The sequence below is a fragment of the Lytechinus variegatus genome, chromosome 7 (assembly GCF_018143015.1).
Source record: "Lytechinus variegatus isolate NC3 chromosome 7, Lvar_3.0, whole genome shotgun sequence".
Lineage (NCBI taxonomy): Eukaryota > Metazoa > Echinodermata > Echinoidea > Temnopleuroida > Toxopneustidae > Lytechinus > Lytechinus variegatus.
In genome coordinates, this window is record NC_054746.1 from 15,550,782 (window position 1) to 15,622,870 (window position 72,089).

Sequence of the window (72,089 nt, forward strand, 5' to 3'; positions counted from 1 at the left end):
CTCTGGCAGTCTCACCTGCATCACGCAATTCAATATAGCAGCAGTGCTGACTTTGAAAACTACTATAACATAATTATTCACAAAAACACAATTCATATAATGATACAATACTATATTTAATGACAATAAATGACATTGACCTTGATCATGCGACCTAGGACTTGTCAGTGATACTTGATTACCCCTATATCCACATTTTATAAACTATATCAATAAACTTTGACAGTTATGACAGCATCAAATAATTACCTCCAAAATTGCCAAAGTTCATTCACCTTAAATGACCTTTGACTTTGGTTTTTTGACCTAAAACTCGCATGAGATGTTCAGTGATACTTGATTACTCTTATGTCCAAGTTTTATGAACTAGATCCATACACTTTCAGAGTTATGATGGTTATTCAACAAATACTCCCAACATGGCCAAAGTTCATTGACCCTAAATGACCTTTGACCTTGGTCATGTGACTTGAAACTCAGGCAGGATGTTCAATAATACTTGATTACCCTTATGTCTAAGTTTCATGAACTAGGTCCATATACTTTTTAAGTTATGTTGGCATTTCAAAAACTTAGCCTTGGTTAAGACTTGATGTTGACGCCGCCGCCGTCGCCAACGTCGGAAAAGTGGCGTCTATTGTCTCACTATGCTATGTAGGTGAGACAAAAATTAAATGCTGGATTTTGAACAGAATTTTACTAGTAAGTAAGTTTATCTTGTCATTATTTCTCTCCAAATTGTGCCATAGGTTCTTAACATCCAAGCAATGATTTATAACTAACAAAAAATATTGTAATTTTAAAAATGAAAATGGTTGAAATACTTACATGTATTAATGGGCATTTTTAAGAGCTATCTGAGATGTCAGATTAGATCATTCAAGAAAGAGGAAACGACTAAAGAAAGTTCAAACTGATCGACAAACTTTAAAAAGTATAATAATGATAATAATAATAATGAAATATATTTCATTAGGCCTACAGGCATATCCGAATTGATGATAAATAATGTAACATTAACACTGGTGAGATTCCATCATCATAAATCTCGCCTGCTAAAAAGAAGTGTTTATGTCAAAATAAATCATATATCATTGGCATTACATGAGTGCCGAGAACAGGCAAAATCCAACAATAGGAGTAAGTTTCTTCATTTTCATGTAATGAATTACTTGGAAGAATAAAGAATACAATACATGGAAAATCCTGTTTGGCTAGTGGTAATAGTATTCTGCCAACAATATATACCTCTCATCCAAATACAGCCTTAATCATAAAAATTCTTTGATGAGGGCATTGACCGATGGTTCTTTTGTTGGCTTAGCTTCGAGGGCACGGGTGGGGTCCCTCTTCTGCCCCTCCATGTCCTGGTCCAGTAGAGAGGGGCGGTTGTTCACCCCTGAATGATACTGCTGCTGCTGCTGTTGCTGGTGGTGTTGTTGTTGTTGGTGATGTTGATATTGATGTTGGTGGGTGGGCGTGGTGTGGTGGTGGTGCTGCGTTGCCGGATGTTGCGATGACTGGTGGTGCGAAACCTGCGACTGCTGCTGGTAGTGGGCGTTATATACATGGGACTGTTGTGAGTAAGAATGATGTTGTTGCTGCTGCTGTTGTTGCTGATGATGCTGATATTTCTGCACCTGTTGCGTTGTTTGTGGCTGGGAGAAGGAGTGTTGGAATGGTACGTGGTGAGGGGTGGTGTTAGATAGTGGAGGTGAGGTGGCCCCTGAGGCGTTGCTGCTACTGTAGCTACTATAGCTGGCTGTTGAGGAGTCGGCATGGTAACTATGACGAGGTGTGGTATTGGCAGACGATGACACTCTCCCTATTAGATACAAAAAATACAGAACGATTTTAAGAATACATGCAAAACATCAAAGAACTTTATATAAAACATCTAAGAGATTAATTATAAAACAACATCAAAGCCATAAAATGAACTAACATCTTCACAAATATTCAAACATTAACTTTATCTCATATCTTAAAAATCACATATATATTATTGTAAAGAATACAAATCTGTTAGCAATCTGTTAGCAATCATACAAAGATATCAAATGTCTTTTTTTTCCCACATGAATACTTTTTGTGCATATTTCCAAATAAAATTGCTTTTTGCTTTCCCATACAAATCAAGCTACATTTAAAAGCACCCATGATTTCTCTTGGTAACATGAAAATGAATATGCACAACATCAATAACAACTTCATAAAAGAAATCACACACATCTACAAAGAGCACTGGTCAATTTGGTATTTGAGTATAGAAAACAAACTAAAAAGTGCATAATTAATTGAGTGTGCATATTCACAAGTAGAAAGGAGGTACAATATTTAGGTGTTTAATCAGCAAAATGGGAGAGAAAATATATATCTTTAAGTAAAGGAATTATGAATGGTGATGACATGCACATTAATTCATTAATAAATACCCCTCGATTGAAAGAGAATTAGGTAGGGAAAGCAAGCATTGAATATTTGATGATAAAGCATACTGGGTTCTATATGGGTATTTTAGTTCCATTTGTAATAAAAATAAATTGTGACAGAAGGGAAAATGTCATATAACAAACGAAATGGTTATTAAACAAAAGTCAATTGCAACCGGAGGACAGAGTCTGAGATTTGTGTATGAATTGGTAACTCATCTAACTCAACAAAATTAAGCACTATCATACTCATTGTAATATTTCAATGGTAACATAAGTGTAAATTTGCTAGCTATTTTTGCAAATATTAAAGCCTTCTGGATAAACTGAGTTTGAATATATTTGACCATGTCAAGTGATATAAATGTACAAAAGTATAATAAAATAATATTAATTCTTAACTGTAAAATTGACTTTGGATCCAATATATGTTGCTTTGGTTGATAAATCATAAAATTAAAAGTATACAATATCAACCTCTAATTCATCTGACTAGATTTCCCCACTTGACCTTGTTCTAATAAGAATTAACTGGAATTACAAGAAATATGCAGTCATTAATTTTCTTGAATCATAGGTACTTTAAAATGAAGAAAAAATATTCTTTTGAAAAAATAAAATCATTTTTTAATTAGAATACATTGATTGAGTACCATTTATGACAGGCGAAAACATTCAAGTAGGTTATTTCTGCAAGACAATTGTAGAAGAGCTTACCATGAGCAACACAAGGAAGTTTTAAATTTCAAATTTTTTTTGGTTTCAATTTGATCTACATTTAGAGATGCACTGAAGCAGAACAAAGAAAAGCAAGCAAATGTAACAATATTAATAATATTCCTCCCATGTATAGCACATAATACACCATCTTATCCTCTGCTTTGAAGTCTAAATGTAAGAAATGAATATATCCTTTAATAGTTTCTTCTTTTTTTCACCTGCTCAATTTATGAAAAGTACAAGCATGTTAACATTATAAATATACTATTATAGCTATGGAAACATGCATATGAGTGTAATACCATGAGAAGAACAAATTGAAAGAAAAATGCATAATATCCGTGTAGCACAGCCAAGCAGGATGAGGAAAAGTTGAAAGTGGTTTCACTATGAGTATACAGGCATACATGACTTGATAAATGGCACAATGTTCACAATATGTACATATGAGATTTCCATTATGAATACATGAATGATATAATATCTAAATGGGAACACCTATTAAATCAACACCATAGCTAACAAACACCAAAGCTAAGTGAGTGAGATAGGTGTGTCAAGAATATTTTGTTAGATTTGTCAGTTTCAATTTTCATCAAGTTCCAAATACTGGGGGCCGTTTCATAAAGCTGTTCGTAAGTTCAGAGCGACTTTAAGAACGACTGGTGATCCTTTCTTACGCGCTAAACCATAGCCTATGGTGCATACCATTTACCAAAAGAAAGGGTCGCCAGTCGTTCTTATCTTAAGAACAGCTTTATAAAACACCCACCTGGACTCCCATATAACTTGTACGCAGGAGGAAGCTATTCAGAACGACACTCATAACAACATTTTGCCAAATAACCAGGGGCCCATCTAATGAAAGCATCTAGCTCCAGCTCCCTAACTTAAGCTCAACGCCGTCTCTATGGAAAGCCAGGCTGTTTGGACAAGATATAGATGCATGGAATTTGCAAATAGCGATCATATTTATAGTCCAGGTTGGCTTTCCATAAGGATGGCATCAAGCAAGAGCTACGACACTTTCATGAAACAAGCCCCAGTTGTGCATGCATGTAACAACTATCTCTCTCAGTATGCTACGGTGAAACCCCCCGTACGGTGTGTGAGATAGAGAGAGGACTCACGATGAGGCGATTCATTTGAAGACTGGTTCTGGGGTGTGAGGTATACTCTGGAGTGAGGGCGGGGTCGGGCACAGATGTCAAGCGAGGATGGCCTCTCCATCTGTGAATCTCCCACTGCACAACAGAGATACAACCACACGGGTCAGTATTCACATCAACCCCATTTAACACCCACCCTATCCACACCCACAATCCACCTCAATAAAACCAACTTGGTGACATTTACCCATACATAATGCTGAAATTAATCTTATTCTGCTCCTTAAATTGGCAATGTCCATTAATTTTCTATTCATTTTCATACTTTGAAAAAATCATATTGATATTAACAGGAATTTTGTTTAATGATAAGTGAATTGATTAACTAAAAAGTTGCCAATTTCATTTTTTTTGCAGGGATTTTCTGGTTTTCATAGCATTGCCAATTTAGAGTGTGTACTAATAGCTCAAGAACAGTACCACATACGATAATGGGTATAGTATATTTTTCTCTTTCTGACCATATTCCAATTGTAATTGCAATCATTCAGCAAAATGAGACACCGCAAAAGTGTTTCCTAAAAAATTCTGGAGATAAAAAACTTAAATAAATAAAAGGAATTAAAACAGAAATAAAACACAAAGGCTAATCCTCACAAAGCACACATTCTAAGGCATATTAATTATCCTACACTTCAAATAGTGAATTTAGTAATTATAGGATGGTTTTATTAAGGTAATTTTCTTCTTTGCAGACAATTTCCAAAAGCTGTTCATAATACAGGCCAAAATTATAAACCCAATTTTATGGTGTAAATTGTAATATTATATCAAATAATCTTAATTAAATTGTCATTGTTAAACAATTATTTAAATATAAAATTTTTTTCTCAACTTTTATCTGATGCGAGTAAACATTATTCATATTGATATTTATGACAATCTTATTTTCCATTATACAGTGCGTATCAAAAAAAACGGGACAGATTTGAAAAGTCTATAAAATTTTTGTTTCAAATAATGATGTCTATATTTTGGTGTTAATAGATGCTCTAAGGTCTTATCTTTGAAATGCAATTTAAAAAAATAAATTTTATTCATGCTTGAGCGAACACGGGACATTTTTGTTGGGGGTTCAAAAAGAGGCTTGCGCCAGAATTGCAGAATATGTGTAATACAATGATCAGACTTCTTGCTAATGAGGAGACTTCCTCTTGACCTTTTCATTATCTGTGCCACAATTTTCGAATTATGCTCTCAAATTTCATTTACAAAGTTGTTTATTTAATTGAATTATTTCGTTTTTTCATTTAATCTTCTCTTACCTTTTTAATTTTCCTTCATAAGTAACTGAGAAAAGAAGATTTTTTTTGTCAACCCAAGCAAGAAGTTTTGAATGATTAATTGGGAAAACTTGTGATTATTAAAATCGTTTTATTATGTGAAACAAACAATGTAATGTACATGTACCTTTAAAAGACATGAATCTATTTTTCAATGGGTCATTAATTCCTTGACCAAGTTTAATTGCTTGACAGGAAACACAGGAAGGGATTCATGTCTTTCAATGACAATGGTGTATTGAGTCAATTTTGAAGGAGCTAGATATGGCAGATCCGGGGTAAAAAGTTGCGAGCGAGCGAAGTGAGGACGGAAATATTCCCACTTTTTTAATTACAATATCAAATTTTGTGATAGATTTTGACATAATATTCAGAAAATAATATCATATTTTACTTTCTATCTTTCCTTTTATTTCCTGTCCACTTTTTTAGGTCATGATTTTTTTAATTGGGGGGGGGCAACCCAAGCGCCCACCCATCTGTATGGCTTTGTTCAAAAGGCACCATAATCTTTGTAGCACATAATGAAAGGATTTGAATAAAAAAATCCATGCTCTCCCATAATTCGGTTGAAAAAAAATAATTTTAGCTTGAAGAAGGAATATTCAAACCTAACAGAGAGCATATTAAAAAGAAATAACAGAATAATTCAAGCAAATGAATAGATCTGAAAATGCATTTTGACCGCATGATTTGAAAATTATGGCAAAGATAATGAAAAAAAGCCAGAAGTCCGATCATCATATTGCTCATATTCTGCAATTCTGGCGCAAGCCTCTTTTTGAACCCCGAACAAAAACGTCCCGTGTTCGCTCAAGTATGAACGAAACTAATTTTTTTTAATAGCATTTGAAAGACCAGACCTTAGAGCAACTATTAACACCAAAATATAGAAATAATAATTTGAAACTAAAATTTTATAGACTTTTCAAATCTGTCCCGTTTTTTTTGATACGCACTGTATAGTCATTTTTGAATTGTGTCTAAATTAATGAGAACCAGTACAAAACATCTCTTAGTCTGCATGAGACTAATATGATCCCATGTGTGAACGTGTGAAGACAAGTATGTGAAGGAGAGATGAATTTCAACAGGAATACTGCTTCCATGGAGACCCATCTACCCTGGAGCATAAATGCAACCATGAATTATCTAACATAGCAATCTTCTAGTTTAATTTCACACAGAAGAATGCCATTTGATTTGGGGGGAAAGTCCCTTGTAATTTCCCCAAACATGGTCTCTAATAATGATGAAACAATGTAAGATTTATAATGCTATTGGTGTTTTATTATGAATTTTAATGACGATGAATTAGCTCATGAGCAATTTCTTCTCATACAAGTGAATAAGAATGGTGTTTTATTTAGAAAATATCTTTCATATATGATTAAAAACGATGATTAATATTCTATTAAAAGGTCATAATTTGTGACAAAATTATTCAGAACATGTGACGTGAAATTTGTTTGGAATTTCATTTTATTCATTCACTAGGTAAATGACTAAATGATATAATAACTTCTAAATCTGCAGCCGATTTAAAGCAGAAACAATAACCTGTTTTAATCATATAAAGTAACAATGATAAGATTTAATTCAATTTAAAGATACCACTAAACATAAAAATTGTCTCTACCTGAAAACATATTCATAATTCAATAATGCTTAACGGTTTTGCCAGTTTCCAAAAGCACTATGCATCAGCCTTTAAAAATATTGCATTCCTATACTTTAAAGGGCTTTTTAATATTTTTTTTCTACCTTCTAGCAAAACAAAAAGAGAGATCGTTCAAAGCAATTTCTTTTACTTCAGAAAGCTGTACAGGAATTTGGTTTAACCCCCAATAGTTTTATAAAGCAAGATTTAACCTAATAAAACCTGGGCTTTGCAAATTGGAATATTGGCAATTCTGAAATAAGCTCATGTATATCTTTATTGATGCATAGAAGAAAAATATGAAATTATTAAGATAGAGCACAACATAATTTTCCTCCTACTGGGAATCTATTTTCAAGAGGAGTCTCATCAAAATATCTAGATATCTGCAATTGACTTGATATTAAAAAAACTAAAAAACATTCCAAACCCCAGTTAGGAATATTGTGACCTAATTCTACAAACTATGCAGCCGATTGATTTAATCATGCAAAAAGAAAAAAAATCTATATGTATTGCAGAATATTCTAAGTTTATAACACACACCAGCTCAGCCATGATATGGTATCTTTAAATGAAGGTAGAATGGCGAGTAATGGAGACAAAGCTCAATGGAAATATCTGAGAGTTAAAATGATTATTCAAACAGAGAACCTGATCTGATACACCATAAATTTTCCTGATTCATGGTGCATTATGGGTCATTCACAGCCTCGGATTTTATAATGATTTCAATATATGATTGATTACTTTTCTCTTTCTTTTTACTTTCTTTATTACTTTCTTTCTCAATCTGCAATTTCAAAGGGTAATTGAAGTTTGCGCTACACAATAAAAATGAGTATTATCATTTACTATGTTATTATTCAGGGCATATGAATACTCCATATAAGATACATGTACCATATCTAAGCCAACCTGTGTTGTGTTTATGTGTCTCTTGCATCTGATCTCTAAGTGTGATACTAAATGGGAATCCATGAAAACATGAACAATGATTCTGAAAGTTGATCAAAAATGAAAGGGAATCCACTTCAAGAATGAGGCGTGTTGCAGGGGGGGGGTGAAAGGCCAGACTTACCAAAGCTTGTCCTCCGTGGAGGAACTTGGGGAGGGTTCCTTAACGGTGATGACACATCTGATCCTGGACTACATGTACTCCACTGATCCCCAGTACTATCCCATTTGGTGGATGGAGTTGAACTATCAGACGGCGTCCGTGTCCTACGCATACTGTTCAAGTTATCATCAGCGGATGCTGTTCTCCTGTGAGTCCTGACTGTCGGTAACGGCTGGTTTTCATTAGGTAAGGAGTCTCTGTGATCTAAGTAAGCAGGGTTCTGTTTGGCTATTGACTGCGTGGAAGGTGGTTGATGGTTCTCCGTGGCATTTGTATCATTCCACATCCCGGAGCTCTGAGGCGCTGCTACCCAGTTCTTTGTCAGGTTTGACGTTGAGCTGATGGATATGTAGTCTTCATCTTCCAAACCGTTCATATCGTTATCACTCGTCTGCGTACTGACCTCATCCGCCGAGGCCTGCTTGGCGTATTCTTTCCTCCGATGTTCCAGTTCTCCACTCTGGTAAATGGACAGGTTAGTAGTGCGGACGTCGTACCCTAGAGCCACCGAGGCCAGGATTGCAGCAGCGCCATACAGACCCATCTCAGCCATCCCTGGTTTACTGGTCTTGCGTCTCAGAGAATCCCTCTTTGGGTCATGGGTTTCCTCCTCTTCATGGTTGGGTGTAGGACCAACGTCTGGCCAATAGGGCTTGGGGTTGGCCAGGCTTACTTGCCAGTTACCATCTTGAAAAGTTACAATATGAAAGAGAATAAACATTAAGAAACATGCATTTGTAAGATGCAGTTTCTGACTGATTATGCAATACATATCGTAAAACTGAAAATACAACAAATATTGAAATTAACATTGTAAAACCTTGATAATCAAGACTAAAAAATCTCAAGACATCTCTCACCAAAATAACACAGCTATCAATATCATTCCCAGAATAAAATTTCTTACTAATCCTTAACTACTTTCTTGAAGGCATGTATACTTCATCCTGTGATCATGCAACGATTCTTATTCATGTTCCTCGACCCGATATTCTAGATCCTCCTTGTCAAAATATAATCAGTGAAAGCTTGCATGATTGGAACACATTTGCATTTTATTGAAGGATGTTAAAATATTAAAATATGCGACACTGGATTAGATCCCAATCACACACATATTGCCTCCTACCATCATGCCGTAAACATTGATCTGATATCTCTAGAATATGTCCTGCAGCAATCCTGCAACAATAGAATATTGAATCCTCAAAAAAGCAAGTAATGTATTATGATTTCAAGTATTTTGCCTTCATTTATCTTTTTATTATGTTTTTGTTTTGCACACACACATAAAAGTAGGCATTGTTACTTTTATTACCAATTCTATTATTTCTTTACTACACACTTTTCAAGAGATTAACTTATATTTCTTGCCTGCTTTTCTAAAAACCATATTAGGAAAATCAACTCTCAGGTATTAATTTGTGGTATCAGAGTCATAAGGTCTCGTGGTTATAGCATTGGACTCGTGATTATGAGGTTGTGAGTTCAAATCCCCGCTCAGCCATTATCTTCACAACAACCAAAAAGGCCATAAAGTAATTTCTGTTGTTTGTAAGGTCAGTCACCATGGCTAATTAACTATATTTCCTATGTCATTTCTTATACCGGCTTGTCGTTAAAGCGTCCAAAAGCTGTGGTGCCAAATTCCTATGAAAGGATATTTCAACAGAAAAAGAAATATTCCTGGGCAAATCCATAAAATACTTAACCATTTTTGTATGTCTAGCTCCCACTTTTCAACATTCTTTAATACTTCAATTCATGAGCTCCTCAAGCCCGTGATAATTTGGAAGCATCACAACTGTTCATTTGAACTCAAAGTCAGAGACAAATTACTCCAGGACGGTCACACATACAGGGGATTGGACGTACAAATTTTATGAAGTTGGCCTACTACAAACTGAAAGGGATAGAATCAAGGCTGTGAGTTACAAGTCAAGAGGCCAAGGGAAAAACATCCCATAGACTTTGTACATCTGATTTGGGCAGAAGCCGAGGCTAAGTTCAGCCTCAACTCCAACCCTGCAATTGATACAGCTCTTTGTCTGAGGCCTTACCCAGCATCGGTGATAGAGGTGACTTGCCGTGGATTAGGTTGGGGGCGCTAGTAAACTTCTTGGCAGTAGCTTCTGACAGTGTATGAGGACGGAATGTCTTCTGACGCTGTTTCCGTTGCATTGTGCTTGGACCCCATGTCTTTCCCTTCGGCTGTTCCTTTGGTACTGCAAGCAGAGGGAGACAAATATTGATTTGTGAAATCTCATCTCTTGGTATCCAATAGAAATCTGATGCCCCACAGAATATGATACGTCTATCATGTCTTTTTCTCTATACCCGTCTTTGTTTCTGTTAATTTCATTATCTTTACTTTCTATGTGTAATATTCTCCTCTCCTCTTTCTGCAAATCTATCATTTTTATTACCTCTAGAGTATTAATCCAACAGAATACATTCAAGAGAGATCTCTTATCAAATTTCATAACAGTAGTCCATAATGAATTCACTAAAGTTCTATTCACATTACCAATAAAAACAAAAACAAAACATTGCATACAGTCAAACCTGAAATTTCAACCTTCAAACAAAGGAAATATTTATTTCTTTTTCTTTCAAACCAAAGGTACTCCATTTTTAACACTCAAATTAAACTTTGGTTTTCAGCCTGGAAAAAAAATCAAATTCCCTGCATTTTAATACTTATTGAATGAATTTGCTTCCTCAGCAGCTAGACTGTATGGCCTGTATTCTGAACTCAGGTTTAAATTAAACCCTGGTTTAAAGTTGTGGATTGACTATGGAGAGCTAATTGGAGCACAGATCCCTTAAAGTACACATTCAATTTATTAACTCATATGGCACCCAAATTGTTCATAATTGTCTGGGAATGATAACTTAAGTATTTTTCTTCATTATGAAAGCAAAATGAAACAAAGTATCAAAACAGAAGAAACATACAATATAAACAGAGTTTTAAAACTCTTTCCTCCCCATAATTTTAGCACAGAATTAGACCATGGTATAAGATAAACCTGACTTCAGAATACAGGCCTATGTCTTGTTGATAAAATTGATATAGACAAAGCTTTGATATACTGTCAAGGGGCCAAGGAACATAAGAGGATTTCAGCCCCTACCCCATTTTTCTAAAAGTAAAGTATGTAAACATGTGCAAAAGAAACACCCATCCTAATAAGATTTTTTGCATGGTCCGCCCTCTACCCCCATTTTATAAAATCGTTCTGTGACCCCTGCTGTATCTGTAGGTAATACTTACATGCAAAGACCCGTAACCTGGGAATGGGACTCTTGGGTGGACTCTCCTCTGGACTGAGGTGTGAAGAACGGGGATCTCCTCCACCTCGTTGGAAGGAGGGGTCAGCCTTTACTGTCAATTTATGATGGAAATCTGCACAAGATATAAATGTTTCAATATAAGTATAGATTCAATGAAATAACACTGATGAGAAAGAAAAAACTGGGGCCTGTTTCATAAAGCTAAGTTATGAATGACTTTACGCACAACTAGTGACGCATTTCTCGTGCTAAATGACCTCCCTGAAACTAATTTAGCGCCTAAGTACAGGGCGCTGCCCTGAAAGAGGGCGCTGCACTGTAGCGACCAATACTTAATAATTCTTGCTCCTGAGTTTTTGGCCCAAAATTTGGGTTTTTGGTGATGTATTGAATTGTATATCTGCCAGGATGTTATCAGGAAAAGTCTCCTTCACCTAGCTATGTTTTATTGTGCTTGATCTATGTGCTGTTTGTGAGATAAACTACGATGATCATGTTCATGTTTAATATTCTGTGAATTTTATTTTGGTTGCAAGAATTGTCAAGATACAATTATCCATTTTAACGGACAAATAAATGAAATGAAATTTCAGACATTGGATCCCCATGAGATCAATGAAAAGTTGAGACAACGACAATGGTCTTGATAACATCACTTGTTTGAGACAAGACAATGATACACCATTCTTGACAATACAATAAGATTATGACATTGGTCTTCATAACTTGACTTTATTGGGACAAGAAGACAATACAACTTCCTTGATGAGAAAAATGAGACTTTGACGATGGTCTTCTTGAGTTGGCTTCTTCAAAACATGACTACGATACAAAATCCTTGAAGAGACTTTGGAAAACTACGACATTGGTCTTGCTAACTTGACTTATTCAGGACAAGACAATGATACAACTTCCTTGAAGAGAAAAATGAGACTTTGACAATGGTCTTCTTGAGTTGGCTTCTTCAAAACATGACAATGGTACAAAATCCTTGAAGAGACTTTGGAAAACTATGACATTGGTCTTGCTAACTTGACTTCTTCAGGAGAAGACAATGATACATGATCCTTAGAAAGAGTCGTCAACACAATAAGAAGATAATTAATCATATAAATCCATTCATGTGACATTGTCCTTTGTATCTTACTCACAATACAAATCCAATTTTCTTTGAATCTACTCTTAATTCATAAATAAGCTTTGCTATGAAACCTCATTTATTGTATGCCTAAATTGTAGAATAAAATCTTTTGACAATCATACGAAAGGGAAATTATTATTGATAAAATCATGTCATATAATTTCTAAATCAGTGCTAAACAAATCATTAGTTCCTAATTTGTCATTATCTTTATTATTTTCCAAGATAAATCAACTCCCCCCCCCCAATAATTTTCTTTTCCAATAAAAAAAAATTTCCCTTACATAATGTAAAATAGGTAACACAAAACATTCCCACACAGTCATGTCCTAGAAAATTCTGCCTACTTCAAGAACTGTAAACAGACGGTGAAAAGACGATCAATCAAAATCACCCCAATATTCCCACACACACACACAGAGGAGGGGAAAAAAAGAACTCCTTCCACAAACACTTCATATGCTACTAACAAATACAAATAGGAGAAAATGCCAACAAGGTACATAACAAACCATTTTGGAAGGTTAACCAGTTTTTCAAATCGACCTTTGCATGTGATCTGTTGACATACAGACTACGTTCGTGAATCGCAGGTGCACAGAGAAATGGCATTCCTCTTTTCATCCTACTTAATCAGGCAAACATGAAGCTCAATGGAATTTCAAATATGGATGAGCGACTTCAATACCAACTAATAATGGATTGGATTTGTCGGTTCATCCCGGTTAAAGTTTAACAGGAACCCCATTACCTTTGACTATGACTTTCACAGTGGATAAATACCACATCAAAATAATATGCTCAATATCAATGCTTGTGTACGATATACATGAATTTCCACAAATATTTCACTTTGAAATTGATGTTTTTAACCTCATTCAAAACATTGTTTTTAACCTGAATTAAAAAAATATTTTAGATTTTTAAGAATCATAGTCAATGATGTCTACAATGTATATCTCAGACATGAGACAAAGAAATATTTTTTTTCTAAAGAGGAAAATTGCTATATGTAAGAGAGCGCAGTGACCTGGGGCTGGGTAAAGTATTGCAATTTTAGATATTGAAAATTCATATTTTGAAGCATTATGAAATAATGTCTGAAACACTGTATATACAAAGATATGATTTTTTTTCATCAGGATTTTGAAATCTCCATACCTATGGAGAAAATCAATGATTGATTATAAAAAAAAATTTGGTAGTGTTTGAAAAAAACCCATAAATATTAGAAGCAGGAATATTATTACAGTTTGGGAAAGAATATGTAATTCTAACAGTATATTATTTGTCAATAACGTAATGTTAGGTGAATTGATGCCCATGTCAAATTGGAGAGTTTTTCTAAAAGAGTGAAAATCAGAATTCTTCAGGAATGGATTATATGACAGTAAATACATGCACTAAACTTGACAAAAATACATACAAAGCCCACACTGAAGACAATTCTCACTTTGAAATGCCAGCAAAAGAAAAACACTTATCTCCTTTCAACTGAAGACCTGATGAAGAGACTTTAACCTTGACTTTACATTTTTAGGTATGTTTGATAAGCACTGAATGCTCTATGCTTTATTTGTAATGTACATACAGATATACTGGACTACTGTTATTATAAACAAGTTATGCATGGTACCATGTCTTGAGAATACAAAAAGCAAATATTAAAATCCTCACTGACTTCCCAACTCTCTCCAATGAAGAGCTTTTAAATTCATGAGTTTCTGAAATCACCAAACATATGGTGCTATGGTATTGACAAGAGGACACTTGAATATTTACAAAAGAGGGTTGTATTGGAAGTTTTGTTGATTCAAAAGGCCGATTACTTCCTTTTCATTCAGAAATTCTTTTAGAAATAGTTAAGTTCCTGTTTGGTACAAATGGTATACGCATGACCTTACTAAATAAAAAAAAGTTAGTTCCCTTCATTCTCTTTCAGTTAAAATTTCAATTTGATCTGATAAGAATTACTATACATGCATGGACGACCATAGTAAAAAAATCAAGACATGAATTCTATTTCTGTTTTGCATGCTAAGCTAGAAAACATCTTTGCCCATTACAAAAAAAAAACAATATATAACAATAATGATAATAATGTGTCCATTTATATAGCGCTGTTACTATACATGTGCATATACTCAACTGCGCTTTGATGCGTGGTATCATATTATTACCTCGGACGTAGCTGAGCTGCCATATCGGTGCTAAAACGTCAAGGAATAAATCCTACCGAGTACCCATTCACCTTGCCAGGGTCGAGTGCAGCACAGTGTGGATAAATTTCTTACTGAAGGAAAACACGCCATGGCAAGAATTCGAACCCACGACCCTCTGTTTGAAACGTGAGAGTCAGAACCACTAGACTAAGACGCGCCCACAGTCACATACAAAAATACAAAACTTCACTTGACTACCTCCCCCCCCTAAAAAAAGGAGAAAAAACACCATAAATAATTTTTTTTACCATTATTCATTGGTAACGAAGTAGATATGATTACCTTGAGGAGTACTGATACGTTTGTTGCTACGCCTTAGTTTGTTAGCCTTAATCTTGCCATGTCTCTTCTTAGGGACGGGTTTCTCGTCCTGCTGCTGCTGTGTGATGACCAAGTTCAGTTCCCTCTCCAGGAGCTCAATCTCCCTCTCAGCTAGATCCTGCTCTCTCCGCTTCAGCAGGGCCGCATGGAGCTTCTGCTGGATCTCTGCCTGGGACAGCTCCTCCTCTCTCGTCCTCAGCTCCTGCAGATATCATTGAAAGAGTATATGATCATATATGATCCTTTTTAGATCTTTTAAGTAAAACAACATTATGTTGCATCATAAAACATGATTATTGCTATAAAAAAAAGAGCGAACATGAATACATTGGGAGGCTAAGGAATAAAGATTGGAAACATGATTGATGAGAGAATTATAAATAGAAATAACAATCAACAACATACAATGTGAACAATGTGGCCAATTATCAGTGAAGTGTTTACAATCTTTCAAGTGCCATCCGACAAATCCAATGACCTCCTTATTTTCAACCCCATTGCATATCACCCAATAAAGAATAAAATTGGAACTCTAGACCTGACAAATCCTTTATTTAACTCTTCCACTAGTCAAACCCATGGGTGTTGGCTTGATTGCTGCTATATTTTTATAACAGATACATGCAGGAAAGCATACTCTATAAAGCCAGACGCATAGTCACTACATGTATGATCTTCAAGCACATACACTCATTGCTCTTTACATGTATTCATAAAATTTTCTGAACTATCACCATGGAAACATTCTCTCTCTTTGAAGTAGCCTTGTCTGAGCTACGAATCATTGTTTTCATAACTGTATGTATTGTTGCTTGCAAACTACTTGCAGCAGCAAAAACTTTTGCAATTACCACTTGATTGCAAGTCCAGCTGGTATTCTGTTCACTTTGTAAGAGAAGCATATGGCGGAGCTACCCACAAGCAGGATACACAGTGGTAAAACTGCTCTTTGCCACGTTTGCTAATGTATGCCAAGATGAGACTTTCATAACATTACACAGAGAAATATCTGATTTTATCATCTACATGTTACTTGGATCTATCTACCTGTGATGCTAGTTTATCAAATCAACTTGCTGCTTTTTGCGCATAGCGCCCTTACAAGTCAGCTCCCTGTCAATGCGATTAATGAGATACCGCTAGAATTCATCATAATTTTGCTACTCATCCAGACAGGACATACAGCTAAGATGCTCTCCCACTGCGTGATAACTGTTGCATATTAAGTAGAAATTGTGCTCAAATTTAACATTATCCTTCATACAATTGTGGTATTTAGGCTATAGATTGTTCTTTTCAATTTTCAGCATATTTATGGCATGAATTATTACACTGAAAACACTCTTTAAAATTTTAAGCATGTTACTCTCACAACTACTGTATAAACTTTTGAACGATTGTTTAAAAACTTTATTAAACAACTTTTGTAAAAGTTTATATAAAAGTGACGTGCAATATGCTTAAAATTTAATACAGAATTACAAAGTATCGTTCATGACAAACCTTTTCTTTAACCCTCAGTTCATCAAACATCTCTTGGATCTCTTCCTTCCAATCCTGTTGCATCATATGGAATGAATCCTGAGGTGTGTTGATAAACGGCGATTCCGAGATGTCTTTGAGCTGCTGCATGATCTCACAGAAGGTTGGCCGTTCGTGAGGGTCATAGTTCCAACAATCTGTAAGAATAGGAGTGAAATTGTCTAATTTAAATACCTTGTTAAAACTCTGTGCCCTATCATTTAGTGGGAATCCCAACATAAAGATGTTATTTGTCTTTTCATAGTAGATTTCCTGCATTCTCTTACATTTTGTCCATGATGAAATGTATCACTTGGTGATGAAAATCCGCAAGATTCCTGCGTGAAACTTTTGACAAGGTACCTAAGATATCATGAAACCATTTTCTTTGACTAGGATCATGAGAAATGAACCGGCCACATATTCGTTAGAAATAATCAGAAGATGGCATGAGATTACACCAAGAACACCAGGAAAATATAATCAATTTCATTTCTTCATGTCATATGGTTTCTTCTTCAAGGATGCTCTATCGTCATATCCTCACCCAATGCCTCGAACAGAAAGACCCTTTTAGCGGAAGAATCATTTAGCTATAAAGAGCATCCTTGCACTAATGAAATGAAATAATAGTAATATAGGGTATTTATATTGTGCACATATCCACCTTGTTAGGTGCTCAAGGCGCTCCTATATTACCCGGCTAAGCCAGGTGTTCATAGCACACACAGCTTTTTAAGGAATTACTTCCTACCGGTACCCATTTACCTCACCTGGGTTGAGTGCAGCACACTGTGGATCAGTTTCTTGCTGAAGGAAATTACACCATGGCTGGGTTTCAAACTCACAACCCTCTGTTTCAAAGTCCGAAGACTAATCCACTGGGCCACAACGCTCCACATATGTCTCAAGGAAAAAGATTACATGAGGTTTGGGGGGATTTAGCCACCCCCCTACCCAAAGAAAAAAATGCTAAAAACGAGCCCTGCAAAATAAAAATAAAAGTCCCAAAATATCCCAATTCCTCGCAATCTTAAAGCTAATGCAACATTGCATACGTATGCAGTAGGCTGTGAAAAGTAACCCCAGAAAATAGAAAAATACTACTTTTTCCCTGACATGTCCTCTATCCCACCAATACAAGCAACAAAAGTCTACTCCATGAATTCTTAGATTACCCTTGCTGCAATATAATTTTCTGTCAATTATGCCAGTGCTCTCAATCCTTCATCTGACTTCTTCCTCCTAACTTTTCTGCCTGCCGTTGGCCACACTGAAAACAAACCATGCTAAGTATAATCCACATAATGTATCTTTCACCGGGCGTACACAGATCTAGGAGAGTAAATTGAGCTAAATTGAAGAGAGGAATATGGATGACATTTGGAAGGTGGACCTGTCTCTATCACTCTTGATTCCTCATGCAACTCCCAATATTGAGAAATGAATACCTCCATGTACAATGAACGGTAGTATGAGAAATCAATCAGAAATGAAGGAAGCAGGGAATGAACAAGGGTAGGTTGGAGAGAGAATAAGGAGTCTTCACATTTGATAAAAAGATCATAAATATGAAGAAAAACACATTAGGGTATTTTTCTGAGATGGGGTATTTGGTGCGGTATACACAAAAAATAGTTGTAAATACATACTGTATGGACCAAGAGAAGGAATTATCACACTACATGAGAGAGACAAGGATTTATTAATCCCCTAAGATTAAAAAAGAATTACTTCAAAAGTTCAGAAATTACATTCTATGCATTAAAAAAATACAAATTAAACATGGCCTTTGGCATAAAATATCTATACAGAGAATGCATTTCCAGAATAGAAGTTATAAACTGAACTACTGCTCTTGCGAAGCAGGAACACCTTTGCAGCAGAAGTGTAAAGAGTGTGGTTACAATAGAATCAGGATTGTTTTAGGTTTGTTTAGTACCATTGAACCCTCAATTGGTACTATAGTTACTGCAAGAATGACCAAAAGCTAGTGAACCCCTCCAAAAATGAACATATTTACAGTGTACAAGTTCTGCCATGTTTTAGATATTTCATTATGAAGTCAGGTGATGAAATATTACATTCAATAAAGTTTGTTTCTCTGGGCTCGCCAAACATTGTGATATTCCTACATTCAACACTCGGCATGAAGGAGTGTATTTTAGTGGGGTTCACTAACTTTTGAGCACTTTTCAGGTACATAACGACCCTGTGATTGTTGACCTTCTGCCTTAACAACACTAAAGTAATTAGATCGCTGTCACTTCTAGTTTCCTAAATGCATACGTTGAAGAAGTTGGAAGTTAACCCATCAAATAGTTATTGCTAAAACGAAAAGGAACAGACAGACGTCCTGAAAATATACTGTTTACTGCAACCACTTTCAGTGTGCCAAGGCATAAAAATGGATTTAATGTGCTTTTATTTTAACATCTTCACTTACAAAATCCATTCCCCCAAAAAATAACTTAAAGAAGAAGATATTGACTTCTCTAACAGCTACTATGATGGTGTTTTCTTCAAACAAAACAGAGATAAAATAGCTTCTATCATATTCTAAAATCTAAATAAAAAAGGGAAATGGATCAAAGTGGATAGAAAATTTAATTAAGAATTCATCTAAGGTGTGAAAAGGCTCTGGCATCGTTGTTTTTAGCGGATCAGTATCATTGATGGCCTGCAGTGGTCAAGGGATGACCTTTTTAAATGCCAGGCACGTCCAAATGCCAATTTCATCTAGCAATGGACACTACCTGAGACAAGGAAGTTGAATTTACGATTGGCTCTTGATGGTGTTGATTACTTTCCTACATAAGAAAACACAAAATGGCACAGGGCATGTCATTTGGAATGGTCATGTATATTGGTGATTTTGAACCGATCTTAAATATCTTGCACTTCATTTGAATGACTGCATTGCTGTAAAGCAAGGTGTTTGCTCTATGCTATATATATATTAACCTGTTGACTGCTGAATTCTGTAATTCTCATATGCGTTGTACAGGGATTACCTGGTTCCGGTTGACAATGGGTTAAAACATCAATTGTTCTGCACGCGGCTTCTGTACCCCATTGCAATAGATAGGCCTTTATATATACTCACATTAAAAGGAAAAACTGCAACACAAATATTCTTCCTATAACTGCATTGGAGCTACATGTGTGTTTAAATTGAAAAAAAATGCAATGAAGAAACCAAACTTTTATAAAAGCGGGCCAGTCAAAGGCAAAATGCTTTGCAATTCCATTACCGGTATATTTCTAAAGAAGTGTCTGGTAAATAAGACTACATTTTGTATCTTCACCTGATATGAACTTTGGTGGAATGCACCCAGTGTGGCAGGTGTTGGGTGGAGAAGAGAAACTATTTAAAATTTAAAATACATTAGTTTTAATCTTCAAAACATCTTAATTTTGTTGACGAGCTTCAAGCTTTTTTCAACATCAATTGCAATTAGCAGGGGGGGGTTTGATAATCATTAAATAGATAGCCCAATTAGCATGCACTATCTCCATCTGTTTCAAGCCAAATGGTATAATACATGATGAAGGCAAGGATAATGTACAGTGTACAACATTTAGAGGCTTGCCATACTAAAATTATACAAATACATATGTACATCTACATATATGTACTGATATTTGAATAGATTTTCATAGATTATTATGACTGGATATAAGTAGTACCAAGCTATACTCTGCATCTATTGTTGACTGAATGCAGCCTATATGCAATGAGATACCACTATAGATTACTGATGACCCAATTTCAAGTGACAACATCCATAAATTCTTGTCAAGACGTAATGTGATCTTATTTCATCTATGGAATTCATGAATATCATGACTGAAACTCTAGCATATACTAAGACAAGCAATACAAGATTTCACGATTACCTTCAGGAAATACAATCCACTCTCAAAATCATCTGGGATATCTATCCTAGAAAGAATCATGCTTCCTGTGTGATCTATGAATTTCAAATCCTGTCAATATTTTACTAGAACTATTCATCTGCATTTGTCATTATTTCTCACTGCCAATCAAGTGATAAATTGCTTCATGTAGATGTAGAGCTCTGCATGAATACTCCTTTATAAGAAAACATATGAATACAATTTTTGTTTAATTGAAACGAGCCCTGGAAATGATATTGTCATGGATTTTTTTTTTTCATTTTTATATTTTGTATACTTACCAATTATCATTGGATTCTCATATGTGCATTTTCACGGTAACTGACGTTACATGGCACAATTTCACACACTTTTCATTGTGTTTATGATTATCTCTAAAACAACAAATGATGGGAGTTTGCTTTTAATGTCAGTTACCGTGAAAATGCCCACATGCATGAATTTAAAGTGTTTAGTTTCCTTTTTTTTAAGGTGGGGGGAGGGGGTGGGGCAGGTTAACTCCTTTATCTCTCACTCTCCCTTTCTTTCCACTCTCTTACACTCTTTCACTTATTTCACACCACACTTAGGGCATCAAATTTTGTTTTCAATTCATCACTGGGTTGTTTACCATGAAAGTCCATATCATGTGTCAGCAAAAAACGATTCCTTCATTTCAACTCGAAGCCCATCTTCCCCCAAAAAACAATTGAACACCCGCGAAACTTTTCTCCCAGACCAATTTGGAAACTACATTCCCACCAGAAGTATAATCATCACCACAAACAGCACCTACACGAAACCAACAAGTGTATTTCCAATACTTGATATTCGAAAAAACAAGGTTTCGATGACACAGAATGCATGTTTACAGGTCATAACACAAGCATCTCATGAAGAGATCTTGATATCAGAATTCTTCATTGATAAATGTTACAAGCTACTAGAAATCCTTCTAACTGATTGGCCGAGGGCAAATTAGTCTGTGAAAATCAGCAAAACATAACTCAAGCCACAAAACCATCCCCAGAACTGAAAGAGCTGATATATAAAAAAAAATATATATACTTTGATGGATATGGATGCAGTTTCACTCAAAATATACCAACCAAACTACAATCCTGGACCTAAACAATGACATTACTTTGCAACGGCAAAATTCAATGTGATGATATAGCTGTATACACCTCTACATATGCACATCCGTACTAACGTGAGATGCCACATCCACCGTATGGTGACATGCACTACGGTTACAGATTTTCTTTATAGGTTTTGCTGCAGCGGTTTTTGGTTCACCGTCTTGTGCTTGGCTGGACATCACAAGTGGTTATGTGATATTTTATTTTACAGGCTGTGGACACAGAGTTAAAAACTGGACAGAATGTTATATCACTATACACGGATACAAGTTAGTTTTACCACTGGGTCTGAAAAGAAGTTTGTACAATGTCTGAAATGAGAATATATCAAGGCCTGAAATTAAGCAAAAGCCTGAAGATTGGCATCCCTGCACTATAAACAGTATTCAGAAATGCCTTTCACAATGTGTTTTAAATTATAATTGTATTTTTAATACAATGTTTAGTTTTCATCATTAAAAATTTTAGGTGTTTTTGGTTTATTGTTCACCATCTTGTGCTTGGCTGGACATCGCAAATAGTCATGTTTTAAAACATAATTGTATTTTTGATACAATGTTTAGTTTTCATCAATGAAAATTTTAGCTGTTTTGCAACAGGTACTTTTACTATGAAAACATTTGTTATCAATTATAGCATATGTTCATTCTTATTAATATGTTTATTATTGAAATGTTCATGCTGAGACTCCTGATCAGGGGTTCATAACTTCCATTAAAATTTCATCTGGACTTTATTTGATCAATTTCGTTACCTGCTATCAAACAAAAATAGTAACAAATTTCTCACACTAATCAAGTTCTTGTCACTTTACGTAATACTTGATATTTTATGTTGGTTTTTTTCTTTTTCTGTTCCCTTTTTTCATCTCTTATTTCCCATCTTGGTAAAAAGGGAATGGTTAGAGCAAGAAGAAGGGTTATCCATTAATATGACCACCTCCTTACCAAGTTACACCATATGTGTACATACCAGTGTCTACATTTCTCTCAAAGTCAACTTCATATATCGACCCCTTGTACCTGCTAGACATACTATATCTTCTTTCTCTTATGGTATCTTTCGAAACAGATGCAAATTTGCAACCAAATCAAGTTCAAGTCTCCAAATTGGCCAGGAATATGGGCTAATCGAAGCTGCCGACCGTCTCCTGCATAATGTTTCAAGCTCCATTACAGCTTCGTGCCTAGTTTGGAAGACAAAACAACGGAGGTTTGGGATACGGATCTGCAAATTCTCGACTCTGCCCGTGCCTTCGTCTCAGATGAAATATTCATCCCTGTACGACACTCTGGGGTCGAATACTGCATCGGATGATGAGATTCATAAGCATTCTCGTCCATCAGGAGGAGGAGCGGAGATGATGATGATCAGAGATGATGATCAAGATGATGACAGTAAGGTTATCCAGATGCTCTCAAAGATAATGGCAGATACACTGATCTCAGAGGTCAAGATTATTTGCCAAGTTTTTATGATGAGATATATACTGTTGTATACAGATATCTCTTGCAAAATGCTACAGGGCCTCGTATTCAACATCTAAAAAAGGCCACTACACACCTTACGGTTGGTCTACAACCTGATTTTGGAAGAAACAGTAATTTGCATATTTTCTAGTAGAATGATTTAACAGAAAAAAATATCTTATTTGAGGTTGATTATAACGATCAAAATGCTTACAATAAAACGTTGAATAATTGCAAGGTGTTAGTTGCAGTTATGGCCAAATTTGCCAAAAATCATAGCTTATCATACAATTGCTACGACTTCATTACAATTCTAAATTGAGCTCATTGCTTTCATATGAAAAGGAATTGAATAGTCAACCCAGGTGAGGTGAATGGGTACCTGGCAGGAATTTATTCCTTGAAATGCCAAGCGCGTGAAAGCTGATTGAGCTACAGCCAGGGTAATAATATCCAAGTCCTTTGGAAGCACGTAGAGATGTTATTCATAATGTGTTAAGCGCTATACAAGAACCAACTATTATTATTATTATTTATCATCAAATTTCGATTAAGCATTCATTTGAGAAATAGTTAGTTCCATGTTTCAATCTTCACAAGAATTGTTGTTATATTTTAATTCAGGTCATAGACCAATGGTAAGTACAGCGGTGGCCCTCAGATCATGTAAATGATCATCAACAACATTTCTGATCAGCTAATAGAAATGATCTACTCATAATTGGCCCTCTCAGTAAATACAATTAAACTTCTTTTTTTTCAAAATGAGACACAGAATTCATTAAGAGTAACTAAGACAAGATATACCTAATGACCTTCCTTCTCAATTGTATCCTGAAGGCAAGATAATTAATTTCATTCTCACATTATCATTAGGAAGATAAATACATTTCTGCAATACCTCTTTAACCATCACCGGCCATTTCATATCTAATACAGATGACAAACACAGGCACCTGAAATGACAATATGATATTTCACACATCCGCCTCCAAGTCCCGGGTAAGCTATTGAATACGAGGTCGAATACATGACAGGACGGTATGATTACTATCATACATGAGAACATGACAGGATCAAATTTCATGATCATAATCGGTATGCTGCTACTTGGCCTGAAGCTAGCAGCTTGAGTTTTGCAATCATTCCAAACTTATGGCGTCTTTAAAGCGTATCACTTGTCCAAACTGAGGCAATCTAAGAATACTGGCTCTGCATGAAATACCCAGGATTTGTATTGAATGATAAATCATTAGAGATGACTTGCAAGTCAGAATTAAATTGGCATTCTGGCTGGTGCTCAATTTTCATCAGTAAATGAAACACTAGCTGTTCTGTCACAACAATGTGTTATAAAGATCTCTATGAATGAAAAGTACAGAACTCTGCCAAAAAATGGAAAATGCAATTTTGTTATTTACATATTCAGAACGAAGTTTCACCAAGTGAAATGACTATAATGTTGAAATTCTGAATGAAATAACTTGGGCTTTGCACGTTCAGAGGTTATACCAAACCAATGCAATGTACATCTTTGTACTAAAATAAACTGAAATTATTTCAAATCATAAGTTAATTAAAACATTCCTAATTTATTTCAGTGTGTCATCTCCATGTACATATATCCATCATCATAATTTGATTATTTGATATTCTGAATTCATTTCTTGCTTAAGTCTCATCTTCTTTAACCTTATTTCTCTCAAATTTTTGTTGTTTTTCTTTTAATAAACTACTCATTCTATTTCTTCTATACCTTTCTTTGAATATCTTTCTAAAGTAGCCCCTTTCCATTTGTGACAGACAGCCTTTCCTTTAACTTTCTGTTGCTTGTTTCTAGTCCCCCTCCCTTGGTCCCCCATCAATCTCCTAGAATCGCTCCACTTGGTACGACATCCACAGAAACCCACCATCCAGTATGACTCAGATTAGAGGCTCGGCAATGAGATGTGATGCCTCGATTGCCAAACTTAATTGGTGATGCATACATTTGGACTGGAATGGGGGAAATCTTTGTCGATTTAGACGAACATTGTAAGCACATTACTTACCAACTAGGATCCCGACAATCAGTATGACTACTACACAGATAGGACAACAAGGGTAATACAAGCTCTTGAGGAATATTAAGCGACAGTCTGTTGAATAATACATCACTTGATCTAAAATCACTTGTGGCAATAGCCTTCAAAGCCATCATGAATATTCTAACATTGATACAAGGGGGATATACAGAGAAGAAAAATAATAGAATGAAATAAAAATGAGCCATATGCTGGGGAAAGAATCATATCAGTGTATATCTACAGTAGAAATAGAATCAATGTAAAGGTAAAGACAGACAGAGTGGAACAATGAATCACTCTTTTACTGCAAGAGCTCGTCTGGTTCCAAATCATACTCCTCTCGTAGTTAGACAATTTCACTCTTTTTGGAGTGAGATTTACATCACCTGGGAGTGGATTTTACCTCTTTTGGAGTGAATTTGTCAAAAAAAATGCACGGTTCACTCTAGGAAGAGCTAAAATGCACTCTACAGGATGTACAATTTACTCCAAAGGGATTGGCTCCTTACATCACTCAGAGAGAAGTGTCATTAGGCAGTGGCGGACCGTGACCCGGAGGAGACAAAGCATTGGAGGGGCACCACATTGTTCACAAACAATACAGTGCCCCGCCGATCATTTGTCGCCTCCGTGTCTCAGTCCGCCACTGTCATTAGGGACTACTTTTTTATGCATTTTTTGACAGAGAAAAAGTTGAGATGGTTGTAATAAAAAAGAGCCACTGAAAAACGACCTTGAATTTTGGTGATATCAATGACCCCCCCCCAAAAAAAAAAACAGGGGATATAGATACGTACCGTCGAGCATTCTTGAGAAGATTTCTGGACAGGTTGATGGGATGGGAAGGGTGAGTTTGTTGACAGCGATACCATACGCTACAGCCAGAGTGTCAATTCCTTTGTATGGGACCTCCCCAGTCAGCAGCTCCCACAGCAGAATCCCAAAGCTGTAAATGTCACATGGAAATAAACACAGAAATCAATACTTTGAAAACTCGGGAGATGAGCATCCGTGACACGTCCGTAAACAACTCCTGAGCGATTGACGGTTTGACATTTATGCCAAAACGCCCACCACATTACTGCCGATTTGCAGGAAATAAAAATTACAAAAACACATTCTTGATATCAATCTTTCTAGAAATATTAGAAGAGCTTATTGTTACAAGAAAAATCAATAATAATGGAAAATTGCATAATCAACAATTCACCATCATGATAGCTTTATCAGACCACTTAACTTATTAAAACATTTTTTTGAAAGTTACATGTACATTTTTTTAGTATAAGTCTTTAAAGAGTCCCTTGTATCCTTGATTTATTTTCATTATCATTAAACACCATTACCTTAGTTCTTACACCTCAACAGTTTTATTCCAGGTTGAGCCCATCTCTAAGAATGCCAGAAATGAGACCATATCGACGTCAAATATCCATTTGCGAGCCTTGGCCCATGGAAAAAACATTTTCTTACTCTTTTCTTCTATTCTTTCATTTCTACTTATCCATAATTATTCAATTTCAAATTGTATTTTTGTAATTACACTGTACAATTTTTTAATGTTTTTTAATGGACAAATAAATAATAATAACAAATAATTATAATTTGCTACCCCTGGATTGAGAGTGGCTACAATAGTTTCATATCTAACTTAGACCACATGTTACAGTCTGGGCACACATCTGGACCATGTGAATTCTACATACAGTAGTCAACCTGTACACTTACCAGGAGGTGAATTCAAACCACCTCGATTACAATAATCCCCGTTACAATTTTGAGAACCTTTTCAGGCTAAGAAATACCTATTAATTATTCCCACATTCACACCGCCAAGAAACATACCCTTGGGATAAGCTCCTGAAGTTACCAGCATGGTCTGATAAGAAAGCAAGGCGCAAGATTTAAAATCATTAGCTCAGCAGCTACCCACGGCGCCCGCACCCAACTACACGCTGGGCTCAAAGTTAATATTCCTGTTACGCATAATCTTTCCGAAAGAAAACACTAGATAAATAGTAGGTTCTTGTCAAAATCTCAGCAAAAGTTCTCGTAATTTTGACAAGAACCTACTATTTAGCCAGTATTTTCTTTCGGAAAGATTACGCGCAATTCACCTTCACGCTGCCAAAATTACCTGTTATTTTCTGATCAGGATAAATTTCCCGATCAGAAAATACCTGGAATTGATGAACTTCGAGGCAGTCTGAAACCACCTAGGGAGACCAAGAGACACCCGACATAAGGTCTTTACAAACAGGTGGTCTTCATGGAAAGGTTCTTGTAACACATGTTTCGATCAAAGGGGAATATAAATCAAGGGGGGGAAGCTTGTGGTCCGTAACAGGTTGGACTCTAATCTACTATAATCAGAGTCAGAGTTTTTATTGAATATGAAATGAGCAACTGTCAAAAATTTCATTTTGCATAATTTGCATGCAATTTTGTTTTAACCAATAGTCAGTAGATTCATATCTGAACAAACTGATACCATAGGTTGGTTAAAAAATTCTCAGAGTGTATGCTAAGAAATAAAACAGTTACAGATGAAACACTCATTGGTACTATAATGTTCATGCCCTAAATCATTGTAGGTCAATCTACAATTACCCTGCTCACTATGTACAGCATGTATTATTTTTTAAAATGAAATATTCAAATGCATGAAAAAAATATTATTCTGCTCATTTATTGGCACCAACATATGGTTATGAAATATTTACATATCTTTCCATTTATTTAATTTAGTCTACATTTACGAAGTTGATGGAAAGAATCTTGTATATTTAAGGAAAAAACATGTGCTTTGAACTTGAATATACTTAAAAAATCCTGAAATCATAGACACAAACCTAAATCTCTGGTGATTCAATTCAGTCCTTAATTTGGAAAATTAATGAAACATGAACATAAAATGGTAAAATACAAGCAGTAGACTTGGAGGCAGCGTACACATGTAGACCTATATAGGCATCAAACAGATTCCATTTAACTAGTGCATCCTTAAAGGACTAGCTTGGAAAGAAAGAGAAAAAAAAGGTGTATATTGAGAGCAAGTAAACATTAATCTGTTGAGAAGAAAATTCCACTTGACTGCTGTCCATTGTCCTGGCGCCCATCTCCATATTCAATCGAAGTACAGTGACCAGGTCATATTTCCAATCTCGCGAATCCTCCCTTTTTCTCCCCTCTTCTACTTAAAAAGTGCCGTCCATTTGATTGAAATGTTTACAGTAAGCTATTTTTGTGATGCGCTTGGACTGAGCATGTCTTTCCGTGATTCAAATTAGATTTGCACTGCCTGTTCCACCGAATTGCCAAAACCTACGATGTGCCTTTGACAAGCACACAACAAAATCCACATGAATGGCATGCCATAGTCTTTGCTCGTCAGATGTGGGTGTATATGGCATATGTTTGTCACACTTTGTTTTTACATTGGAGAAATCACTTACAAATAGGCAATTGCAATTTCATTTATTTTTTTTCATGATTCATGAAATATTGATAGCAAAAATGCACAAAACAATCCAAAACAGCAATGATTGAAAAAATATATAACCTTACTTCCTTACACTATCAATCAAGTGATACAAAGTACAGAAATATCAACAAAATTTACTATAAATGATAATTGAAAAAAAGCGGCTGGACAAAGGCCCCATGAATATCAAAGGTTTATTCCCAAAATAATGAAGATTAACTGATAAACTAGTGCTTTTTTAAACTCAGATTTCTTCCTTTTTTATGATTTGTTTAAGAGTTAGTTTCACTCATTGTGCCACCTTCCCCATTCCTGCAAAATCAACTTGAAGTAAAATGTTGTGAATGCTAAATATGATTTTTGAATTCTCAAAATGAAAATAACCTGGAAGAGTAATATTTTCTTTCATTATTTCAATACTTTGACTTCAAAAATACTTCAGTCTTTGAAGATTACAGAAGAAAAAAATTAAATGGCAAAAACTGAAAATAATAATGAAAAAACAAATAATAAAAATAATAAATTCCTAATTATTTTCTGATATATATCCAATTAAATTTCCTCTAAAAAAATGACAGTGCATAGTTATTTTTAGATCACAAATTCCTTCTTTAACAATTATAGAATATTGATTATTTTCATCTTTTAACTTGCTCTCATTTTGATCATGACAAATACAAGTCCGACATCTAAGGTTTGGGAAATATATTTATTGCAAAGTGATGACTGAAATGCTATTGAAAAACTGTCAAAGGAAGTAGGTGACAAAAGATATTTCAGAAGATTGGAAAAAATGGGAAATGAGTGAAATGAATGTAGTCCATGGTGATTGCAAACAATGAGCACTGTTGAAGGTAATGATCGGAAATGTGTCTTTGTAAGATGGTCACTCGATGGAAATAATGGAATATCCACAAAGGATCTAAAAAAAAACATGACAGCTAAGATTTGATAAAAAAATTGCAATTAAGAAATTGGAATCAAGCTGATTGAAATAGTCTGACTTCCATTTTTTATCAAAAAAATCAGCGCCAAGATCATTTTATATTTCATATTTCTGGTGAATATTTAGTAAATTAATTTACAATGTATGATCACATATCATTCTATGCACCAGTAAAGACGTTAAACCTGTTACTGGCGTGCTGGCACTGCCCACACATTGATTTTAATACTTATTACATATCAACTGAAATCTCAGTTATACACTGTAGTTCACGCATGCAAGTACACATAGCTCCATAAATTAATGCTGACCATCATAAACCCAATTTTTTTGTCAAATTTTTAAAATCGAGTTCATTGTATACCGGCATTCATTTCTTTTGACTTGCCTAATTTCAAACAATATTTATTATTTTAAGAAATAAAGGTAAGATTCAAATTTTGTCTGAAATGTTATCCCCTTTGATTTTACGAAGCATCCTAGACCATTGTTTCTACACTTTAGTAGTCTCCAAAATGGCAAGCAGGGTCTTAAACCCAACCAGGATAGCTTTCAGGTTGCGTATATATTGAGGGATTTAACAACTGCTTTTCAGCTGAAAACCATGGGCATGATATGCCTGGTTTTAAAGGACAAGTCCACCCAAACATAAACTTGGTTTGAATAAAAAGAGAAAAACAAAAAAAGCATAACACTGAAAATATCATCAAAATCGGATGTAAAAAAAGAAAGCACGACATTTTAGAGTTTCACTTGATTTCACAAAATAGTTACATTCACATCCAGATAAGTATGCAAATGAGGAGACTGATGATATCATCCACTCACTATTTCTTTATTATTTCATCACATGGAATAGGAAATATTGTCATATGAAACAAAATTCTATTCCTTCCTGATCATGTGCAAGTATTATTGTTTTAACATTTTGTGGTTCAAACAAGAGGGTCTTCATTGTCAAATCTGTAAAAATTGAAATATTTTATAATTCAAACAATAAAAATGCTCCAATGATATGATACCAAGTATCAAAGCGCAGTTGAGTATATACACATAGTAACTGTGCTATATAAATGAAAATATTATTATTATTATTAAAACAAAAGAAATAGTGAGTGAGCGTCATCGACCCTCTCATTTGCATATCACTGAGTTGGTGCATGTAGATCTAACTGTTTTTGTTTTTTTAGACGAGTGAAACTTTAAAATGTCATGTTTGATTTTTCTCCTTTTATTCAAATCAACTTTTTTTCTGAGGTGGACTTGACCTTTAAGAAATGACCTAAGAAATAAGCCTTCCTGTGTTTCATTTCAAATACTAAATGTGAACAAAATTTTGCATGTAATATAAATTGACAGAATTTATCTGTTAAATTGGTATTAATAATTGATGTGGTTTCCTTCCAGGCACAAAGCTATGAGCATCAAAAGAATTTTATACTTCAGAAGTGTAAATTTTCAAAGTTCCACACAAGTGTGAATAATACTTTGATGATTACTCATAAAAGTTTGAACATATTTCTCAATGTTTTTCTGCTTTAAAAAACAGGATTTACTACCGTTTTAGATTCTTTTCGATCATAGCAGACTGTTGTTTAAGCTCTTACTCAAGTCAAGACCATAATTGAGCTTAAAGTTAAAACTCTCATACAAGGATTCAGTGTACCTTGCAGGCATAACTGTTAAATATTTGACAAAATATTCATGAGGTCACTATCCAAATTTGTATCAAAGAGCTCAAATACACAAAAGGACAGGCTTTGCTGTAAAGTAGAGTAACATAATCTGATAGGGTAGGAAATCTCTTTTGGGAAGAAGAGATAGCTTTTCTAACGCATCATTGAAGAGCGAGTGTTCTCTTGGGAGATATCTGTCTTACTGAGTGACTGTAGGCAAGACTTATGATAATTTCCTTTTTACAGAATCCTATTATCTTATGACACCCCTAAGAGGAGAGGATGCCGATGTCCAAGGTGCTTAGATACAGTGATCATTCTAAACCATCATCTAACAACTAATCTGAATTCCTCCAAAAACAATAAAAAAATATAAGACTTATATGAATTAAATTCACTTTCTCATAAAAATTATTTCTTTAAATGGGTATTTAAAGGGTATTGAATATATATCATGACAGAAAAGGTGAAATCGCAGATCTATGGAAAATTCATCAAATCTAAAGAATAGAATTGGGAAATACATGTAACTTCATCATACTTTTGAGAAAAAAAAAAAGTAAAGAAAGTGTTGGATATCATCATTCAAGATGATGCTGAGCTGCATACAACTTAAAAAATCAACTTGTTTCATTTTTATGTACATGTATCTACCTATGCTTCATATAAAATCTTTTTTACGAAAGGAGACAAACTATATTTTAAAATTCTCTTGTTATGCTCACAAATTAAAACAAGTGGAATGCCTCTGGCTGTCTCACCTGCATCACGCGGTTCAATATAGCAACAGTGCTGACTTTGAATACTACTCTAACTCGCACAAGATGTTCAGCGATACATGGTTACTCTTATGTCCACTTTTTATGAACTAGACCAATAAACTTACAGAGATATGATGGTTATTCAACAAAAAACCCCGACATGGCCAAAGTTCATTGACCTTACATGACCTGTGACCTTGATCATGTGACCTGAAACTCGCACAGGGTGTTCAGTGATACTTGATTACTCTTATGTACAAGTTTCATGAATCAGATCCATAAACTTTCAAAGTTATGATGGTAATTCAACAGATACACCCAGTTCGGTCAAAGTTCATTGACCTTTGACCTTGGTCATGTGACCTGAAACGCGCACAGGATGTTCAGAGATACTTGATCACTATAATGTCCAAGTTTAATGAACTAGACCAATACACTTTCAAAGTTACGATGGTAATTCAACAGATACCCCCAATTCGGCCAAAGTTCATTGACCCTAAATGACCTTTGACCTTAATCATGAGACCTGAAACTTGCACAAAATGTTCAGTGATGCTTGATTACTATTACGTCCAAGTTTCATGAATCAGATCTATAAACTTTCAAAGTTATGATGGGAATTCAACAGATATCCGCAATTCGGCCAAAGTTCATTGACCCTAAATGACCTTTGACCTTGGTCATGTGACGTGAAACTCGTGCAGGATGTTCAGTGATACTTGATTAACCTTATGTCCAAGTTTCATGAACTAGGTCCATATATTTTCTAAGTTATGATGACATTTCAAAAACTTAACCTCAGGTTAAGATTTCGATGTTGATCCCTCCAACATGGTCTAAGTTCATTGACCCTAAATGACCTTTGACCTTGGTCATGTGACATGAAACTCTAATAGGATGTTCAGTAATACTTGATTAACCTTATGGCCAAGTTTTATTAACTAGGTCCATATACTTTCTATGTTATGACGTCATTTCAAAAACTTAACCTCAGGTTAAGATTTGATGTTGACGCCGCCGCCGTCGCCGCCGTCGGAAAAGCGGCGCCTATAGTCTCACTCTGCTTCGCAGGTGAGACAAAAATCATAAAATGCATATTAGGAAATAAACATTCATATTTACTTTATACTCATTTACTAGGTCAATTGTATATAACCAGGCCACAAATCAGCAAAAAGGATTTTATTTTTACTGAAAATCATCAAAATTTTATTATGATTTCCAATTATACTGAAAAATGTTCACCCATTGTGCACCACCCCCTTAAGAAAATTTTAATTGCAGATTCAATGCAACGAGGAAGTGAATGCATTTGTAATTTGGAAAGAGGGTTAAATATCATGCATGTCCGTAAGATATGGATCAAGAAAATAAAGTAATAATTCCCATGATGCTGTTAGCAGCAATCCAGAAAATTTGAGAAATCATAAGAAAACATGGAACTGTTATCAAATTCCCATTTTCATCATTTGCCTCTTTTACCTGTATCTGTCTATTCATCGCCTTTGGTATTTCTGTTTTGGAGGGATAAAAATGAGCAAAACGGTTACACTCATCTTTCCTTATTGGTTTCCTACACGAGGTACTTTACAGTACATGAATTTTAAACCAATTAAAGTCATTTTCAATTTTAACAGTGAAAAGCACAAGAGAATGATCATTTAGCCAATTATGTCCTAAATAGCGCCCCCCCCCCCATATTTTACAATTGTCTATTACCAGTTACTCAATATCAGTGAACACCAATGATTCTGCATTTTCATTCTGGGAATGAGGGTCATGTATTCCTTGAAACATGTTCCATTTATTAAAATATTATTTTTTTCAATATTTTGTCATGTCACACAGGTAGTATTTATGGTATTTACATACCATGTAATAATGAAACGCACATCATAATCCCTTCACTGTCTGCCTGTTCTTTGGATTGTGATGGGCTCGTGTTCGCTCTGCGATGCAAATTATGTATGATAATTAACCACTTTGACCGTTCATGAGCTTTAATTGACCTCACATACATGTAGGCCTACTGCAGCACATTTTCATGGTTCTCATCTATATTTAACTCTCCACACTGTCTGCATGAGGCGTGGCCTTGGGATCAGTGCTGCAATGCATTTCACTGGCATTCGTACAGCTCGCCCATGCCATAATTATGTTGCAAATGAGAAATAGATTTAATCAAATTCACTTCTGTGGATAGCCTGATCATGTTATGACGGTAGATGATAGTTTATTATTATTCAATTCTCTCACATTTTGACCTCTTACACCAAATCAAAGACAAACAAACATGCGAGCACTGACCAAGTTACATGTCTAGATATTATAACCTTTTCTTATTTTGAGTCATGTTACAATGAACACATTAATGATATTTTCTTATTTTGATGATCATTAAAACCAGGATATTAAGGATATATTGTAATGAAATTTTAAAAATGAAAGTAAATATGAATTTGTGTATGAATAGCTGAAAACAAAACAAAAAATTAATGTAACAAGATTATAAAATGAGATTTCAATTTTTACATGTATGTACCTGTATGAAGGGCCAACATTCAAAGGGAGAAAACCAAAACCACCGTTGGAACTTCAAAATTTCATCGAACAGTAGCTTTATGATTTAGACTAGTTAGTAGAATATTACAATGTAATTACCTAACAAGGAGTTAAATTGACCGTTAAAAGACTGGTATTGAAATATTGAATATTTTGCATTGATAAGACACTTTATGATCGGTATCTAAGATGCACACCATTTTAACATGCCATCAAATTAACTTTTTAATCTGAAAATGTTCAATCAATTACTTTAATTAGTGGAGAAATTTTCAAAGCAGACTAAACCGATATTGTCAGGCATGGGAATAGTGGATTGGAAGAGAGAAAGAAAAAAAATACAGTCAATAACACCCTGTACATCACCATGGATACATATGAGGCAGTTTCAGACCGCCTCGAAGTTCGTCAGTTCCAGGTATTCTCAGATCGGGAAATTTACCTCGATCAGAAAATACCAGGTATTTTTGTAATGTGAAAGCAAACTACGCGTAATTTCCCCGAAAGAAAATACCCGCTAAATAGTAGGTACTTGACGAAATTACAAGAACTTTCGTGGGGATTTTGCCAAGGTTCGCAGGTATTTTGGCAATGTGAAAGCAATTTACGGGAACTTTTAGCCCAGCCTATTGTTGGGCGCGGTGCCGTCGGTGGCTGCTGGGCTAGTGATTTTCAATCTCGCACCTTGCCTGCTTATCAGACCACACTGGGCATGCTTATAACTTCAGGAATTTATCCCAAAGGATATGTTTCGGGGCGGTGTGAATGCAGGAATAATTAATGGGTATTTTTTAGCCTAAAAAAGTTCTCATAATTTAACAGGATTCTTATGATCGAGGCGGTTTGAAACCACCTATATACAGTACCGGGTATGAAGCTATTTCACTCTTCCATATCTTCCGGCTGTTTTGATGTTGTTGGGGATCATGATAATCTAATTCTTATACATGATGTAATTCATCGAGACAACATAGTAGTATACACATTACATGTCTGAAATTTCCTCATTAAGTACATGTAGGCTGCAATTAATTTTGCCAAAATAATCTTCATGAGATTCAAGTACAGTCCACCATATTGTGTAGAAGCTAGTGGGTAAACCTTACTCTAACACTTATTTGAAATATTTAAATCACTTTTGGTGTTCAAAAATAAACTCCAAATTATCCTCCTACACAGAAACAAGTAGATCTGTCATATCAATAGTAGTTTCCTAGTATAAACACACACACACACAAAAAAAAAAACGTTTTACTTCGCTCACAAAAATTTACAGGATGATTTGTTTTGGACATAGTGGATCTAGGCACAATATAGATTGGAAAAAGTAGGCAGAGCTGCAGCCGAGTTTGGGCAAAATTTTTTCTGCAACTAAGGCCAAATACAGGCCCCGAAACAGCTAGGCGTTTGGCTCACCTCTGGAAGTAGCCTTAGCCTGACATTTTCTCACCATAAACTCATGCAGAGTCAAGCCATGGCTCCTTGACACCATTCTCATTATACTTTCTAAACCTAGTTTACTGGAAATCCGTTCAGGAAACCAGTTTCGCTTTGCTAGTGTTCCCCTTTGATCACCCGAAAGTGGTTTTCAAAACCACTTCACGTAAAGTAGTCTTGTTGCTATGTATGGGAACAATCTCATTGGGGTGATATATTTCATATGAAATATGAAACCGGCATTCCACATTTAATGTGGGGAGTAGCGCGCTCAAAATGTGAGAAGATCACTCCCTGAACAACTGTGTATCCTCACTTACACTAAAACCATTTTAACAAAGCAAAGCGATCTTTAAAACTACATCGCGATGTGGTTTTCTGAACCGGTTTGGAAAATTTCTTTGATCGTTCTCATTACACTTTAAACTAGATTCCACAAAACTAGTTTCCAGTAAACTAGTTTTAGGACTGTAGTGAGAATGGTGTCATAGACCCCGTTCTCATTACCGCCCTTAAATTAGGTTAGTAGAAACTAGTTTTGTGGAATCTAGTTTAACGTGTAATGAGAACGATCAATGCAATTTTCCAAACCGGTGTAATGAGAAAGGTCGAAGTGGCCTTGGAAGCTATCTTCCAAACCAGTTTGGAAAACCACCTCACGATGTAGTGTTCAAGATCGTTTAGCCTCGTTGGACTGGTTTTAGCGTAAGTGAGGACACCACCTTTCATCGGGAAGCAATCTTCGCACATTTTGAGAGCACTACTCCATACCCAGTGAGTAGAATATCTACGCTGCGGTTTTGAATTTCACGCGAAACATTTTATCCCACTAGAGTGTTCCCATAGCAACAAGACCACGTTTCATGAAGTGGTTTTGAAAACCACTTTCGTGTGATCAAGTGGGAATGCTAGCAAAGCATTCTTCGAAACTAGTTTCCTGAACTGATTTCCAGTAAACTACATGTAGTTTTAGAAAGTATTCAAATACGACAGTGCTTCAGTCTGGCTTTTAATGTAAACATGACAGAAACCATCCTAGAATATATGCGACTGCCAATGCTCTATCTTGACCACATTCACACCCCCAAAATAATCAGTGTGTTTACATGCAGAGTATCACTCTGACGAAATAGTTACAGTTTAAAATTTTGACTGGGCCGTGTCAACTTCTGTAAATTATGCATGAAATTCAGGAGCCCCTGAGTACTACAATTTTAGCCTAGCCCTGAGCTGGAGGTAGAGACATAAAAAGCTTTCACTTGGTCGTGAATGGAAAAATGCGTATCACTCAGCCTAGTTTGCAAAATAAAATGATGGGAACAAGCTTCTGTGATACTAAGATGTCACCTTTTGAATGATCTGCGTACTCTAAATTCTCTAATATGCATCACTTAACCACTCAAAATGTAAAGAGCCCAAACCCTAGGAAAAATACAGCTGGGGAAGGCACCTTTAATGCAACGCAGCTTGAGAGCACTTACAAGCTACATTACAAACATAACATAAAGCCGACATTACTTCGTTATCAAAATGCATTGAACAGTTCAACCAAACTCATTTCAAATCAATCATTCCACAAATTTATTGACCGACTCCGACTATTACAATATTTTGAAAGGTCTCCATGTATTCACATAATTACATTACTAAATCAATAGGTGATTTTAACATAAACCCACTTAATGGTATACAACACTCACTCTCCTATCATCCATCCGTCCGTTCATCCATCAAATCTTCTTTCCTAACATTCCTCCACCTATATTGAACACAATTAGTTTGATGGCCCAGTATTCCCACCTCCCCCTCCTTTAATTTTTATTTGCATTATCCTTCTATTTCTCGTTTAATGTATCCAAGGCTATGGCATTAAATGCCCAACTGATTGGCGTCAATGCCCCTTCCACTGTCCTATTTTGCCCTTTTCATATTTTTATCATTAGTGGTAGTAGTAATATAGTACCCTTTTCATAAACCTATCCTCCAATTAGCCGCCTAAGAGTAATGCGGATAATTCAATAAAAGTTGCGTTCATAAACTCCGAAAATAGGCCGCATTATTTTTACGAGCGCCCGTCCTGAAAAAGGCGGATAATCGCCATGACAACTGGACACGCCCCCTCCGATGCGGTTGTGTTGAAGAAGGGTGACCTTGTGACCGCACCATGGCAATTATCCGCATTATTTGGAAATGCGTTCATAAACTCAAAATCTTATCCCGATGCCGCTATTATGCGGATAATAACAGCATCAGAGTAATGCGGATAACTCTTGTCCTCCTCCAATTTTACGACCAAATTATGCTGCTATTAGCCGCCTAATTCATTTTTATTGGGTTTATGAAAGGGGTATAAGAATGTACCCTTTTTTCAAAAGTGGCCTTTTTTCAAAGTGGCCTTATCCCAATATTGATGTAAAAGACCTGCTGGAATTTTTCTATCTTATCTACATCTCTACAGCATTCTCATTCATCTTTCCACCCACCTGAATTGGGCCTCCATCCATTCACATCCTGGTTGACTTTCACCATCAATCCACTCACTACACATGTCACCGCTAACTAATTAAACCAACCATGACAAGAACCGGCACTCCACTTCTCAAAACATCCACTGATATTGTAAATCAAAACTAGGCTAAGAATGCGCTTCATGCGTATTTCAGCTCCCTCCATTCCCCAGACAACACTGCACTACCAGAGATGCTTTTCACCATCAATAGGTGGTTTCAAACCGCCTCGATCACAAGAATCCCCGTTCAATTACGAGAACTTTTTAAGGCTAAAAAATACCCCTTAATTATTTCTGCATTCACACCGCCCCGAAACACATCCTTCGGGATAAGTTCCCGAAGTTACGAGCATGCGCAGTGTGGTCTGATAAGCAGGCAAGGCGGGAGATTCAAAATCACTAGCCCAGCAGCCACCAACGGCGCCGCGCCCAACGACACGCTGGGATAAAAGTTCCCGTAATTTGCTTTAACATTGTCAAAATACCTGCGATCTTGGAAAAATCCCCATGAAAGTTCTCGTAATTTCGCCAAGTACCTACTATTTAGCGGGTATTTTCTTTCGGGGAAATTACGCGTAGTTTGCTTTCACATTACCAAAATACCTGGTATTTTCTGATCAGGGTAAATTTCCCGATCAGAGAATACCTGGAACTGGCGAACTTCGAGGCGGTCTGAAACCACCTATTACATACTGGGTGATTTTTAAATTTGGTTGGTGTTGGTGTTAGGTCAATATTTATGTCATCATAGCACCAAACTTCAAATGAAACTGGTCACAAGGAACTGAGCTTTCAGTAATATGATTTGGATCATATTTGTAAACTCAGATAATAGTAGGAATTGGATAAAGGAAAGACAATCAAAATTGTGCTTCCAGCACCAACTCTAAACTTGAAATCACTCAATGCATGAAGGTAACACCAAATATGGTGTTACATGAACACTCCACCAATTAGTGTTATTTCGGGATCCAAATAAGGTTTCTTTTGTTAGTGGGGAGTAGTAAATAGTTCCTCTTATGTTGATTTTTATCTCCCACGTAAACAATATTTTGAGCTTAATTACTTTGGAAATTTTGTAAAAACAGCACTCAACTTCTCCAAAACATCTGACTGAACCAGTAAATCAATACCAGGCCAGGTGGATTAGTCTTCTGACATTGAAACAGAGGGTCATGGGTCGGAATCCCAACCACTTGCAGCATAATTTCCTTCAGCAAGAAAATGATCCATATTGTGATACATCGACACTCAACCCAGGTAAGGTACATGGCTACTTGACAGGAATGAATTCCTTGAAATGATTCTTCTGCGCTGTTTCAGAAAAGGCTTGATGGGGTATAGCATATGCAAGAACTGAATATTATTGTTACTGAACCTACCTCCAGACATCGCTACTCTTGGAGAAGAGCGATGACTTGATGACTTCTGGTGCCATCCAGGCGTACGTCCCTGCAGCACTCATCCTTGTGGTCTTGTACATCTCACGGGCCAGACCAAAGTCAGTGATCTTCAGCTGGATGTTGTACATATTACTATGTTCAACTTTCTGATCAAGGAGAACTGAAAGAAAGAAAATATATGTATGAATGAAAATGAATAGGAAAAACAATTCCTTAGGCTAACAAGGGGAATGCCTCTGGCCGTCTCACCTGCATCACGCGGTTCAATATAGCAGCAGTGCTGACTTTGAACACTACTCTAACTCGCACAAGATGTTCAGTGATACATGGTTACTCTTATGTCCACTTTTTATGAACTAGACCAATAAACTTACAGAGATATGATGGTTATTCAACAAAAAACCCAACATGGCCAAAGTTCATTGACCTTACATGACCTTTGACCTTGATAATGTGACCTGAAACTCGAACAGGATGTTCAGTGATACTTGATTACTCTTATGTACAAGTTTCATGAATCAGATCCATAAACTTTTAAAGTTATGATGGTAATTCAACAGATATACCCTATTCGGCCAAAGTTCATTGACCTTTGACCTTGGTCATGTGACCTGAAACGCGCACAGGATGTTCAGTGATACTTGATTACTCTAATGTCCAAGTTTAATGAACTAGACCAATAAACTTTCAAAGTTATGATGGTAATTCAACAGAAACCCCCGATTCGGCCAAAGTTCATTGACCCTAAATGACCTTTGACCTTAATCATGAGACCTGAAACTTGCACAAAATTTTCAGTGATGCATGATTAATATTATGTCCAAGTTTCATGAATCAGATCCATAAACTTTCAAAGTTATAATGGGAATTCAACAGATATCCCCAATTCGGCCAAAGTTCATTGACCCTAAATGACCTTTGACCTTGGTCATGTGACGTGAAACTCATGCAGGATGTTTAGTGATACTTGATTAAGCTTATGTCCAAGTTTCATGAACTAGGTCCATATATTTTCTAAGTTATGATGACATTTCAAAAACTTAACCTCAGGTTAAGATTTCGATGTTGATTCCTCCAACATGGTCTAAGTTCATTGACCCTAAATGACCTTTGACCTTGGTCATGTGACATGAAACTCTAATAGGATGTTCAGTAATACTTGATTAACCTTATGGCCAAGTTTTATTAACTAGGTCCATATACTTTCTAAGTTATGACGTCATTTCAAAAACTTAACCTCAGGTTAAGATTTGATGTTGACGCCGCCGCCGCCGCCGCCGCCGTCGCCGCCGCCGTCGGAAAAGCGGCGCCTATAGTCTCACTTTGCTTCGCAGGTGAGACAAAAACTGTTCAATTATGATGATGAAGATAATCTGGTGATTATGATGAAGATTTTAAGGATGATGATGATGATGATGATGATGGAGGTTATGATGGTGATAATGGTGAGGATGATGGGCATGATGACAATGATGATAATGATGATGCGGTAATGATGATGATAGTGATGTTGGTAATAGTGATGACGATATTAATGATGATGACGATGATGATCATAGAAATAATTATTTATCTTTAAGGAACTGGCTCCCATATTTCACACATTATTTTACATTTGCTGGAATATGTCTTTCGTTAAGATCTGAATGGCTTACGGTTTTTAATTTAGCAATCCTCTGTTTCAATTGAGTCTCGCTGTAGAACCTCTAAAACATTTTATATATATATCAAGATCTACATGTACAAACAGATTAACATATTTTCAAGAAGATGGGGTCTGAAAAGATCATTCAAATTATTACAAAAAAACAATTACTAAAATTTTCTATCCTATACCCCCTTAACAAAAACAGTTCATCTGTGTTCTAGAAATATTTTTTTTATAACAAATACATCCATTATTTGCTTTCAGTATTTTGAGGGAAAAAATTCCATGAATATCTGGAGGGCCAATAAGCATACACAGAATGGCTCAAAAATAACTAGGCAAGCAAAAGATATCATTTATCACCGCACCTTGGACTTTACATTCAAAGTCACCCATGACCTTTGGATCTTTACATAAAATAAATTGAGTGGGCTTGGAGAGAGAATTGCATAGTTATATCCGTCCATATTCAATAACATATTGCTTCAATGCCTTCTATATCATTCGTCTCTCTCTCCATCTCTCTTGGTCTGTCTCTATGCCATACATCAAACCAAACTTCAAAGGCAACATGGGAATAGTATGTTTTGTATGTAATAATAAAGTGCAATCTACTGGAAGAGTAGTTATTGGACTGGGACAAAGGGCTGACATGATAGGTTATGAGAGGGACTGTTGTGCATCGGTATGCACAATATTATGAAAAAATAAGACTTTATTGCAGAATGATAAATCACAGGGTACAAAAATGTCAACCAAAAAAGAAAAATTAAAGTGGGCCACCATGTTGTATGTACACAAAAGTGAATACTTCATATTCTTGAGTGTATTTTAAATTTGGTAAAAATGGCAACAAAAATTCAGAATGTTTTTGTCAGTAGCATTTTAAAGAAAGTTACAAAAAGCCAAAGGAGTACATGTATTCAGTCCTTCCTTGTATGTACAGTAGACAGCTCTATGATGTTGACACAGGGCCCTTGGAACCATTTCGAAATTGTGGGGGGGGGGGGGCTGACCATGTAAAAAATACATTCATATGGAAGCCCCCCCCCCTGTTCTGTATCCCACATAACATACTCGGAGTAGGGGGGAGATAAGAGTTGAATTTCCCCAGTGCTTCCAAAGTCAAAACATATTTAATGACACGCAAAAGTTTAAAATAAACTTCATTTTCTAATTCACATAAAAATATATTTTGGATATCCAAATGAATTTGTATTAAATTGAATCTGAATTATAGCGATGCGTTGCAACACTTCCACTACTGACCAACCAATCCCAAAGATACAAGCATTTCAACCATCTACTCAGTACTGCACACAGCCTCAATTAGCATTCGTCATCATAACACCTCAATCAACCAGGCAATTCATGGTGTAAAAATGTGATTGTACAATCAAGGTAATTCTGTTTGAAGCTAATTAGTACAATACGTTTAATGATTGATCATTGTCTGGAAATTGCAATTAGCTTTCATATTTTTACTGATAAATATCACAAGGGCAGTACATATGGAGATATCATTAATACTAGTCAAATACATGTATGTGAAGAGAATCCAGGGGATGAAACCTTTGGAACAAATAGGCTTGTGTAGAAACAGAAAAATCAAAGAATAAGAATAAAAAAAGTTTGAGAAAAATCGGACAAATAGTAAGAAAGTTATGAGCATTTGAATATTGCAATCACTAATGCTATGGAGATCCTCACATTGGCAATGCAACAAGGATGTGTGATGTCACTGATGAACAACTTTCCCTTTGGTGTACTATAAAACACCCTCAAAATGTCTCTTTTTGCTTTTTCTTACGATGATACAAACTCTTTATCCATGATGTATTCTTAAAAAATATGTATTACATGCCCTCATGTAGACAGAACACATGATTTATGGATAGATGTGATATAAGAGGCAATTCTAGTGAAATATATACTAAAGTAATGGGGAGAGTTGTTCACAAGTGACATCACACATCTTTGTCGCATTGCCAATTTGCTATCTCCATAGCATTAGTGATCGCAACATTCAAATTCTCATAACTTTCTCATTATTTGTCTGATTTTTCTCAAACTTTCGTTGATCTGTTTCTTTGATTTTTCTGTTTTCACACAAGCTATCTTGTTCCAATGGTTTCATTCTCCTTTAATGACACAGTGTTAATAGAGCATACTGTGTACTAGTATATAGGCAGAGAGAAAGATAGAGGGGGAGGAAGGGGTAAACAAAGAATCATTATTTGTTGACCACAAGGTATTAATAATTTTCCAGGAAAAAAACAAGACTTTAAATTAAAGTTAAAACAGGACTTCAACATTTATCGAAATTTAACAGAAAATGAATGATTCTAAAGGGAAAAACCAATAAGAAAAGTGTAGAGATGGAGAATAAATGATCATTTAATCAAATAATGATCAAATGTATTGATGAAAAATCCTAACACCGAGCACTGGAACAGAGAAAATAATATAGAAACATAGAAAAGGAAAAGGCAAAAAAATGAAGGATGTTAAAATCATGGAGTGTTCAAATACATTCTAATGAAATAGCCCTAGTATCCCTGTATGTACAAACAGAGAAGTCGAGAGTGAGACAGCGCATGAGGGAGAATTAGAGAGGACAGGAAAAAAAGATCAAACAATATTTTTTAAATGAAATGAAGAGAAAGGGATAGCATTATACTATAGTAAAGAAAGTAATAAAGCAGAAAGAAGAGAGGTGAGCAAGGGAGGAGAGAGCAAGAAAGAGAGGGAGAGAAAGAGGAAGAGAGCGATAGAGGGGGCAGGGGAGTGGGAGTAATATCGCTGAGATTTTGGTGCAAATCAAGTTCAATTCCAGCTTGTGGTTTTTGACAAAAGTAGGCGTTCTTGCCTGATCAGTTTAGGACAGTGCTGCCAAGCGATGCATGAGAGAAAGAGAAGTCCATAAACAACCAAGCTCATTTTACCTACAAAATCTACCTGCTCTCCGTATGGGTGGGAAAAAAAAAAGAGAATTACAACACGGTTCATCATAATACTGCATTTCTTCTTTTATACATACGCTCTCCACTGTGAACAGTATACACTGGCTTCTTTCATACAGTGATTTCTTGATCTATAAAAAGCAGGAACATGACATTTGATTTGATGAATGAATTCATTGTTTGATATTTTGTATGCATTGCTTTAAGATATTCAGTATGAACAAATTGTGTTACAATAATTACACTGCCCTCTAAGAAAAATACCAAAAAAAATGCATATTAGAACATACACTTGCATACGTGGCATCTGCTGCATTGTAGTAAAAAAATTACATGAAAGGCTTACATCTTTATATTTTTGTATATATCTATCCAGCTTTTCAAAATGAAAAAAAGTATATTTTTTTAATCAAATGAATAATGAAATACATGTAAGTCACAAAAAAGTAGGCCTAGGTGTACCAATCATTGGAGATTTATTGTAGGTAAATCAAAGTAAAGCTTATCAGGAAAGGAAAATATCAAAAATGAAAATTTGGCACCACATCTTTTCTGTTATGAAAAAAAAATTGAGTATCCATTTAATTCAACTTTGTCATGATCAAAATACATAAACTGTACATTTCTCCCAACCACTGAACAAGTTCATTATAGAAAGTCCAGTATATGAAATTTTGATATATGCATACTGCTTGCAGATGTAACATATTCATATACCTGGTGAACTGCAGTACAAATATTTGCATTCTTAGTAGTACCTCGCTTGAAGTCCCGGCAGAAAACCTCAAGGAAGAAGAAAAAATCAATCACAATTATGGATTATGATCTCTATTCCATAGGTCCCTCAACTAATTTTCCTCTTCCACGCCTCTCCCACTTTCCTCAATTTTCTGATGTGCCTAGGCTCACTGAGGTGTATGATTACCTGTACACCTTCACACTGACTTTTATACTATGCTAATGTTATAAGCCCTTTTCAGTAAAATTGCTGGTCTGAATTACAAGATGAAGTAATATTTTGAATTACTGAAACAAGTGAAAGGACAGTTTTAAAAATCTGCACTATCTTGGCTCTGCTTATAAAAAAACACAAGAAATTATTTTCAAGAAGTCTGTACTATTCTTAGTTCTGCTTTAAGATATATCCCAAAATCTCACAAAATCATAAAAAAGGGTTAACATTAAGATTAAAGATAAAGCCCAAAATCTCATGAAACTGTTAAAAAAAGTATGCACTGTTCTTAGCTCTGCTTTTAAAGATGAAGCAAAAAAATCTAACAAAATCATTTAAAAAGGTGTCTTTACTATCTCAGCTCTGCTTTGAAAAAAAAGCCATAAATCTCAAATAATCATTAAATAAAAAGGTCTGCATCATTCTTAGCTCTGCATTAAACTAAGAAATAAAGCCAAAAATTTCATGAAATCACTGTACATGATCAGAGTAATACTTTCTGTAGATTCAGACGTGGCACTGGTGAGTATGGATCATACATTACAAAGAACCCACTGCACTGTTCGTATAATACCCCTTTCATAAACCCAATTATGCGGCTAATAGCAGCATAATTTGGTCGTAAAATTGGAGGACAAGAGTAATCCGCATTATTTTGATGCTGCTATTATCCGCATAATAGCAGCATCGGGACAAGATTTTGAGTTTATGAACGCATTTCCAAATAATGCGGATAATTGCCATGGTGCAGTCACAAGGTCACCCTTTTCCAACACAACCGCATCGGAGGGGGCGTGTCCAGTTGTCATGACGATTATCCGCCTTTTTCAGGACGAGCGCTCGTAAAAATAATGCGGCTTATTTTCGGAGTTTGTGAACGCAATTTTTATTGAATTATCCGCATTACTCTTAGGCGGCTAATTGGAGGATAGGTTTATGAAAAGGGTATAAGAGTAGAAGGGAGCCCCGGTGTAGTGGTCCATGTGCACCCCCACCCCTAACAAGTTACATTTGGAGGAGAGACCTGCAGATCATACTGCTTCAGAATCTAAGGCCAGTATTCTGAAGTCGGGTTTAGCTTATACTCCGGTTTAAAGTTGTGGTTTAAGTATGGATAGCCAACTGTTACATAAATCACTTAAACAGAAGAGTTTCCAACTCTTCTGTTGGAATATTCCAACTCATTTGGCTCTCAAATCATTCATAATCGTCTAGGAAGTGTAAATAGATGATTGTCTTCACCATCGGTAAATCAGGAAAAGCACAGTTAACAACATACAACTTAATGAACATTTTGACACTTTTGGCTTCCCATAATTTTAGCACAGAGTTAGACCATGGTCGAAGTTAAACTTGACTTCAATACGGGCCTAAGAATTTCAGAAGATATCTCTTTTAATCAGAGTAGGCAATCTGACACTAAATTTCATTAGATGCAGATCAATATTCATACCACTGAGACTGGACATGAGCTTTAACTGTTCATATCAATGGACTAAAATGCTTAGAACCTCCTGAGCAATACTGATACTATCATGTTATCGTGAGCTGGTACTGGATTAGGGAACATCACACCATAATGGCATTGATCATGGACCGTCAGTGCAGTGAGAATAAGAAGGAAATCTGGGCCGGTCCCCTGGAGAATCCAAGCTGACAGGAGCGCGTGCATCCCCAATGCACCTTACAGAGGGCAACCGCAGTATGATGCTACCTTATCCTCACAGACACTGGACCATCACTCACCCTTATTCTACAAATGATCAGACCCTAACTCGGGTCAGGAAGATGTATTACGAGGAAAACACTTGATTGATTCAGGTGTGACAACTGGTATATAAGTGCCATATATTCTGGGAAATCTGAAATGCTAAAAAGAGCCATGAAAAATCAACATTCACTGCAATATTAAAGCTGATCCGATGTTGCAGATTTTTTTATTACGCAGCTGGATGTGAAAAGTATCCACCAAAAATAACAAATAATTTGTTTTGCCTGATATATTCACATCTTCATTTGATTAACTATATTCCAATCGGTGAAGTACAAATACATGTACCAAACAATATTTTTTAAACATTTGTGGACATTCAATTAGAAAATTATATTCATTTCTTGTGCATGCTCTTATTCATGTTCAGCCAAACCTGCATATTATTAAAGGCTACCCAAGGAAAAAAGAAAAAGTGGCCGCTGGAGTGTGGAGACAGAGGCCTTTAAAGACAGCTCCAGAGAAAAAGTAAACGGGGGCTCACGCTCAAAAAGAGCCCAAGAAAAATGTCCAATATTGCAGATTTATTGCTGATTTATCCAGTGAGTAGGTTGTAAAGTAGCCCCCCCCCCCCCCGATAAAAACAAAAATAAGGGACAGTTCCTCAATGAGTAACAATTTTGGTAGCCAGTAAAGACAGATTTCACTATCAAGGTGGCCATGAAGATAGGTTTGACTGTCCTTATCTTTAGAATGATTTCTATTTTCATGCACTTTAGCTTTTATCACCACAGAATATTCAGTATTTGCAGTAGTTTACAACATAAACATGAATCCTATTAGGGCTGGGACTAAAACCCGGGTACCCGGGTCCCGCCCGTAAGCGTCGGGTACCCGGGTAGAAAAATCAATACCCGATACCCGAAAATTGCTCACCAGTATAACGTACATTTGATTTGTATTGCGTAGTGTAAGACATTATTGTAAACTCATCACAAAAGTACACAAGTCTCATTTTGAATCTCACCAATTACCCTCGAAATATCTACTAGTTTTTCAAGTGATGATGATGTGACTGAGATCGTTCAATCGTCGCCATGTTTCTTTTGCAGCGCAGTGACGTCATCCAGCCACTGCGACGCAAGCCAATTTATGAATGAAAATATAGTAAGCATGCGCATTGCAAGCCTCAGCCCCACGCAGTATTCTGTCAAAACAAGTCTGCAATACTCTGTCACCTCGTACCAAAATCGACCTAGAATTCCACTTTCCTTTATTTCATATGAATTATGAAAGGTATTCTCAGAGGATCTGTTTTCTCACCGATACCACGCAAGTAAGCAAATTTTATTACTTCTTGCTTTTCCGTCAAAATCTTACGAAGTAGCGTCGATGTTGCATCGTGTTTGTGAGTTTGTAGAATCTATCGCTACGTGAACAAAGTCAATTGATTTCCAGGTTTCGGAGCATACGAGGCGCAAGCCAATCACGTTCTTGATACCATTTTCAGTTCATCATAAACCGAAAATGGTAACACGATCGTGATTGGCTGGCGCATTTGACGCTCCGAAACCCGGAAATCAATTGACTTTGTTCACGTACGCGTAGCGATAGATTCTACAAACTCACGAACACGATGTAATATCGACGCTATACTTCGTAAGATTTTGACGGAAAATCAAGAAGTAATAAAAATTTGCTTACCTGTGCGGTATCGGTGAGAAAACAGATCCTCTGAGAATACCTTTTATAATTCATATAAAATATAGAAAAGTGGAATTCTAGGTCGATTTTGGTACGAGGTGACAGAGTATTGCAGACTTGTTTCGATAGAATACTGCGTGGCGCACGGGAGGCTTGCAATGCGCATGCCTACTATATTTTCATTCATAAATTGGCTTGCATCGCATTGGCTTGATGACGTCACCTATGGGGTTTTTCCACCAGTCATATTTCGAGCGACATGATTTTCGGGTACCCGGGTACCCGCCCGAAAATTACCACGGGTACCCGAAAAGAAAAAAACCCGAAAGTCCCAGGCCTAAATCCTATTGTAATGCAGCATACGCCCCCAGATGGTCCGAGCATGGAGGAAGAGATCTTCATTGCTCAACGAGTGACCCTTGGCCATGCTACTGTGGACTCTGGTAAATGCTTAATTGCTGATACAATCAGTTCTTTGGTCCATGTTTGATGCTCACAAAAGGGTATAGACCAGACAATATTTCAAAGATATTGAAATTCAACTGAATTTTTAATATTTATTTCCCTTTTATCACATAACAACTACATGTAATATACAATCAACATCAAAGTTTCATTCTATGTTGCAGCATACATGTACAAACTACAATGTTCAGTGATTCACTTATAATAGAGAAACACCCTATTTTTGTGCCTCATTTTCAAGCAATAAGATCCCAGTTTGTGAGGTAGCATGCAGGACAGTGTCTGCACTTTGCATTTACGATGAGAGTTCTTACTGGACACTCAGTCTGCCTTGTACTTTTAAGATTATCAGTCTAGGACTATAGCCACAATTTCCTCATCAAACATAATGTATTCTCTGTCAGACAGTCAATGTAAGCCTTGTGTACAAAAGGATTTATAATGTGTCTGAATTTGGTTATTTGTACCATTTACTGAAGGAGTCTCATGTATTAAATCCTGTGTAAGCAAAGACATTGGCCACTACATTCCTTAACCCTACATGAATCCTGCCACCCCCCCCCCCCCCCCAACCCGTAGTCAGGGACTAAACCTGATTCAAAACCTGGATGACTGATATATACATGTACATGTTAACATCATGGATTGTTACAATGACTTCACCCAAGCTCCTTGCTTCACCGCACTCTTCGCATACGTCAATGCACAACAAAGTGAATGTGTCTCCTAGATAAATATGTCACGTGAATTACATTGCCAATCTATAAAAAGGCTACCTTAAATTACTAGCATTTAATAAAACCTCAGTCAAACATACTGAAAAAACACCCCTTTAAAACGTTTTTTTTGTCACACATGTGTGTACACATGTACAGCAACATATCTGACTCCCCCCACCCCCAGGGCATGAATATATCTGTATCTCATTACAGCTGACTTAATATCTCTTTCAATTAAGTGAGAAATTCTTACAAATTACATTGTGCCAGAAACAGTTTCCTTTGAAATATATTGCTTCATACAAAAGAAAACCTATAACTTGCCAAAAACATTTTTTTTACATTGATGCACTTGTAGGTACAATGTAGGAGCAAGACAAAATCCAATTTCATCTTGTTTCCAATACAAATCAGATTCCCTGAAAACAGCGAAGACTAGGGTCAATGAGACTACACGCGGCACACCCGGTCGTTTTGCGTCGTCAGTAGTTGCCGAAAAAGAACTGGAGGGGCCCTCACGCGAAGCCTTGATAAGCTTGAGCATCCCCAGGGCCTGTAACGGATACGCAAGACGAAGGGGGAGAAATGGGATGTACAAACACACTAGAGGGACGATTGTGTTTGAGTGTGCACATCCAAGCGGGGGGGGCAATCACAGATTCACAGGCCCTAATCAATCACATATTGATGATTCTACGAGGGGCTTTGATTATCTCAGATGTTTGGGGGCAAAGAAATCATTAGCGCCTCACTCGTTTGGCGATTTGAACTAAAAAATCATTGTTGACAGGAAATGTCAAATTTTAGTATCACGTTCTACATTCAATCTCTTCACATTACGACATACCTACATGTAGATTTATCCCGTATTAAGTCTGAGAGGCTTGAAAATTCATTTTCCATACTTCTTTATGTTAATAATATCTCAACAACGGAAATGCCACAAATTTACATACAGAGAAAAGGCACAAGGGTACTTTGGCATGCGTAACGCTTTGTCACTTTCAAGACGACTCCCCCTAAGGAAGTTTTTAAAAACATTCATGTTGCAATTCTAAAGTCAAACAACATACTGTAAATCGTAACATCAATGCAGTTGCTTTTCCATTACATGCACCAAACATCCAATGTGGCTTTCTAATATTTACCCAATGCAAAAAAGTTGATAAAAAGCAATGATTTACATAAACATAAAAAGGATTTAAAAGTTTGCTAAATAAATGGCCTCATAATGTCAACCCAGTAGAGGCAGAACGAGTACCCAGTAGGATAATAAATGCACAGAGAACAAATGATAAATGGTAGCTTCGGGCAAAGCTAGGATAATATAATGTACATAATTATACATAAAAAAGAACTTTGGAATAGATCATTTTAAATAGATAGCGCTGTACAAACGCAAATCATTTATATCATTTTACTGGAGAGGTGCGGTAGCCCAGTGGTCAAGGCACCCTACTACATGTACATGTACACCATGAAATTCTAGTGCACGATTCCCAGAATGGTCATTGACCAAGGAATTTTAATCTCCATTAATTTTTTCATCTTGCATCAAACTGAAAATGCTTTTATTATTGATACCAATGTGTGCACATAATATAATATCATGATAATCATGATTGGCCATGCATTTTATGTTGGGCCCACACAGACATGTAGGTGGTATCATTGCATTTACGTGACAAGCACAGAAATGATTGATGGTATAAAACTTTTGTGCTACATGGCATGGGTATATTTGGTATCATATTAAAGGGAATCTTTTTACCAATTACTTTAAAGAAAAAGAAATACCTGACATTACTTCATTTACCAGTAATTAACAATGATGTAACATCAATTGGCCATTTTTGCATGGTGGTAGACGAGGGGAGCATAAATTTTTATTTCATTAAGAAACTAAATATGTAACATCACAGTTCCTAAATATGTAATAGTTTGGGAGCTCAATGGCTTATTCTTTTAATAATGATAAGTGAATCAATTTTGAACTTTTAAAGTTTTTAAAGGATACCTGATTAAGCTAATTAGTATATCATAAACACAATTAGTATATCATGAAATTAACACAATTGAAATTGTGACTGTCTGATGTAAAGAAAATGAGGAGAGATAAACTATAGTTGTGGGTAACACCTTCAATAAAATTTAGAAGCTGCAAAATTTTCAAAAGGAAAAGCACAAAGTAATGAAAGACTTCAAAGAGAAATCAATCTATTGTTAATCATTACCAAATGGTTTCAATTTGACAGTGTAGAGTGTGACAGTGATGACTGTGTCCGAATCTTCAGATTATTCTGGTAACATAACAGACAGCCAGTATACACCGTTTATGTAATTTGATTATGATTACTGAAACTTGTTTGTAGCAATAAAGCCCTCATCTGATATCATTTACTCATTTTTCTTAATGTTACATCACACTGTGGCGCTGAATCAGTAGATGACACATTCCAATGTGACGACACTTATTTGGCTGGCACAAAGGTGTTCAGAGAACATTTTTCCTGTTTTTCGAAAATTACTTGAGAATGACACTGGTACAAAGATTACACTAAAACAGAGGATATAGTATCCATAGAATATGATTGGCAGAATGTCGAGCTAGAGGGTATGTAAAACATAACACTATAAAATAACATAGACTAATCGAAGTATTTTTGCCAGGTGTAAGATAAATGTATTTATTAATATAATACATGTTATAGTTGTCTTTACTCACACTATTAAGTTTAAGCTAAAGCAGAATATGAGAAGTTTTCAGTGTGCATTCATATTTTTCCTATATTTATGAAATTTTATGTTAAACATGACTCTCGGTTGTCAACTTAAGTATGTTTTTTCAGTTTTCAAAATATTTTGACATTTGGTCATTTTCAAACAAAAGTGGACATGGGGGTGAAAATTAAAACTTGCTAGAAATCATTAGGCTTCAATGTTTTTTGAAACTAGACATCTTAAAGTATATTTTTCCATTTCATTTACATAAAATTATTAATTATGTCTTGAGATACAGTAAATTTTATGCAAGGGAAATTAAATGTTGCAAAATGTTGATTTTTGCATTAAAATTCACATATTGCCTATCACAATATAAAATTTGTATTAGAAGCACATTTGTTGGCAAGATACAAGCTGTGTATTGTATCTAACTCCTAAAAAGCAAAAAAAAATTCTGTGAAGTGTTTTTCTGAAAAAAATTGGGTTTAGAAGTTTTCAAAACTGGTTGTCGTGTCACTCACGTTTTAAATGCAAAAAGTTTTCTCTAGCTGTGTATTCTGAAAATTATTTCATCCCAGTACTGGAGCAAATACAGTTTATCTGTACCTTATTGTATATAAAGTAACTTGGTCCAATGTGTTAAGGTAAAGCTAAAATTAACTGTCAAAGTTGTGTCGTGTCACTCACAATGTCGTGTCACTCACGAAATGTCGTGTCACTCACGGTATTATATTGTGTATAAAAAAGGACATCCAGTAATTTTTGAAGCGTTTTACCAGGGATACAGTCAAAATGTTGTTCCTGACATCATTTAGGCCTATTTTAGGCTAATAATTTCCTCCATCTTCCTAATTTTACTCCTTTTTATGGAAATATTGAATTTGACATTGAGTTCATCTATTTTCTCTCCTCTCCATGGTTGCCTTGGTTTAAAAAATCCTGACAATTTTCCATTGGTGTGAAGACTCGGATCCTAATTCATATTTTGGTGAATGTATGTGATTATATAACAACATAATCAACACAAAATTATGAATGTATCAAGAGAAAAACCATTATACTTAAGCAATGGACATATTTACAATGCATAAAGGGTTAGTGATGGTGATGGTTCAAGTCATACCTAGGTATTACTCGAACATTCTCTGTCTCCATTTACAGAAATAAGCAGAAAGTTCACCTTTCTTTTGAGTAATGTTATTTCTTTGTTATACTCAGCTAGAAAAGTCACGGATCCTTTTTTGAAATTTGCAGAAATTTTAGTGGTAAAGTAGTGTACATGAGATATAAGAGATCACCATGAACACCAAACATTTTTTCAAATTTGGAAAAGAAAATATTTTTCTTTTCCTTCTGATTGATTAAATCAACCTTTTCATTTGCCATAAAGCTTGTATTCCAGGACATGAAATAAACAAATTTGCAAGAAAACAAACATTTCAGGTGAGAATGTACTGAGAATTGATGTAACATTTCGGATATTGCTTGAAGCAGCGACATGCCAAGTTCAAAATCATTATTTGTTCAGCCACTATTCATAATGCTAGTGATTAACTACATGTAGGGTCTGAACAGCAAACTACCGTAAGTGGGCCGATGTGTGTTCAGAGCAGATTTGCATTTACACAGATTCATTACAACAAAATGATGCATGTTCATGGAGGTCCTAACAAGTCCCAACCGAGACCGCATTTTGATTTGAGCAACTTTGGATGGGTTGCCATGTACCAGTAGATCATTTTTTTTTTGGTGGGGGGTACCCTGATAAGAACAGAGCTGGACCTCGAGGGGAAAAAGCTATTGAGGTGTAAAGGGAGCCTGGTTGGGATGTTGAGTTGGATTTTAGTGTGACATCCAAGGGCTTAGAAAAGGAAAGGCTAATGACTTGTAGTTGTTATGTAATAGTAGCAGACTGCAAGAATCAGGTACTGACTGCGTCTTTCACCTTGTGGCTTTCCCTGGATTCCCGTGGTATGGTATATGATCAAATAATTAGCAATGAAAAGGCGCTTACAAATTCGAGCAAAAAGCATAGCTCTGAATTTTGGTACAGTGCCTTCATGTAATGCCTTGGGAGGGTCCACATACAAGCAGTGTTCAGGAGAAAACCTATGCTTGTTGAGTTGAATTTCCAATTTTCTCAAGGCGATTTGCTGATAGTCCATCTGAAGTGTGCAGCAATGTGATTGTGGTTTGGTACCAAAAAAAGACATTTAAACTGCCATGTCCTATTTGGACAATGCCTATAAAAATATTAAAGGAGGATAATATTGAAATCCAATATTTCAAGAAAAGGGAGTCATACACGACATCATTGGCTACCAGACCATGCCAGATGATGTGAGTGACTATTGAGAATACCTTTCTTACAAGGAAAAATTATTCCATCCGTTGTGGATGCTGAATTGTATAAACTGTTAACTTTCATATACAGATAGGGAGAAAGAGTTAAAGTTTTGAATGATATCAGGCCACAAAAAGAATGTTTGAGTTGATGTCAATGCCAAGACCTCATAACACCTCCTTCAAGTGCCCCCTCCTCCTCTAAAGAGGAGAGTGGTAGAAGCCCTAGTGTGACAATTTGGTATGGTGTACACAGTAAAAACGCTGTACAAAATATCGCTGTATAAGAGGTGCTGTATAATTTTTTGAACAGCACATGTTTAAGCTTTGATAAATATCGGTATAAAACACGGCGAATTGACCTGTTTAAGGTCCGTAGACAGAAGGCTTGAACAGGGGGTTGTACAAGATACCGGCACATGTAAAGCGCATGCGTACGCGTGCGCAGTGCTATGCTAGTGGTCGGAAGATGGCGTTGAGTATGTTCGACTCGGAGACTGCTGCAGTGCACTGGAAAAATCGTGTTTAATCTCCGTTTTAGAAAAGGAAAGATTTGGGGGTGACAAACCTGCTTCAGGAGTGGGACTTCCCACATTTAGTTCCAATCTTTAGAGGTAAATTCAGTGCTTGATTTTGAGTGAATGTTCATGAATAATCTCAAAAGTCAATGCATTGTTACCGTTGTTGCAGTGCTTTTATTGTGTGTGCATGTACGTGTGTAACTCTATATGATGGTCGCCAAGTCAGAAATATAGGCCTATGATTTTATTGGAAAAACCTCGGCTCGGCCGGCAGTCATTTTGAGAAAATGGTGCCCCAGTCTGCGCACCCATTCACTTTTGCACGTGATTTGGAGATTTTGATGAGAAAGGCTGCATTTTGAGGCTGTCATAAGAAATACCCAAATTTCATTATTTTTCCACCTTTGTGAGTCGGATTTTGCAATAAATATCTGTCTATGCATTAGATGTGTAAAGTTTGCATTACGTATCTTATAGATTCTACTAGAATTGCGCAGATACGCATGTGCGCAGACTATGGTACCTTGAGCGAAGTTCGTGCAGGATCCACTCCACTTAATTACCACTAGGGCCTACACCATGCTCCACTTACACGAACTTCGAGACCATGAACTCGATCTGGGGACCGTTTCATCAACATTTTTGTCTGACAAGTTGTCAGATCTGACATCTTTCCGTGATTCAGATTGGCTGAGAGGCACTGTTTCTATAGTAACTGTCGGATAAAATGGGACTTGTCAGATAAAACGTCCGACAAGTCCTTTCATGAAACGCTCCCCTGATATTCTGAGTGACAAAAGGTGGGATTTTATGGGGGTGAAATATGAAATTCATGCAACATCACGATCTTTACACAAAGTTTCACTTCTTTCCATGCTTCTATTAGTATTAGTCTCAAAATTGGTGATTTGAATTATAGCCTACATGAACTGTGATGAAGATCCTCACACATAAATAATTCACTGCCGATGATCGCATGCGGATGCGATATGCGCGAGGTACCGGGTCCGGTACAAGCTCGGACCGGGCCGTCCTCAAGCACATAGCCTACGTGTAATGTAGGCCTGGCTAGATCTATTTCTAGTCAACTTTATTCAATTTTGTACGTCTACATATGTGTATGTTAAACCCCATTAAAATCTAGGTCTATACTATAGGTCCAAACCTAGATCTAAATCCTGGCCTAGCTTGGCCAATAGTCCCTTATTATTGGCCAGCCTAGCGAGGACAGGCCTACATGCAAATAGCAACAGATCTAAATGTTACATTGTAATTGCAGATGTATGTACAGTTTGTGAATGATCAGAAACTAATTTTGAATCTGAGATACAGGAATTACATTTAGGTTGACTTCATGTAAATTCCCCACTGTGCACAGGGGAATTTTTTATTGAGAATTTCTACAATTTATCCACTTATTCCATCCGTTCTCTATAGAATAGTCAGATAACTTGTGTAATAATTAATGTTACTATTCTTGATCTTTGATTCATGTTTATCACAGTTAAATGTTGCAGAAGATGAGCACCAAGAAGACACCTACTGGATGCAATATTACTCATCACCTGACAACATTGTTGTTAATGTGACGAACCTCGGTACCGAGATATGAGTTGACTAGAGGAAACCCGCGACCAAGCACAGCAGAAATTCTTGACAAATATCTACAGCTTTTGGGAATGGTAAAATAACTTGATTACTTAGTGCAGTGGATTCGCATTATGAAAAAAAAAATAATTTAATTGTTCGAAGTTGAACGAAGCATTTTTGGTTATGAATTTCCAAAATTATTCTCTTTCTTGCTTTAGAATATAGTGCAAGATCATAGGATCACTTACTCTGCCTCAGTGTTAAAAATTCAGTTGCATCTTAGTTGTCATAATTCTATGATTAGTGGAAAAGTTGTTCTGAAATCCGATTGGAAAGATTAAGTTATGTCTTCTTCCCATGAATGTCAATCTCTGGCGGGGGGGATATTAATTTCCCCACCTAACTCCCCCCCCCTCATTTTGCAAATACTAAGTATTTTTCTCCAGTGGTTAATTACTCCAATAGTGATCAATATTTTAAAAAATGTGATAAATGGTTAGAAATAGAAAGGTCAGTGTCAAAGCTCACTAGATTTTACTTGATTTGTGCAGTGTGTGCATGTGACCTAGGGTTTTTGTTACAAACATTGATAAGTTTTATTTTTTTATTTAATGAGCAATATTTAGCATGACTTTAATTACAATGTACTGGTAATGTATGAAAACATGATATTGCTGGTAATTGTATTATGTGTTATACAGCTTATATATAAATACTTATTTCATTTTCAGATTGATCAAGACTTTGATTTAACAATTGATGCAGCTCCTGGTGCCCTTTTCACAATGTGGCCAAAGTTGTCCAGGCAGACTTTGGAATTTGCGGAGAAGATTAATCCAGGGTATAGAAAGATCCTAGGGGCTGGAGTGGACCAGAAAATGACGCAGAGTAAGTTTTAGTCTTATAGTTATACTCAATTCAAACTTACAGTAGCAGTGCGAAGGCTTTTACAAAGCTGCATCAATTAGCATTTAAACTGTAAAAGAGGATATTTCCTCTCCAGGTGTGTAAGAATAACAATGCTTACAATTTAAAGTGAAATCAGTGTTCTTATGTACACTGAATCCTGTCCAACATAATTAGTATAGTTAATGGACCTCATCGAAAGAAGCAAGTGATGTTCTACAGTAACATACACCAATTCATGTTAATGATTTCTGAAGAGGAAGTAACACAGACCCTTTTTTTACTATCGTGTTGCACAAGCCATTAAAGAGAGATAATTGACTCTCAACATAATACCAGCTGAACACTGCGCACAGCATTATCAGCATTATTCACCATTATTGCATTATTGTGTAGGGGGGGGGGGCACTCAGTATATAATGCATAGTGGGTATGTGCAGCGGAGGGGACCCCCATTTTTACACTCAAATTTCCGTTCCAAGGCATAGCATTTTTAGCCTATTAAGAAAAAGAACAAAGAAAGCCACTCCAAGGCATATTATTTTCTTCTCGTGAAAAAGGAATCCGCTCCAAAGCTTCGCATATTTTCTGTTATGCCGTTGCGATCGATCTGCTACAATGAGTCGTAATTTTGAAAAAGCAGCCGCTGCAATGAACGCTGTCTGACCATTGCCTCTGTGCTAGCGCACCCACCGCCCATGCTGCCGGTCTAGCTGCATGCACGTATGCCCGTTCCATAGGGATGCATGAAGGCACTCACATGCAGGCGACTCGTTCCAAGGACCCCCGATTTCACAAACATTTGTAGTTCTGAAGCCCGTTCCGAGGACCCTCCTTTTTACAATTAGCCCACTCCAAGGCCCCCGTTTTTTGTCTCGCCCGCGGCACACCCCCACCAATTTTTGGGTCGAGTGCCCCCCCCCCCCCCCCCCCCCGGATTGTGTAGCAGTAATGCATTGCAGGAATTTCAAATGGGAACACTGACAAAACTTGAATAACTTTGTACTCAAGGCTTTTAATCAAACTTGGAGAGAAGCATGGTTATATGCAAATTTATTTCAATTTTACCAAACATGAGGGTCACCTCATGGGTCAGGCTGATGATGAGCATGGGTCAAAGTTAAGCCTATTAGGGCAAGTTTTGTATTACAGCTCATAATGTTTGATCCATGTACAGTGTATGCCCATTTTTTTTTTACCAAACTTGGATGGTAGATGTCCCCGGGGAGGGGGGGGGTTAAAGGTCACCTCCAGGTCAAATGTTACAGCAGGGGTTGAAGAACTTTTGGAGCTCATTGTTAGGATTTTGGTTTGTTTGTTTGTTTAAATTTCTATCATCACTCATAAATTGTTACCAATCTAAGAGAGATGATGTTCTTCAGAGATTTGAAGGTCACCTCCAGTTCCAAGGTCACAGGCAGGGGTCAACAAGCCTTTTGAATATAAAATGATTTTGTTGTATATTTATGGGTGATACACATTTTGGCTGAAATCACCATGGTGAATCCCTTTATTACCTTCAATCCTTATAATATCTCAATTATATACTTGTACCCATTCCACTTGTAAGATTGAATCTCAGTTGCAGGCAAACACATTTAGTTTGAAAATGCTGATACACTGTACACTGTATCTCCTCACCTTCATCTTTCTTTCCTATTTTCTTTGCTCCCATTCTTATTTTGTTTTCCCTTCCTTCACCGGTCACTTCTTTGCTCAAACCGTATTTTCATTTATACAGGTCAACAATGAAGAAAATTTGGCTTTCAGTACTTCCTGGGATTTTGATCGGCAGAACGAAAGGGGAACGAGGCAAATTAAATGTGCCGTACTTCAAAGTCTTGAATCTTTCATCAATCTCCAATTAGTAAGTATTGATTATCATCTTTTTCAAAGTTTTTATTTATTTATTTTTTGGCCAATTTAGGTTAAAATTTTCCTGAACAATATTAGAACGTTACTGTTGGCAATCTTTGAGAGCACTTAGGTTTGACTGTAGCGCATGCTCACTTGACCAAGGCAAGTGAAAATATCAAAGTGCTTAAGTTGCTTACCCAAAAAGGTAAAAAAAAAATTTAATGTGGGCAAGTAAAATTTTGACCCCAACATTGAAATCTGTTCTGGGCAGCTATCTGACTGTATTTGTTCTATCTAATAATCCTGATACTAAATTAAGTATCTCAATTCTGTAGCGCAAATCATAACAACGGAATAAGTTCACACAATGACTTAGTCAATACCTATTCTGCATGTATGTCATGGTTGTTGGATGTCTATGCAAAACTGCACATCTTGCGAAGACTTGAAATCTCCTTAAATGCAGTTCTCTAAACTCAGAAAAATACCTCCTATGGTTTTACCTCAATAATGTAATGAGATCAATGCTGATTCATGTTATTTATTTTGTGGGGGGAAGCAATAGAAGTCCTTCTTAAAGGGATGGTCCGGGCTGAAAATATTTATAGAGTAGAATTCACTGAGCAAACTGCCAAAAATTTCATCAAATTGGATAACAAAGTTATTGAATTTTAAAGTTTAGCAATATTTTGTGAAAATAGTCGTCATGAATATTCATTAAGTGGGCTAATGACGTCACATCTCCACTTGTTCTTTTGTATTTTATTGTATGAAAATAGGTTTATTCAATTTTTTTCCTCCAAGAACTAGAAAAATTGGATTGACATTTCATTTAGTGCATTAGATATTGATTGCTGCAACTTATTTCATTATAAAGGAGACATACATTGTATTATTCACACAAGTATGAAATAATGAAAAAATATGGTTTTATGTAATAACATAAGAAAACAGAAAGTGGAGATGTGACATCATCAGCCCACCTAATGAATATTCATGACGACTGTTTTCACAAAATATTGCTAAACTTCAATAACTTTATTATTTGTTATCTGATTTTGATGAAATTTTCGGCATTTTGTTCAGTGAATTCTACTCTATATGTATTTAAGACATGAATATTTTCATCTTTTGACCATCCCTTTGAAGATATTGGCTAACAATACCACAATTAAAAAATCTGAGCCGCATGATTTCCCATGCTGAAAATCGTAAGTTGACCAGATTCACTTGCCCATTTCATTATACATGATGGCCCAAAAAGAATAGAACAATTTAGATCTTTAATTTCAGTGATATAGCCAAAGTGTCATTGTATTGGATATTTCTTATTTTTTTGGTAGAATGATGTAATTGTCATGTTTTGTGAACCCTTGTCATTATGATTTTCGAAATATCATGTATTTCCCACTCCTGTATTACCAACCCTGCTCTTAGTATGTAAGGTATAATACAGATTATCCAACTAGATGTCTGTGTGATTGGTCTTCTACCTCCTTCGATTCTTTGTTTTGCACTTTATTTAGGAAGGAGCATGAAGAAAAAGAAGATGAACAGGAATTGACAATGGCGCGTTCCATACCTGGGAGTGATTGCACAGTGGCACCCTTGGACCTAATTTCACCCTGACATCAAGTTGGTTTTAAGGAGAACCATGAGAGAAAGTAATAAATTAAAGTTTGCCGAATATCAAAGAATAACAGAGTTATGAGGCTTCAAAGTTTTAAATTTGTGACATGACATGCGAGCAGATCCCAATATGTCAATCATGTAATATAAATTCCATAAATTGCCATTTTTTAATGGTTTTCATGATAATTAAATGGGTTTTTATCAGAAGCTTGTATGAAATAATGTTTCTGATAACATTGAATCCACAGGTAAAATCATTTTCCAATTTCCCTAGAAAAGGCACTTGTATAGAATTGATATCACATAAAATATGGGGAGCTGCTCGCATGTGAAGTCACAAATTTAAAACTTCATAACTCTTATTCTTGGTGGATTTTCACCAACTAACATGCAATGTCAGGATGAACCTTGCCTTTAAACCTTATATTGGCAGCCTTTCATTGACATTTACATACAGTATTTTAGGTTTTGTGAGCAAGTATATGAAAAAGGTGCTAATTAACACCTACTTCCCCTTCTTAACCCTAAACAGGCCGGGGGGGGGGTTAAAACAACCTTCCCCCAACATTTTCTGCGATCATTCCTCTGCGGGAGATTAGTTGACCCTGCCACTCTCAGAGTTTATACTAAGTCTCGCGCATCTTTTGAGACCAAATTTACGATGCCCAGGTACGTTGTCCCGAAATTATGCAACATTTCGTAAGTTCATGTCTGACCAAAAATTATTCCAAAACGTGATTTCGTCCACAAAGTCAATGCAAATTGAGTTTTCTCATCTTATTCATAAAGCTATGATTTTTACTTTAAACAGCAGAAGTCAATTGATTTTAGCATAATTATATGCTTCAAACAGGCTGTGCTATAATATAAATCTGGTGAAAAAAAGGTTGAAAAACAAAGAAATTCCTAAAACAATAAAATACATAAGAAATTGATTTCCAAACTGAAGTTTTTTTCAATTGCGATTGTTAAGAATGCTACAAAGAATATTTTTACCAAAAATTAGCATTCTGGGAGCTTTATGATATGAAGTGAATTAGAGCAAAAAAATATGATTTACCCATAAATTAATTCATATAAAATAATATCATTATTTGGAAAATTTTACCATACAGCCTTGTAGATTACATCGCACACTACCAGCGTGCAAATTGCTCGCGTGATCGGCAGGGGGGGGGCACTTCCATTCACGAGTGGATACCATGCGCGACCATGGGGTCTCGAAAAGCACCCTAAACACATAATTTCCATATTCGGAACATGCACCCCTTAACAAGTATTGGCGTGTGAAACCCTACCCTTAACAACTATTGGAAACAAAACGATACTCTTGGCAAATATTCCCTGAAATGAACCCCTAAACAAGTACAGGAATGTTTTATTGTTACGGGTCCTTCGGTTGTCTGCTTTACCTTAGTTGGTTTGGTACGACCCCATCTTCTACTCTACGTGCAAATCAGACTCTAAACACGAAGTGTTAAGGCAAAAAGGACATCCTTTATGAAACATTTTTATTTTGTTTTATCGTCCCCGCAAATTTGACCCTAAACACGTGATTTTCCTAGCGAAATAGATACACTTTTTTCATTATATTTGTGTTTTTTACACCATTATCACGTTACGTACGCAACGTGCCATGTCGTTAAAAAGACATCCATTTTACATGTTTTTTTACGTCGCGCATGGTATCCACTCGTCAATGTAAGTGGCTCCCGGGGCACCCCCCCCCCCCCACAGAGCAGCCAAAAAAGCCTGGTCTAGTTGGGGTTAAGAGGAGTGCTCATTTGTTATTCTATTGATCACATGTAAATATTTTTAGGTCAAATGGCATTTTTTATGACGGTTGGCTAATTTAAAGAGTTGTTTGAATAATTTCACCTTTTGGTGCAGAAGAACAGTTCGTTATCTTTGTTGTAAGAACTTTAAGTCCAGTACACATCATCTTTCCAGATTTCATGCAAATACAAGAAAGAATTTTCTAAGGCATGTCTGATACATTTAGATGACAATCTTTATTCCAACTTGTTGTGCCAGGATAAATTTGACTCATTTCGATACTTTCTCAATGCTAATTATGAATGTTCCATCGTTGAATTTATTTAAAGGTCAAGTCCACCTCAGAAAATGTTGATTTGAATCAATAAAGAAAAATTAGACAAGCACAATGCTGAAAATTTCATCAAAATCAGATGTAAAATAGGAAAATTATGACACTTCAAAGTTTCGCTTATTTTCAACAAAATAGTTATATGAACGAGCCAGTAAAATCCAAATGAGAGAGTCGATGATGTCACTCACTATTTCTTTTGTTTTTATTGTTTGAATTATACAATATGTCAATTTTTACGAATTTGGCAATTAGGACCTCCTTGCCTGAAGCACAAAATGTTAAAATAATGGAATTCCACGTGTTCAGGGAGGAATGAAACTTCATTTCACATGACAATGATGAGAAAATGAAATATTTCATATAATAAAATACAAAAGAAATAGTGAGTGAGTGATGTCATCAACTCTCATTTGGATGCAACTAGCTCGTTCATATAACTATTTTGTTGAAACTTTAAAATGCCATAACTTTCTTATTTTACATCAGATTTTGTTGAAATTTTCAGTGTTATGCTTTTTGAATTTTTCTCTTTTTATTCAAATCAAGTTTTTGTTGGGGTGGACTTGTCCTTTAAATATTCAGCAACTGAACATTTGCTCAATGCATTAAAACCGAAGGATCTTTTGTACCATAATTGGATACCACCCTCTAATTTTTCATCCATTGCACACTTATTTCACTTTGGCCTGCAGTAATGCTGAGCTTGGGTCTGTAATAGGACATATATTTCATATTTGCTTTGCTCACATAGTATTCAGTGGCTACACCCTAAATAGACTGGGCTATTTCGACGCCTAAGAAGATGGGGAGGGGGGGGGGCTAATTCAGCCCCCCCCCCTACGATCTCCGCCGTGGATGGCGCGATCGAGACGAAAATTGGCACACGTGTTACCCATGGCATTATCACAAAACTATAACATCAAATTCTGCAAAAAATTGCATGTCTCATTAATTATGCTAATTTATGCGTAAAATCATAGATTGCTCTAATTAATAAAATAATGCCCCTGAATTGCTAATTTTTGTTTCACATACTCTAGATAGGCATCTGATCAAATTTAAAAAAATTTCAACATACCATTTATTTTCTCATGTGTTCTATTGTTTTCTAAATTTCTTTTGTTTTTCTTTGTTTATCTACTTTTTTTCAATGGAAATTGTCAGAGACTTTTGACCATAAAAAAGATAAAATTAATAGGTTTTAAGCAGTAAAAGGAAAAATATTGATACATTTATGAATTTTGGCTAAAAACACTATTTGCATTGGATTTGTACACAAATTCACGTTTTTGATTAATTTTGGGTCTGCATGCACTTACAAAATGTTGCGTAATTTCGGAACGGAGTACCCGGGGGTCACAATTTTGGTCTCAAGAGTTGCGCCAGACTTGAAAGTAAAAAGTTAGTGAGCGACATGGTCAAAAAATTTTGAGGGGAGCTGAATCGGTCCCCCCCCTCGACATTTTTTTCGTAATAAAGCTGCCGTGTAAAGTTTTTTGACCGCGTCGCTCACCGACTCTTTACATTCAAGTCTCGCGCAACTTTTGAGACCAAATTTCTAACCCCCGGATACACGGGTCCGAAATAACGCATTTCGTAAGTGCTTGCAGACCCAAAATTTAACAAAAATGTGAATTTGTGTACAAATCCAATGCAAATAGAGTTTTTAGGCAAATGTATCATTATTTTTCCTTTTACTGATTGAAATTTATTAATTCCATCTTATTTATGGTCCAAATAAGTCCCCGACAATTTCCATTGAAAAGCAATAAAAAATTGAGAAATACATAAGAAATTTAGAAAACAATAAAATACATAAAAAAATAAAATGTGATTTTGAATTTTTTTTTTGTACATTTGATCAGATTCATATAAAGTGTCTGTGTACCCCAAATTTGCATTTTAGGGGCATTATTTAGTTAGTTAAAGCAAAATTTTGATTCTACGCATAAATTAGCATAATTAATTAGCAATGAGCTTGTTCGCAGAAAATGATCTTGTAGTTTTGTAGATTATGCGACGGGTAACACTCGTACCAAGTTTTGTTGCGATCGAGATCATAAGAGGGGCTGTATCAGACTATCAGCCCCCCCCCCCCCCAGTCTTAGGCATCGAAATAGGTTGAAATAGATGTAATATTTATGAGTCTTGTTATTTGCAATGTTTCATGAAATTGTAATGACATTTTTGTCTAAAGTTATCATGCCAATATTCAATGTAATTTTCATTAATTTATGTATCAAATAGCTATTTGAAATATGAAAAAATGTGAATTCTTCACTGTTGCAAGTTAGTTATCAGAGTACTTCTTAGATATAATGCCTGGATTGAGATTTTCTGCATACTTAAGATCACTACAAGGATCCCCATCTTTTTAGGATAATGTTAATCTTTCGCATTTGTGAAAGCACACAGGTGTCTGATTTTCTTGTAAAAAAAGCGGGGGGGGGGGGGAATACAATAAATTACTGTTACTGAAACAATAAGAAAATTTCTGCTTTTTAAAAATATATATTGATAACAAGAGGGCAGCAAATACGTCAATGATAAGCTATGGACATTTCTTCATATTTTGTACACATTTCAAAATTTTCTACCTTTCCCTGTGCAGGATTGAATCTACTCGTCCGTGTTCCGATATAGTATGTCAGAGTCTTCCACAGTGTTACATAGTGTTTTTAAGTGATACCTTGTAAAAAAAAGTTTTGGGAGTATTGCCTCCTATGTATGTAATGTAAAACATGCATACTTTACTGTGCAGGTGTGAAATGCAAGAATAAATATCTTGAATGAAACTGAAAGCATAAAAGTTTCTCCTTTGCGTTCTTCTTTGCCTCCTTCTTTTATACAACCATTTTTGAACAGTTTTTTTTATACAACCATAGTTTATACAGTTGCACAAAATTTAATCAGTATTGTATAAAAATCTTTTTACAACCCGCTGTATAAAACCAAGTTTTAAACATAATTTGTATAAAAAATTTATACAACCTGCTGTTTAAATTTTGAACAACCGAGGGTTGTATAATTTTCAAACAACAGTTGTAAGGTTCATATAGTAAACAGCGGTTGTATAAAATTTTATACAGGTTGTATAATTTTGTTTTTTCTGTGTAGGGAATGTGAGTTGATGGGCAAATATGACCATAAACCAAGAATAAAACATCAGGATGACATATTATGAACTTAAAAGAAAGCAGTTATTATGTAATTATGCTTGTTTTTTGGTTAATGGTATTTTACTCTTCTACATCATGCAAAAAATACTTCAATGTTGAGATAAATGTTGTATTTTTGCACTTGTCGTGTCACTCACGTTTTGGATGTCGTGTCACTCACGGTATATAGGAGGGTACCATTTTCCATAGAGAAGGTTTGATTGATTTTGACTATATGTGTTAGATAGGTACACTATTTATGTCCATTTACTGGTACTCACAGTACTCCATGACAACTACTTGGGCACGAATCCAACCATATGTGTTAGTGGTCAGAAACCCATGTCCAAAATTTGTCGTGTCACTCACGCACCGTTTTTTAATCATATCTACTAAACGAATTGTTGAATTCAAATCAAACTCGTAGTGGCCCATGCCAGTCCTACATTGTATATAATATAGTAGTCATGATTGATTCATAACCTTTAAGTTTGAAGATATGAGCCCTTAAACCTCTCCGATTGTCGTGTCACTCACGTTTGAAAATGACCACTTGACTTTTTTATGACATTACCTATGCCTTTTCTGATTGCATTGAATATATATACTTTCAATTCTTTTGAAAATTACAAAAATTTCTTGTTCATCAAATTCAAAACCATGCAGTTCTATGCCAAAACGAATAAAATATACACACATGTGTATTGTTTCAAGTAATGACTCAATGAAGGCTGGAGTATTAGACTAGAGCAGAGCAAGCTTGGCACTCAATTAATTCATAACTCATCACATCGGTCAATGCACCATGCCCGTAGGTATCATTCGCAATGGCCACTTATCATAAAGTTGACCAACCTACTAATGCTGAGCTAAAAATAAGGCAAGCAAATAATTGATATGCAAGATCAGAAGGATTTTGAATGCTGCAGGCAGTTATTACATCTGAAATAAATATACACTGTACACTGTATAAGTATTTTCTGTTCTTCATTAAACTTAAAATTGACGAATCCCTACAATATCAGTACTTTTTTTTCATTTTTGTTTAACAATGAAAGATACCAAAATCTTTCTCGAATATCGGCAGCTGTAAATATTAGAATATGAGAAAGAGAGAGGAAGGATGTTGATGGTCAGTGAACATCACAATATAACTATTCAGATACATTTTATAATATTAAGCTGATAAATCACTAAATACTGCTAAAAAATTAGAGCATCCCTGTGCATTAATATATGTATATAAATAAATACTTTTTTCAACTCAAATATGAAGGCTATGGGTAGATGCATAGAACTAGTAAACTATCAGTGCTGAAGTGTACTAATCTGTCACATTCAGTGATGGTATTTTTGCTACTCTTGTTTTCTTTTCTTTTTTGTAACCCTTATCAGGAAGCTTAAAAAAACAGTGTATTTTCATGGTTGCCAAAATTCTATAAAAAAAACCCAATGAAACATTGAAAAATCTGCCAAGGTTCACTGTGATGTGAACGACCCCATCCCTAACTGGGTTCTAGTGAGAAATGACCTTTGGAACACTTGGTAAAATGACTGGCGGGCAATGTGAAAAGATTATAATGTGCTGTGCACAAGTAGCATTCACAACCAGATTACATGGATGTATTAGAACTAGAGGAATCAAATAAGGAGGTTGATCATAATAAAATAGAGACAACTACCATTCTGCTGAAATACATCTCTTGAAATAGAGCATACACTCCTAGGTTAATGTGGTTTAATTCTTTGTTCCAGTCAAATGTACTTGTACAAACCAACATTTTACATTGTAATATATGTACTTGATAAAACATCTAAATAACTATAAATATAAAACAATCATTTTTTTTAATCAAAAAAAAAAAAATCTACACAAATGAAATCAGCAGTAGATATAGACATACTGTAGATTTCAAAGGAGCGCCGAGGAGTACATGACCTCAAATTAGGTTACAGAGAATGCAGATTGAGGGGTCTATGCTCTATAAAGCACTATAAACACTGGACTAGATATAAACTCTTGCGGTTTTACTTTATTGTACAGCAATTATCAGGGCAATATGGTCGATTTTTATTATCGAAAAATACTGTTTTTCATTTTTTTACATTTTCTCATAAACTATCTGGTATCGTTTTTTGCAATCGATAGTGTTATAATGTCCTTGCCCTTACCGAACGATGACTTCATCTTTGCCTAGGGCCTCACTGAAACAAACAACCCTTGGGCTATAATTTAGCGTAAGATGCAATCATGGTGCCATTCTCCACTGTCCTACATACAACGGGTGAATAAAACCCCTTCCTTGGTTAACACATCCCTGGTATTTCTTATGAAATGACGAGATATGAAGAGATGAGTCATCTCTGCGAGGGTCCACACCCTTCGTCGGAGAGAGCATTAATCTACCGGGTCTTCCCTACTCTCAATCAAAGGATGCTCTTTCCATGTTTACATGATCATTGAATCTCAGTCAACATGTCACGCCTCCTTGATGTGGTGAGAGGGTTTTTCTTTTTCAAGCAATGCATCAATGTGACTGATGTATGCTTTTTTTTGTAGCAGTTAACGTCAAGTTCTGATTAATTCCTGGACCTTCGATTTAATCATACTTAAAGCTTTTTTAATTCAAGGTTAACGAGTCAACATATCATTATTATCAATATTGGTCTAATTCTAAATCCTGGTATAAATTCAAGGAACTTTGTGAAATCATGATATCTCACCAGAAAACTAATCATACTAAAAGATACCAACACAGACAAGCACATGTGGGAAGAGCTGTACATGTAAAAGGCTAGCTGGGCTAAAGCTTTGGTAAATCCAGACATTACATGGTAAATGATAGTGTATGTGCTATATAAGAACTGAATAGTACATGTAGTAGTAACAGTAGTAGTAGTAGCACTGTAGCAGTAGTAGTAGTAGCAGTAGTAGTAGTAGTAAAAGTAATAGTAAAAGTAGTAAAAGTAGTAGTAGAAGTAGTACATGTAGTAGTAGAAGTAGTAGAAGTAGTAGCAGTAGCAGTAGCAGCAGCAGCAGCAGCAGTAGTAGTAGTAGTAGTAGTAGTAGTGGTGGTAGAAGTGGTAGTTAAAGTAGTAGTAAAAGTAGTAGTAGTAGTAGTAGTAGTAGTAGTAGTAGTAGTAGTAGTAGTAGTAGTAGTAGTAATGTAGTAGTAGTAATGTACATGTAGTAGTAGTAAGTAGTAATAGTAAAAGTAATACTAAAAGTAGTATCAAAAGCAGTAGTAGTAGTAGTAGTAGTAGTAGTAGTAGTAGTAGTAGTAGTAGTAGTAGTAGTAGTAGTAGTAGTAGTGGTGGTGGTGGTGGTGGTAGTAGTAGTAGTAGTAGTATTAGTAGTAGTGGTAGAAGTGGTAAAAGTAGTGGTAGTAGTAGTGGTAGTAATACTAAAAGTAGTACTTTGTAAAAGTAGTAGTAGTAGAAGAAGTAGTAGTAGTAGAAGTAGTAGTAGTAAGTAGTAATAGTAAAAGTAATACTAAAAGTAGTAGTAAAAGTAGTAGTTAAAGTAGTAGTAAAAGTAGTAGTAAAAGTAGTAGTAAAAATAGTAGTAGAAGTAGTAGTAGTAGTAGTAGTAGTAGTAGTAGTAGTAGTAGTAGTAGTAGTAGTAGTAGTAGTAGTAGTAATGTAGTAGTAGTAATGTAGTAGTAGTAATGTAGTAGTAGTAAGTAGCAATAGTAAAAGTAATACTAAAAGTAGTATCAAAAGCAGTAGTAGTAATAGTAGTAGCAGTAGTAGTAGTAGTGGTGGTGGTGGTGGTGGTAGTAGTAGTAGTAGTATTAGTAGTAGTGGTAGAAGTGGTAGTAGTGGTAAAAGTAGTGGTAGTAGTAGTGGTAGTAATACTAAAAGAATTACTTTGTAAAAGTAGTAGTAGTAGAAGTAGTAGTAGTAGAAGTAGTAGTAGTAAGTAGTAATAGTAAAAGTAATACTAAAAGTATTAGTAAACACTGTTAAATGAAAAGTCTAAATTTTGGGTTCCTACATGTATGGGTTCCTGTCTACCTGATAACTTGTTTAAATTCTTTTTTAAAGGAAAACCACTCATAAAGCATGGATTGGAACAAAATACTTCAGGCTACAATCTTTATAGCTATGTGTAGGCCAAAGTGGTTGGTGATAAATTCACTTTGGCAGGACAGAGAACGGCTTGTTCTATTTTCATAAACTTTTTACTTTATATTCAATGTAAATTTGTTAAGGGTGAATCAAATCAGAAAAAAATATAATTGCAAAGTGGCCAGTTATTTCTCGTAGTTCAGTTCATTATAAATACATAAAACTTGAGCCACTAATAATTGCAGTAAAAGCTATTACCCCTATGGGGTAAAAATTTGCCCACAGTCATATGAACATGTATCTGTAATTCCCTGAAGTACACAATACACATAAGGCGGTTTCAAACCGCCTCGATCACAAGAATCCCCGTTAAATTACGAGAACTTTTTAAGGCTAAAAAATACCCGTTAATTATTCCTGCATTCACACCGCCCCGAAACACATCCTTCGGGATAAGTTCCCGAAGTTACGAGCATGCGCAGTATGGTCTGATAAGCAGACAAGGCGCGAGATTCAAAATCACTAGCCCAGCAGCCACCCACACCGCCGCGCCCAACGACACGCTGGGATAAAAGTTCCCGTAATTTGCTTTCACATCGCCAAAATACCTGCGACCTTGGAAAAATCCCCACGAAAGTTCTCGTAATTTCGCCAAGTACCTGCTATTTAGCGGGTATTTTCTTTCAGGGATATTACGCGTAGTTTGCTTTCACATTACCAAAATACCTGGTATTTTCTGATCGGGGTAAATTTCCCGATCAGAGAATACCTGGA

At 35.8% G+C, this 72,089-nt stretch overlaps 1 protein-coding gene and 1 long non-coding RNA gene across 2 annotated transcripts; one reads left to right on the forward strand and one right to left on the reverse strand.

Annotated features, from left to right (window-relative positions):
• Nucleotides 1-543: 543 nt before the first annotated feature.
• On the reverse strand, nucleotides 544-40,395 carry LOC121418542 (mitogen-activated protein kinase kinase kinase 10-like). The gene is made up of 9 exons (XM_041612464.1): nucleotides 40,221-40,395; nucleotides 26,261-26,409; nucleotides 16,869-17,044; nucleotides 15,327-15,567; nucleotides 11,662-11,793; nucleotides 10,445-10,609; nucleotides 8,346-9,071; nucleotides 4,283-4,396; nucleotides 544-1,825 (listed from the first exon to the last, which is right to left on the reverse strand). Exons 1-9 carry the CDS (start codon nucleotides 40,367-40,369, stop codon nucleotides 1,272-1,274), a joined length of 2,406 nt encoding a protein of 801 aa, XP_041468398.1. The 5' UTR covers nucleotides 40,370-40,395; the 3' UTR covers nucleotides 544-1,271.
• Nucleotides 40,396-55,728: 15,333 nt separating this feature from the next.
• On the forward strand, nucleotides 55,729-62,681 carry LOC121418543. The gene is made up of 5 exons (XR_005970473.1): nucleotides 55,729-56,084; nucleotides 57,496-57,673; nucleotides 58,313-58,469; nucleotides 60,229-60,354; nucleotides 61,871-62,681. It is a non-coding gene; the product is annotated as an uncharacterized LOC121418543 (long non-coding RNA).
• Nucleotides 62,682-72,089: the final 9,408 nt, after the last annotated feature.

Excerpts from the sequence above, each read along its gene's own strand:
- LOC121418542 (XM_041612464.1), bottom strand. The coding sequence starts at position 40,369 with ATGTACAACATCCAGCTGAAGATCACTGACTTTGGTCTGGCCCGTGAG. Across the intron at positions 15,568-16,868 it reads AACTGAGGGTTAAAGAAAAG|GAGCTGAGGACGAGAGAGGA; the intron begins GTTTGTCATGAA and ends TGATATCTGCAG. Across the intron at positions 1,826-4,282 it reads TTCAAATGAATCGCCTCATC|GGAGAGTGTCATCGTCTGCC; the intron begins GTGAGTCCTCTC and ends TGTATCTAATAG.